This window comes from Musa acuminata, chromosome BXJ1-2 (genome assembly GCF_036884655.1).
Source record: "Musa acuminata AAA Group cultivar baxijiao chromosome BXJ1-2, Cavendish_Baxijiao_AAA, whole genome shotgun sequence".
In the NCBI taxonomy this organism is placed as follows: Eukaryota; Viridiplantae; Streptophyta; class Magnoliopsida; order Zingiberales; family Musaceae; genus Musa; species Musa acuminata.
In genome coordinates, this window is record NC_088328.1 from 18,116,551 (window position 1) to 18,177,491 (window position 60,941).

Sequence of the window (60,941 nt, forward strand, 5' to 3'; positions counted from 1 at the left end):
ATGATTTAAATGGACTCATTACCTCAACTAAGAGCCTAAAAACATAATGTTAGTCTAAGAGTAATAACAATAAAAAAATATATACTATGAACGGATAACAAATTCAAAATCTTATCCTATCAAATAAGATGGGAGAAGAACATGAATTATTCTCCCATCTTACAGATATATCCATCCAACCTTTAAAAAAAAAATAATTACAAAAAAAATAAATTTTCAATCACCAAAATTAAACAGAAAAAATAAACAAGTTTTTGAAAGCAAAATCACAATGCTGGCTATGGGGTTCGAACCCATGCGCACTTACGTGCAGAAGATCTTAAGTCTTCCCCCTTAACCACTCGGGCAAACCAGCTTTGTTGAACTTTGGTCTAGTATTTATCTAATTAAACTAGATTCTTAGAGGTTGCCATATTCCTTTTCAATGCTTCTTTGTTTCTTTTCCTTGAATTTTACTATGCAATTGGATAATCTTAATTTGTTTAGGTTTTTTTCTTTTCTTTTTTTTTTAGCTACACGATAAATGACGAGACATGTAGAAACATAAATCTAATAGAGCAACATATAGGGAAAGAGAAAGAGTTCTATTATAGGAGAATTAATCGTGGATGATTAGATAGTTGATTCGGGTATGATCCGAATGAATTCTGAATATATCAAAGTATTGATATTTGAGAAGTCTTTCCCTACTTTTTTTTTTTTTTTTCTTCTTTTGTTTTGATATCTTTATTGGTGAGATATGATCTTTGTTCTTTATTTGCTGTTGTTGAAACAAACCAACCAGTGATTATTTTTGGAAACAAAGGTTGTTTATTGATGACTATTTGTATAAATGATATTTGATACAAAGATGAAAAGAATGATAATGTGGCAGTAATAAAATTAGTAGAGTAAGCAGTTAAAGGGTTAAGAAGAATATCTTTTATGATAAATAGAACACTTGCAGTAATGTTTGTTCATCCATCAATCTTTGTTGTTTTCTTCAGCACAGGCACTATGATTGATATATGGAACTTTCTGCACAAACCATGCTTCTTGAGAGCTTCAAAAAGAAGAAAAATGTTGCATGAATCTTCAAATAGGAGTAATCTTTTATGAATAACAATACAACCTAAAACTGAATATTACTTCATGCAATTATGATTGATCTATTAATTTTATGGTGTGAACTTCCCTTTAAAAGCAAAAGGAAATGGATGTTCACAGCATCTTTTATATTCTTTCAACTATTATTAGCACCCTCCAAATGTCAATGTTATCAGCATGATCAGTAAACCTCGGTTTGTCTAATTATACACACACACACATATATATATATAATCATAATATTTTTAATATTTTTGATATCATTATTTGTCTTTAAAAAATTATATTGTTACTCTAGAAATTGGTCACCTAATCTCATTACACTTTAAGAATCAATCAATAGCATGAACTTTAAAAAAAAAATTACGATCGAAGCTTTTGGATCGGTCATGATCTTCGTGTTTCCTCTTGTAAAAAAAAAAATTGTTAATATCAATGTTGCTAGTAATATTGTGGGTTATTCATCCATATTGTGATAATTAATCCATTTATTTTTTAAGAAAAATATTATTAAAATTAATTAATTAATAATATTAAAATATTAATATTGTTAAATGTTAAATTTATTCCTCTAATGCATAGGCTAAGGGGAGTGGATGTTATGAATATTGATATTATTTTATTTGATTAACTAAATATATCATAATTGACTTCCAATCTATTGAACTGAATAATTTGTGATAATAATATAGACTCATAATCTATTGTAGAATAATAAATTTAATTTTTTAAGAAAAAAATATTATTAAAATTAATTAATAATATTAAAAATATAAAAATATTGTTAAATGTTAAATTTATTCCTCTAATGCATAGGCTAAGGGGAGTGGATGTTATCGTCGAATATTGATATTATTTTATTTTATTAACTAAATATATCATAATTGACTTCCAATCTATTGAACCAAATAATTTGTACGATAATAATATAGACTCATAATCTATCTATAGTAGAATAATAAAATTGTTTTTTTTTTTATAAAAGAATTCGCACCATAGTCATATTCTTATCTAACCATTAAAGCTTCGACATAAACAATCACTTGGAAGAAAGTAAAATAAAATACTCTTACCGTAGATTAGAAATGGATAAGATCAGGAGTGGTTGAGACAGGCACGTCGACGTATAATAGAATTGACGCGTTCTCATGCAAAACATCATCAACCACTATTCCTTTTGCTTTTAACGAAGACAACCCCACTTTTCCACTATATATATATATATATATATATATATATATAAAGAATAAACCCTCAACTTTTGCACTCTGTAGAAGACAGCCCCAGTTTTCCACAATATAAGAAGGATGGATAAGCCCTCAACTTTCTTTTGTCCTTTTTTATTTTCAAAATTAAGTACACCGTTTTATAATAGACTGTCAAAAAAATCTTTGCGAATTAAGTTAATCGATATCTTCATTTGAATTCTTATTGTCACACTACATGTGTATATCGTTTATTCTTCTTTCGTGCCTATCTATCATGCTTTAGATGGGGTTTAATGTACTAAAATATTAAAAAATATATAATTGAGTTTTTAGTGGCTCGAGGTTAAAAGTATAATAAATTTACATTTTATTATCTTTTATTTTTTTTATTTTTTATACGATGATAGAATTAGAGGTTTGAAAGTAGAATGTGTTGATATGGACAAGTATGATCCAAGTATTGTATGACTTATGCAGCATCAACTAAATATATTATTTATATTTCTTACTTGTTAATAATATTATTTTGATATTGTCATGTACTCACTCGGTTTAACTCATCATTCAAAATAAGTTATTGAGCGAGAGTGAAACAACATATATTACTATTTTTTTTAATCTAGTAATGTGTATACTAAATTACTAAAATTTAGCTTTTAACATATGTTATTTACTTATACTCAACTATTTATTATTCGATATCACATTTCATGGTGATATTTATTTGCGATTATACTTTTGCGGTTGGAAAGATACATTTAGGCATAATATAGGGAAAGAGAGAATATTTTATGAGGCATCACATTATAATAATAATTATTATTTATTTTGGATATGATGAATCGAGGTGGTCTCGTTCATGTCTCTTTCTCGCCATCGAGGATTACTACATCACTGGATCCAAAGTAGTGGATGCCACCATTAAACCTTTTTTTATGGTGACATGTGGTCTCCCTTCTCAACTCCTCCTCCCTTCCTCCCTTCTTTAATCATATATTTCCCCCACATTATTTTTAATTTATTTTGTTAGCTTTTAAGAAGTAGCGACACGCAAGATAAAATTACAATTAAATTCAATTAACTATTTAGTAGTTATTTGAAAGGTCCGATTTAAGTTAATCGAATATGTATTATTTTCTTAAAGAATACGTATTGACGATTATCAAGCTTTTGTCGTGGAATGACTTGTTATGATTTTAAATTAGACTTTTCTAAGCATACGACTTGCGCATCCAATTTATTGATTTTTAGATTGATTTTTCTAAACGTATGACTTGTTATGATTTTGTTATTATTGTCGTTGTTATGTATACGAGATTAGAGCTTAAGGCATTTTTGTCAATTTTCTTTTACTAACTAAACTTGTACTAACTTAAAATGTAATATAAAGATTCTAACGACCGAAGGCGAGTGAGTCAATCACTCTACCACGAGATTAATTGTTTGTCGGATAATATTTTAAATTTTTAATTATTTAGTAATTGAACCTTATATGTCATCATCATATTAATATTTTAGATATAAATGTATTCCGAATAAGATTTCTCATCCTTAATTTTTGATTGGTGGATTAGATATAATATACTAGGCATAAAATATTATCCTACAAAAATTGAGTTCAAAAGTATATAATTTTGGTCTTATCTCATCCTGAATTATAATTCAATTTTAACTCAAAAATAGTTGGATAAAAAATATATGAGATTAAGATCCATTTTAATTCATATGATTTTGACTATGAACCTCTTAAGTCATTATGATTTACTTATATCTAAATTAACTCTTATATTTTAAAAAATATAGTATATAAGATCCTCTTGTCAAATTACAGAAAACTTTAACCCAAATACATGTCATCTACGATGCTAAGGATCAAACTAGCACGTTTCAAACGTGGCCCTCCAATAGAGTTAACGTACGATACCGGGGGACCCACTTTGAAATAAATGATTGAAATGGAGGAGACATCATTATAAGCACAAGAAGAGGCTCAAAGCCAAATGGAAACAAACACTTAACCCTCCCTCACCTTCCTCGCTGCGTTTCCAAGTCTTCTCCGCTGTCTTCACGGGGAAGAGAGCTGCCCCTCCCACCTCCATGGCCATGGAGGAGAAGAAGGTGGCCGTCGACGGCTCCACCAACGGGTATGCCGCTGCTGCTGCTGCTGTTACAGTGTCTTCTGCAGGTGAACACAAGCAGCTCGATGCTGGAGCACTCTTTGTTCTCAAATCCAAAGGTACCTCTCTCTCTCTCTCTCTCTCTCTCTCTCTCTCTCTCTCTCTCTCTCTCTCTCTTTATATGTATATATATGTGTGTTGAGGTTGATAAATCACAAGAAATTAAATATATAAAAACCTTAGAAATTATAGGTTCTTTAAAATTTTGATGTGGAAAGATACTGAAGATACTCTCTCCAATTAGATTTGAAGTGAATGAAGAGAAAATAATGTTCTTTGGAATTTATGTAAGACAGTATATAATAGGTTTAAGTCAACTCAAGAATCTTATATTTATTATTTTCATACAATAAAAAGGTAATATTTTTAATCTTATGTTTACTATTTTAAATTTATATTTTGCTATTAATTTTCTTAGTTGGTTTCTGATCTGTCTATTTGGAGGTTCAAATAGCAAAAGTGAGAGGAAACTCATCTTTGTTCATATCTGATCTGTTTTTGCCTTTTCTTACTGCAACTCATGAATTCTCCTTAGTTCTAATATGCTTCAGTTCAATTCATGGGTTAAAACTTGGAACCGAGGCTTCAACATAGGATGGAGAGAGTTTTAGAGTGAACTCCAAGTAAGATGGCAATTGTTATTTTTCTATGTCGACAAGGAGTTCTTATCAGAAAGTGATGAGTTCATACTCTCTCTCTCTCTCTCTCTCTCTCTCTCTCATCCCTTATGGCCTCCCTCACTTGAGTGCAGTGGCGGTCAAAAGTGGATGCACATGTGAAAGAAAAGTTTATTATTTCTATTCTTATTGCTTTGACTGAAGTGTTTTTGACCAATCTTCTGTCTTTCTTCCCAGCACTTAACCTGACACCATCTTGCATCTCCATTTGCTTCTTTAGCTGTAGAGAACAAATGGAAATGGGTTTTTTTGTACTTAGCTGCAAGTAAGTGTGCATAAAATGAATGAGAATAGAGATTTTGTGGTATATGATTCACCATAGAGTTGGTGAGCTAAGGCATCTACAATTTGAAGTGCCATCTCCTTGCATAACTCACCATGTGTGAGACCCACAGAGCAGCTTCCTGAAAGATTAGGTGGTGGAAGAAAACTTGAGAAGAATTTGGGCATTTGAAACATATTATATATATATATATATATATATATATATCAGGTTTTTCATTGAAAAAAAATGTCTTAGGTCAAGTTGAAAGATGTATAATTATGGTGTGTGAGATCAAAAGAAGAAGACAAGCTATTTTTAGAGGATTGAGAAAAGTTGTCTGAGAGATCAGGTATGGAAGAAGACTTGAGAAGAATTTTAGCATTATAAACATTATTATTATTATTATTATATATATATTTCATGTTTTTCATTGAAAAAGGTTGTCTCAGATTTTTATTTGAGTAACACAAGATGGAAGATGTGTACTCATGTTGACTGAGACCAAAAGAAAAAGACAAGCTTCTTTCAAATAATTGAAAGAAGCTGTCTGAGACATCAGGCAATAAAAGAGGACTTGAAGAATATTGACATTTAAAACATTATATACATATAAGGTTTTTGACTTGTAGTAACACTTGACTGAGATCCAAAGAAAAAGACAATCTTCTTTTAAAGAATTCATTGGAAAAAAAAAGTTGCCTTAGTTTTTGATTCTTAGTAACACAAGATGAAAGAAGTGTAATAACCATTTCGAAGAAGGCTTGAGAAGAATTTTGGTGGATATTATATATATTTATTCAAAGAAAAAAAAAAAAAAAGTTGTTCTAGATTTTGATGATAGATTTGTATGCTACTGCATTAATGGAGCTCATCTACTTGGTTTCTTCTTGGTGTCTGAGACACTGCTTTGTGGGCAAACTGCTGCAGGCTCATGGCTGCACTGCGGCTACCATCTGACGACCTCCATCGTGGCGCCGGCGCTGCTCAGTCTCCCCTTCGCGTTCGCGTCGCTCGGCTGGGCTCCGGGCGTTCTGTTCCTGGTCATCGGCGCCGCCGTCACCTTCTACTCCTACAACCTCCTCTCGCTGGTGCTCGAGCACCACGCGCAGCTTGGCCGGCGCCAGCTCCGCTTCCGGGACATGGCTCACGACATCCTCGGTAATACATCTGCTCATGCTTTTCCATCAACGAATACTAATCTTCGCCATTCGTGTTATTATTATTATTATTCTAATGATTATTGGTTTGGGTTCATGTATGAGGATATCATAATATCTCGTCAGAGCTAAAATGGATCTTGCCGAACTGGACGGACCAGAGTTTGATCCTAACAGTGATCATTAGGTAAGGTTGGTCAGGAGGAGAACAAATGGCACCACAAACACATTAGATATTAGATCCAGCTTAGATCTGTGTGTGTCTATCTTCAACTTGAGGCTGTAGAGACTTTCACAATGGTTGCAAATGATACAGTTTAGGAAAAAGGTTTTAGACAAGTCAAAGATGGATACCTTAGGAAGATTGGACAAGCAATCAAAGAGTTCCCTTCAAACAAGATCACAACACTATGGCTGGTGTGGAAGAAAAAGTTGGATTCAGATATTCCACTGACATCAGAACCAGACAAATACCAAACCAGTCTGAGGGTGGTCACCGTTGTCACAATTAGAAGGTTCCAAATCTTCCTCTAGAGGGCCACAGCTCACCTATTTGCTTGCTGTCTCCTACTGGTGCAAGCTGGGTCAAAAACCTGCACCTCACACCGAGCAGGATCACATTGATAGGTGCCACAATCCCAGGACAAGTACTATGCTGTATGAAGTTTAGCCTACTGTACCCAAACTATCCCCTGATTACATCACCAAGAAAATGACTTGGACTCATGGAGGTTTACCATGAAACATCTCTACCATAGGATCACACAATCAATAAGATGAATGAGAAACAGAAAGGGTGTCAGTTGAAGTCTTTCCATGGTTCATTCATCACACCAAAAAGAAGTAGAATGTCCAAGTTGCAATTAATATCAGTCAAAGAAGGCAAAGGATAATATAAATTATTCTTCCATATCAATAATCAACATGGACTTTGTGTACACTCCAAAGCTACTAAAATTCTGATTCCAATATGCAATCAATGCATGTGTCTTCAGTTATTAGAATCTTTCAGAAGAGAGCTGTATGAATGTGACTAATGGGTGCATCAGTGACACAATAATTGATGGTGGGAATCCTGATAGATGGCCGAGTCTAACACGCCACTCTTCCAGAGGTTGCCCAAGTTCAAATGGTCAAGACATGAGGCAACATGCTGAAAGCTGGCAATATCCTGTCCACACTCTGCATCATTTGTTTAATTTTGCCATTGGTTTGATGAGTACTGTTGCTCTTTCAGGGTTTGTACCATAAGAGCCATCCAAAATTTCTGATATTTTTGTGCTTGATGCAACAGGGCCAAGATGGGGTCGTTTCTACATTGGCCCAATTCAATTCTCAGTATGCTTCGGTGCAGTCATTGGCGCCGCTCTGCTGGGTGGACAGAGCATGAAGGTTCGTCTTCTGCAGCTTATCATGCTAGCTTGTTGTTCTGTAAGGTGGAAGAAGTCAATTGAGCTTTGCTGAATTGAGGTTGTGCATTATGCTTGTAGTCCATGCATGACTGCGAGGCCATCAAATAGCTTGTTGTTCCGTAACAAGAACAATCAACTGAGCTCTACTGAATTAAGCGTTTGCGTTGTGTTTGCAATCCATATACTTGACGGCAAGGCCATGAAACTAGCTTCTTGTTCTGTGACCAGAAGAACTCGATCGAGCTATGCCGATGCCAAGCGCTTGAGTTGTGCTTGCAGTCCATATATTTGATTGAAAGCCATCGAACCAACTTGTTTTTCTGTGACTAGAAGAACTCTTTACTGATGCCAAGCACTTGCATCCTGCTTGCAGTCCATATATTTGATCAAAGGCCTTCAAACTTGATTGCTTTTTCTGTGACTACAAGAACTCAGTCAAACTTTGCTGAATCCAAGCTCTTGCATTTTGTTTGCCATCCATATGCTTGAGTGCAAAGCCATCAAACCAGCTTGTTGTTCTGTAACTAAAAGAACTCGATTAAGCTTTGCTAAATCTGAACTCCTGCATTGTTTTTGCAGTCCATATACTTGATCGCCAGGCCAGATGGCATGATGAAGCTTTATGAATTTGTTGTCATCTTTGGGGCGTTCATGCTGATCCTCGCGCAGATCCCCTCCTTCCACTCCCTCAGGCACATCAACCTCATCTCGCTCATGCTCTGCTTGTCCTACAGTGCGTGTGCCACTGCGGGCTCCATCCATGCAGGTAATCCTCGCCCCTCTCGATCCTTAGTTTGGAGTTCCAACCACACCGTAGCTTAAATGCACAGGATCGATCTTCTCCACTCAGTAAACATTTTAACGAACACGTAACATGCACCTTCGACCTGTGACAGGGCACTCGTCTACCGCACCACCGAGAGACTACTCCCTTCCGAGCGACAGCCAAGATCGCGTCTTTGGAGTGTTCAACGCCATTGCTATCGTCGCTACCACCTTCGGCAACGGAATCATTCCGGAGATACAGGTATGTAGGCGACGAGCGTGACGACGGACCGGTGACGCGCCTTCATCTGCTTCATCGTTCTCGCGTGACCTTGCAGGCAACAGCAGCTCCTCCTGTGACGGGGAAGATGTTCAAGGGCCTCTGCCTCTGCTACACGATCGTGGTGATGACGTTCTTCAGCGTGGCGATATCAGGCTACTGGGCGTTCGGCAACCGAGCTCAAGGTTCCATTACCGCCAACTTCATCCTGCAAGACGGCTCCGTTCTGGTCCCCAAGTGGTTCCTCATGATGACCAATGTGTTCGTCCTGCTCCAATTAGCAGCCGTAGGAGTGGTAAGGGCACAAATCCCCAACCTGGCAAGAAACCACCCACCACCACAGAGCATCTGAAGCGGGGATGTTGATTCACGCAGGTATACTTGCAGCCAACCAACGAGGTGCTGGAGGGGCTGTTCGCCGACCCAACGAAGGACCAATACTCCAGTCGGAACGTCGTGCCGAGGCTCATCTTCCGATCGCTATCGATCGTCATTGCGACTCTCATAGCAGCCATGCTGCCCTTTTTCGGCGACCTCAACGCGGTCATCGGCGCTTTCGGGTTCCTGCCGCTGGATTTCACGGTGCCGTCGGTGTTGTACAACATCACCTTCAAGCCGTCGAGGAGAAGCTTCATCTTTTGGCTGAACGCCGCCATTGCCGCGGTGTTCTCGTTGCTGGCCGTGCTGGGTTCCATTTCGGCGGTGCGGCAGGTGATTCTGGACGCCAAGACATACAAGCTTTTTGCGGATATATGAACCACATTTAACGTGTAACAGTAAATAATTGCCCCTCTCATTATGATTTTAATGACACGCAAATGAAATTAAATTTGATATTTAAAACAATATCTCATTTTGGGCTTTTATGGATTGAAATCCTTCGCCTTTTTTTACCTCATCAGTAGTGTCTTGTTTGTTGATTGGAGAACAAAAGTAATAATAATAATAATAATAATCGATAATAAATTATTATTTTTTATGGGATTTCAAATATATATTCTTTGTTGATTGGAGAACAAAAGTAATAAAAATAAAAATAAATAGACATTTATATTGGTTTAAAAATAAGAACATATATAGAACTTGATTTCTATATTAGTTAGTTATAATGTTTTTGAATAAGATTATAATATTTTTAGCACATCCATAAAAAAAAAATTGAAGTCTATATAAAATTTAAAATATTATAACATGACTCATTTACATTTATGGATCAATTCAGTGCGGTGAGAAACTTCTTGGGCCATCTGTCAAGGATATTTTGAGGATATAACAAAGAAAAATAAGAAGGCACATCAACAAATAGAAAATCTAAAATAAGAAGAGTCTTTTCCTAGTAACTTACCTTTGAAGCTTAACTCACATTTATATTTTGAACATATAGTCGGACTAGTACGCTCGAGACAAATGTGTTGTAACTTATTTTTAGAGAAGTTCATTTTTATTTTCGAACTCAAAAATAACTTTATCTTGATCTATATATGTTTAATGTTGGAGAAGTATAGTGTTTTTTTTATAGTAATAGAGAGAGAATCCTATTAAAACCTAATCATAAATATTCCAGAAGAATTCAAAGATTGGATTTTATTCAAAAATATTTTTATTATAATTTATTTTTTATAAAAGATAAGTGACAAATACTAGATTCGATTCTAGAGCCTCGTGATAAATAATTAAGTTGAGGTTTCAAATCCTCTAAATTTTGATAAAAGGGTTTGATATATCACTTGTAGACAAATGTTTAAGTTGTTTATAATTTAATATTGTTAGCTTATTTTGATAGGATTTGATTGACCACTACCCATATTTAAGTTATTCATTGGTAGATAATTTGTAAGATGAACATTTTGATACCATGATAACATCCATAAAATTTTAAATCAAATCAATAAAAGGCTATAATAATTTATTTTATTATGCTAATAGTTATTGATAGTAGATAAGATTTTTTCTCTTTCCTCCTAATCAAATAGGAGAGGAATGCTAATGTATTCTAGTGCTTACCTAGAGCAAGCAAGCTGTTTTCTCGCTGTCGACTCATCACTGTTGCTTCTCCACTCTACGCCAACGTTTGTTCCCTTCCGTTGTGGCTAGTGTTGTGCTCACCAGCACTGCCCCACCTTTCCTCCTCTACTGTAGCCTTCTTCTCTATTGTAGCATCGTTACAACTTCCTCCTCTACTGCACCTCTATTGCAGCTTCCTCCTTTGTTGCATCTCTGCTGTAGCTTCCTCCTCTGTTATAGCATCGCTGCAACATCGCTACAACTTTCTCCTCTGCAATAGCTTATTCTTCTGCTACAGCATTGCTATAGCTTTTTGTTGAATCTCGGATTTTGAAGATGAAGTCAATTGTCATTTGTTGTCTAATCTATGTGTTGAGATAAGTGTGCAGGATTAACTACGATGAAAGTTAGATATGCAGCAGGAGTTGCGCCGGAGTCAAGACAATGATCACGTTGGGAGTTCGAGAGTTCGACGGAAGTTCGAACTGTCGTCGGAGGTTCTGCGGGAACAAATCCGAGAAGTCCATAAGCTTGCCAAAGAAGCTCGTCGGAACTCGCCAAGTGGATCGTCGCAAGTCCAGGAGTTTGCCGGAAGTCCGCAGGAGCATCACCGAGGGTTCATCGGATGATCGACGGAAGTTCACCAGAAGTTCGCCAGAAACTCGCCGGAAGAAGCGATTGATGCACCGGAGCAAGCTGCAGAAATTATCTTAGGATTTATCGTAGTTAGCACAATGATTAAGTTGGAAATGGGAGGTGATCCCATTAGCTTAATCTTGGGGCAATTGGGCCCCTGAAAAACCCAAATTGGGCCGAATGGATCTACCCATTCGGACCCTGATTGCTGTGGGAGGTGCAACCGCCCAAGCCAGGAGGTAGCACCGCCTAGGCTAAGTCTCCCAGGGAGACTGGGCGGTGCAACTGCCCCAGCCAGGAGGTGCAACCTCCCCTGACAGAGGTGGCACCGCCCAGAGGCTCGGTCTTCGAGCTCTGGCAGGCGGTGCAACCGCCCTAGTCAGGAGATGCAACCGCCCCTGACAGAGGTGGCACCGCCCAGAGGCTCAGTCTTCGAGCTCTGCCAGGCGGTGCAACCGCCCCAGTCAGGAGGTGCAACCGCCTGATCCCGGAATTCCGGGAATTGACAGTTTTGAGCTCCAAATTTGAACTGGGTTGGGGCCTATAAATACCCCACCCATTCAGCACTGAAATAGCACAACTAACACTCGAAATCTTGATCTTTTTCTATGATTCTTAGAGCTCAAAATTGTTGTAAAGGCCAAAAGTTCTCCTCCCTCTGTTCTTCAAAGTTTTGAGTTGTAAAGAGAGGAGAGAAAATTTCTGTAAGGGTTGTCTCCTAAGCCCGTCAAAAGGAGTGAAACTGTAAAAGGGTGGTTGGCCTTTGCCTATTGAAGGAAGGCCACTAGTTGACGTCGGTGACCTCGTCGGTGGAGGAAGCCAAAAGTGGAGTAGGTCAAGATTGACCGAACCACTCTAAATCTCGGTTTGCATTTACTTTGAGCATTTTATTTTTACTGCAAACCTCCTAAATAGCTACTACCTTCTGCGCTTTTACGAACGAGTTTCTAAGTTCAGAGCTTTTCGAATCTGCGTTTAGACGTAAATCGGCTTTTTCGTACGATCATCATATTTCAGTTTACGTTAACGTTTTGATTTCAATCATAACTGCAAACTTCCTTCTGCGCATTTATAAAACGTATCTCAAAGTTCAGTATCTTTAGAATCGGCATTTAAACGTAAACCGATTTTATCGTACGAACGTCGCATTTCAGTTTGCGCTTGCATTCTGATTTCCATCATAAACTGCAAACTGCCTTCATAGATTTACTTTAACGTCATCTCGCTTAATCTTAAGTTAAAGTAATCTTAGAATCAGCTTTTACATCGAAATTATTTTTATCGAACGAACGCAGCTTTCGATTTTAATAGTTGAAAGATTTCCGCTGCACTAATTCACCCCCCCCCCCCCCCCCGCCTCTTAGTGCTCTTGATCCTAACGATTGGTATCAGAGCGGGGTTAACTCTCAAACGGATTAAAACCCAAGAGAGATGGCTTACGCCGGAAACCAAGAGGGTCATTCTATTACACGTCCACCCATGTTCAATGGGACGGACTACACCTATTGGAAGACCCGAATGAGGATCTTTCTTATTTCTATGGATTTTGAACTTTGGAATCTTGTCAAAAATGGTTTTTCGAAGTCTTCTCTTCCAATGATCGATTGGAATGATTTAGAGAAGAAGGCTTTCGCTCTTAATGCAAAGGCTATGAATGCCTTATTTTGTGCACTTGATAAAAACGAGTTTAATCGTGTTTCGATTTGTGAAACCGCATTTGATATTTGGCACACACTCGAAGTGACTCATGAAGGCACAAGTAGAGTGAAAGAGTCAAAAATCAATCTTTTGTTACACTCTTTTGAACTTTTCCGGATGAAACCGAGTGAGACTATTGGCGACATGTTTACCCGTTTCACGGATGTCGTCAACGGTCTAAAAGGACTCGAAAAAAGTTTTTCGGATTTTGAGCTCGTAAATAAGATTCTAAGATCCCTTCCTAAAAGTTGGGATCCTAAAGTCACTGCTATTCAAGAGGCAAAAGATCTAAACAACTTCCCTCTTGAAGAACTAATTGGGTCATTAATGACCTACGAGATGACTTGCAAAGCTCATGAAGAGCAAGAAGACATCCTTCCAAAGAACAGGAAGGATATGCCACTTAGAACTTCAGAAGACCACTTGAGAGAAAACTCAAGTGATGAGGACTGTGACGATGACTTAGCACTTCTAACAAGAAAATTTAAAAAATTCATTAAAAGAAACAAGTTTAAGAATGACACAAAAAACAAACTTGAACCCAAAAAGGACCAAGTCATTTGCTTTGAGTGCAAAAAGCCGGGACATTACAAGAGTGATTGTCCCCAAGTCAAAAAGAGAACATCAAAGAAGAAAGCGCTCAAAGCAACATGAGATGATTCGAGTGCAGAAGAGGAGTCCAACACCGAGCAAGTTGCTCATTACGCCCTAATGGCCATCGGAGAAGAGGTAACAGATTTAATTGATGCAGATTTACCTTATCATGAATTATTAAATGCTTTCCATGAATTATTTGATGAATGTAAGACAATTAGTAGAAAATACAAATTGCTAAAAAAGGAGCATGATAGTCTTATTTGTAATTTCGATAAGTTAAAAGCTGAATATTATGATAGTTTAGGCTCATGCATAAAATGCCATGATCTAGAAACTCTCCAAAAGGAAAACTTGCTACTTAAGGACACCTTGAAGAAATTCGAGGTTGGTAGCAAGTCATTAAACATGATCCTTGCAAACAAGGGTCACGTTCCCAAAAGAAGTGGAATTGGATTTGTGAGAAGTCCTCACCAAAATCCAACCACCTTCATAAAAGGCCCCATCTTACATGTTCGACACCAAAACAAATGCAACTTTTGTTGCAAACTTGGACACAAAACGTATTATTGTCCATTTAAGAAAATTAGTCCGAATAAATTAATTTGGGTTCCTAAAGGAACCATGATAAATTCTATGCAACATGATAAACAATGTAGATCTATTTTTTAGGCACCCAAAAGCAAATGGATACCTAAAAATCATCATTTCTTGTAGAAATCCATACCATCGCAAGCTAGGAGCAAGAGATGGTACCTTGACAGTGGATGCTCAAGGCATATGACCGGAGATCCATCTCAATTCTCTAAGCTCACTAGCATAGACGAAGGCTATGTCACCTTTGGAGACAACAACAAGGGTAAAATCATTGGCAAAGGAACCATAGGTAACAAATCCAACTTCTTTATTGAAGATGTTTTGTTAGTTGATGGTTTAAAACATAACCTCTTGAGCATTAGTCAATTATGTGATAAAGGATACATTGTCAGATTCGAATCTAATGCTTGCATAATTGAAAAACCACACAAAAACATGTCTATGATTGCATTAAAACAAAATAACATATACACTATTGACATCAATGATTTGTGTAATGAAATGTGTTTTTCGGTTTTGAATGAGGATGCTTGGCTATGACATAGAAGATTAGGTCATGCTAGCATGAAACTAATCACTCAAATATCATCTAAAGATCTTGTAAGAGGAATTCCTAAAGTTTATCAAAGATAATGTATGTGATGCTTGCCAATTAAGTAAACAAATTAAGGGTAGTTTCAAATCTAAGAATCAAATAAGCACCTCTAGGCCCTTACAATTGATCCATATGGACTTGTTCGGACCAATCTCTACATCAAGCCTAGGAGGTAGCAAATACGCCTTCGTCATTGTGGATGACTATAGCAGATACACATAGACTTACTTCTTAAAACAGAAAAATGAATGCTTTAGATCTTTTACCAAGTTTTGTAAACTTGTTCAAAACGAGAAGGGTTCTATGATTTCGTCAATTAGAAGTGATCATGGTGGAGAATTTCAAAACCATGATTTCCAAGAATTCTGTGAACTCAATGGATACAACCATAATTTCTCTACTCCAAGAAATCCTCAACAAAATGGAGTAGTGGAAAGAAAAAATCGAAATTTACAAGAAATGACAAGAACCATGTTGAATGAACATAGCCTACCCAAATATTTTTGGGCCGAAGCCGTAAACACTACATGCTATATTTTGAATAGAGTTCTAGTAAGACCTTTACTCACCAAAACTCCTTATGAGTTATGGAACAACAAAAAACCCAATGTTTCATATTTTAAAGTCTTTGGGTGTAAGTGTTTTATCTTGAATGAAAAGGATAACTTAGGAAAATTTGATGCTAAATCCGATGAAGGAATCTTTCTTGGTTATTCTTCGATATCTAAAGCCTTTCGTATCTTCAATAAAATAACTTTAATTATTGAAGAATCCATTCATGTTGTTTTCAATGAGATTTTCGAAATCAAGAAAAACGATTTTGATGATGATGTTAATTTTGATTCCTTGAACTTAAATGAAACCCCGTCTCCAACTAGCAACTTGGATGCATCCACTCCCGAAACATCCTTACCCAAGGATTGGAAGTATGTAGATGCTCATCCCAAGGAGCTAATTTTAGGAGACACATCAAAGGGGGTTCAAACACGATCTTCTCTTAAAAATTTTTGTGCCAACACCGCTTTTCTCTCCCAAATTGAACCCAAATGCGTTAATGAAGCCATGAAAGATGATTCATGGATTATCGTAATGCAAGATGAATTAAATCAATTTGAGAGAAATGAGGTGTGGAAGCTTGTTCCTAGGCCAAATGACCATTTAGTTATTGGTACTAAATGGGTCTTTAGAAACAAGCAAGATGAAAATGATATCGTGGTTAGAAACAAGGCTAGATTAGTGGCCAAAGGTTTCAACCAAGAAGAAGGTATCGATTACGAAGAAACCTTCACTCCTGTGGCTCGATTAGAAGCCATAAGGATGCTCCTTGCTTACGCTAGTAGTAATAATTTTAAGCTGTTTCAAATGGATGTTAAGAGCGCTTTTCTTAATGGTTTTATTTCTGAAGAAGTCTATGTTGAACAACCTCCTGGATTTGAAAATAATAGCCTCCCTAATCATGTGTTTAGATTAACTAAAGCTCTCTATGGTTTAAAACAAGCTCCGAGGGCTTGGTATGAGAGACTTAGTTCTTTTCTTATTGAAAATAATTTCATAAAAGGCAAGGTTGATACTACATTATTCATCAAGAATTTTGAAAATAATTTTCTCATTGTTCAGATTTATGTTGATGATATTATCTTTGGTTCTACGAATGAATCTCTTTGTGAATCTTTTGCTAAAACTATGAGTCTTGAATTTGAAATGAGTTTAGTGGGAGAGTTAACATTCTTCTTAGGTTTACAAATCAAATAACTAAGCAATGACATATTTATTAGTCAAACTAAATATGCTATGAATTTACTAAAAAAGTTTAATATGAATAACTCAAAAGCTATTAACACTCCTATGAGCACCTCCACTAAGTTAGAAATTGATGAAAGTGGAGAAAGCTTCGATCAAAAAACTTATACGGGTTTGATAGGAAGTTTACTTTACCTCACTGCAACTAGACCAGACATCATGTTCAGTGTAGGACTTTGTGCTAGATTTCAATCAAACCCTAAGATATCTCATCTGAAAGTAGTTAAAAGAATACTTAGATATCTTAATGGTACCACAAATCTAGGATTATGGTACCAAAATCAGAGAATCTTGAGTTAATTGCTTATGCTGATGCAGACTTTGCTGGCTGTAGACTAGATAGAAAAAGCACATCAGGAACATGTCAATTTTTAGGACATGCCCTTGTTTCCTGGTCATCTAAGAAACAAAACTCGGTTGCACTATCAACAACCGAAGCTGAATATATTGCAGCAAGTGCATGCTGTGCACAAGTTGTATGGATGAAAAACACCTTAGAAGATTATAAAGTTCATCTTAAAAATATTCCCATTAAATGCAATAACACAAGTGCAATATGCTTAACAAAGAATCCTATACAACACTCAAGAACAAAACATATTGATATTAGACATCACTTTATACGAGATCATGTTACTAATCATGATGTAATCATAGAGTTCATTGACACTAAACATCAACTAGCCGATATTTTTACAAAACCTCTAAGTGAAGAACAATTTGATTTCATAAGAAGAGAATTAGGAATGTTGATGTGTCCGAATACATAAACTAGTTAAAATTATTTTTCGGACTTTATTGAATGATCAAATCACTTGATTGCCATTACATGCCTAAATAACATGTTGGAAATTATACGTTGAATACAAAAATATTTTGTCTTCATTTGAAAATCTGTAGCATAGTCTTGTCCGAATGCATGAAAGAGTTCATTTCATTTTCGGATTCGCTTAACAATTGGAATGCTAAAAATCGGATTTTAACTTTTTCTGAAATAGATTTGATGAAATGATTCCTGCTTATGAATTCCATGGATGATAGTATTTTTACTTGCAAAAGCTGTTTCACACACATATCTTGACTCAAAGAAAACTCGCAAATCGCTGGTATCACAAATGACTTTCCTCCTTCATGCAAAAAGATTATAACAAAGGAAGAAGTATTCAAAGCAATCTACGAATCATGCTTTCCTTTATATGCTTAATTTCCTATCATTTACTATTGGAAATAACATGAATCAAGTAAAGGCATGAAACAATCATCGCACTTATACTCAAAATTTACTTGTATTGTTCTCCTGGTATCACAACTACCATGCTTTTTGTTGATGACAAAGGGGGAGAAATATATGAATTGATGCTATAAACACTGATGCTACAATTAGGCCATGCTTGCATCACCAAGAGATATATGAATAGATGCTATAATTATGCCATGCTTGCATCACCAAGAGATATATGAATAGATGCTATGATTTGCATTATGTCTTGTATCGTGTCAAGATATCAAACAAAAAACTTGCATCGTAATTTTACGAGTTGATATCTTACCGTATGATGAAATGCAATACTTGCTAAAATATTTGAAACGTGTACATCATCTTACTTCGCAGTTTTACATGTTGATATCTTACAATATGATGAATTGCTACTATTACCATCATTCAAACTTGTAATGTAAAATTTGAAAATGAATGTCAAGCCTTGACATCATCTTCAGAGAGATACATCATGATAGGAATCATGATGGGAATATTGATAAGTTCAAATGATTTTAACTTATCAATATGTCTCTTGAATTCTTAAGGTTTTGAATTCAAGAATGACTTATCTCAAGTATGGCATATAGACAGGGGGAGTTAAGGTTAACTCCATTATCAATTGATTGTCATCATAAAAAAGGGGGAGATTGTTGAATCTCGGATTTTGATGATGAAGTCAATTGTCATTTGTTGTCTAATCTATGTGTTGAGATAAGTGTGCAGGATTAACTACGATAAAAGTTAGACATGCAGCAGGAGTTGCGCCGGAGTCAAGACAATGATCACGTTGGGAGTTCGAGAGTTCGACGGAAGTTCGGACAGTCGTCGGAGGTTCTGCGGGAACAAATTTGAGAAGTCCATAAGCTTGCTAAAGAAGCTCGTCGGAACTCGCCAAGTGGATCGTCACAAGTCTAGGAGTTTGCCGGAAGTCCGCAGGAGCATCACCGAGGGTTCATCGGATGATCGACGGAAGTTCGCCGGAAACTCGCCGGAAGAAGCGATTGACGCACCGGAGCAAGCTACAGAAATTGTCTTAGGATTTATCGTAGTTAGCACAATGATTAAGTTGGAAATGGGAGGTGATCCCATTAGCTTAATCTTGGGGTAATTGGGCCTTTGAAAAACCCAAATTGGATCGAATGGATCTACCCATTCGGACCCTGATTGTTGTGGGAGGTGCAACCGCCCAAGCCAGGAGGTAGCACTGCCTGGGCTAAGTCTCCTAGGGAGACTGGGCGGTGCAACCGCCCCAGCCAGGAGGTGGCACCGCCTGGGCTCAATCTCCGAGCGAGACTGGGCGGTGCAACCTCCCCTGACAGGAGGTAGCACCGCCTGAGCTCGGTCTTCGAGCTCTGGCAGGCGGTGCAACAGCCCTAGTCAGGAGGTGCAACCGCCTGAGCTCGGTCTTCGAGCTCTGGCAGAGAGGTGCAACTGCCCCTGACAGAGGTGGCACCGCCCAGAGGCTCAGTCTTCGAGCTCTGCTAGGCGGTGCAACCGGCCCGGTCAGGAGGTGCAACCGCCTGATCCCGGAATTCTGGGAATTGACAGTTTTGAGCTCCAAATTTGAATTGGGTTGGGGCCTATAAATACCCCACCCATTCAGCACTGAAATAGCACAACTAACACTCGAAATCTTGATCTTTTTCTATGATTCTTAGAGCTCAAAATTGTTGTAAAGGCCAAAAGTTCTCCTCCCTCTGTTCTTCAAAGTTTTGAGTTGTAAAGAGAGGAGAGAAAATTTCTGTAAGGGTTGTCTCCTAAGCCCGTCAAAAGGAGTGAAACTGTAAAAGGGTGGTTGGCCTTCGCCTATTGAAGGAAGGCCTCTAGTTGACGTCGGTGACCTCGTCGGTGGAGGAAGCCAAAAGTGGAGTAGGTCAAGATTGACCGAACCACTCTAAATCTCGGTTTGCATTTACTTTGAGCATTTTATCTTTACTACAAACCTCCTAAATAGCTACTGCCTTCTGCGCTTTTACGAACGAGTTTTTAAGTTCAGAGCTTTCCGAATCTGCGTTTAGACGTAAATTGGCTTTTTCGTACGATCATCATATTTCAGTTTACGTTAATGTTTTGATTTCAATCATAACTGCAAACTGCCTTCTGCGCATTTATAAAATGTATCTCAAAGTTCAGTATCTTCAGAATCGGCATTTAGACGTAAACCGGTTTTATCGTACGAACGTCGTATTTCATTTTGCGCTTGTATTCTGATTTCCATCATAAACTGCAAACTGCCTTCATAGATTTACTTTAACGTCATCTCGCTTAATCTTAAGTTAAAGTAATCTTAGAATCGGCTTTTACATCGAAATTATTTTTATCGAACGAACGCAACTTTTGATTTTAATTGTTGAAAGATTTTCGCTGCACTAATTCACCCCCCCCCCCCTCTTAGTGCTCTTGATCTTAACACTTTTTCCATTGCTGCAGCTTTCTCCTCTACTACAGTCGTCGCCATCGCAATCGCAACAACAGCAACAACAACAACAACAGCAGTAGCAATCTGCTCTTGCCCTACTCATGAAGTCTTTGGCTCATAAACTATTTGTTTTGCATCAATCCAAGATTGGTATCCTTGATAGGAGCATCATCTTGCAGGGGCATAACAACATATAAGATTTTCTCAACTATATGAGGAAATCTCTCTACTCTGTAGAGGGAAATCCTCTATTCTATTGAGGAAAATCCTCCCTCCTAATCTGTATAAATAGGAAAGAGACATATTAATGTATTCAAGCTAAAGCTTCTTCAATAAATCTTCTTCAATAATTCTTCTTATCTTATATTCTTTCCAAGAATATCACTTATCTTAATTTGATGGCTCCTATTTGAAGCTCATGGTGCTCTAGCAAAAGCTCTCCCTCCCCCATCATTTCACTTCATGTTCTTCTTATAATTTCTCAATTCGATCTACTATTCTTATTAAATGCCCCTTGGCGGCTTCGATCCCTCTTTGACCCAATGACTTTTCAATGTCTCTAACTTTCATTGCTCCTCAATTGATTATTTCCATTAGAATCCATGCATCTTTGTGGCCCTTCGACCATTGTTCATACCTTGATTTAAAAATAACACATCTTACGTAAATCCCTAAGTAAATATCCAAATGTTGATAGACAAAACTAATATATCATTCTTATTCTGGTTTGAAAGCACTCTCCTTTACCTAAGGTGATCACTTGACTATATCTTGCGCAACGCTTCTTACAAGTCATGGCAATAATTCTAGATATGACTCCTTTAGTACTTCTACCTTCGACTGCATCAACCAATCATCATATGATTATGCAATATTTGACGAAGAAAAATTATATGAATGACAAAGTCAATAAATGTTCAATCTTGTATGTATGTTTTTACATCACCCTTTTACACTAGAGATATTTAGAGATAATATCTTGAAGTTATGGTCTGAATCCCAACCTCCATTTTGTCTTAGACATAGCAAATGATATTTTTCTATTTTATTTTCCTTCTAAAGATAAAAGTCTTAAAAGTCCTCAAGGTGGTCCTTACTTTATCTATGGGCAACTTCTCCACCTCTTTCTTAGATCTAATTTCAATCCTAAGTTGAAAACCCTAAAAAAAATTGGTTTGGGTTCACATTCCTAATCTATCTTTTGAAATGCCAAGTGCTTCTTCTTCATCATGTTTGTGCTTGGCTAACCCCTAAAAATTGATGAAAGATATCTACGATTTTAGAGAGGGCATTTTGTTAGAATTTATATTATATTAGATATATCTTGCTCAATTAAATAAGGAGCTTGGTTAGTGAACCATAATTAGAATTTTTTCAAGCTCATGCTTATGAGAATTTACCTTCAATATGTTTTTACTATGATTATATTGGATATGAGCTTTTTGAATGCACATGATAAACTTATTAAGGAACTTAGGTGGTCGGAATTCTAAAAGAAAATAAAACGTAGCCCACTCCTCAAAGATCATCCATTCATTTAAAAGAAGTCTTTAGACACTAATAATGCAAATGCAGAAGTAATCAAAAAGCCTCAATGACCACCATGGATGTCAAAGAAGACAATGATCAATCATGAGAAAATCATATAACTAATTAACTTTTTATGAACTAGAATGTCAATTATGATAATCGTGACAAATGAAGTGATGTCGGATATCATAGATGCAAAATCCATCATCACATATGCTAGTCATGGTAGAAGACATGAGTTGACCCCGAGACAAAGGGCATATAAAACTGTGTATTCCCATATTAATTTTTAAATTAATAGAGATGCTTTATTGGCAGATGCAAGAAGTAGAAAAAAATTTCTAAGATACATTTAAAAGATCCCTTAACACCGATATCCTCGTACTCTATCACTATTTATATGGACTAAAATAACTCCCATCAATATTACACCTCCAAAATAACATCTCAAAGGTGTAAACCTATCTTAGATTATAAATTTTTTTAACTATTGACAATTCAAACTGATGGTTCAATTCTCATTTATACACATACTATAAAACTTATAACTTATGTAGTTTATAATCATTCAATATATCACTTCATAACTCTATAAAATCTAAAGCCAGTTTAGAATTATTAATAATTATTTTTAAATTTACAAGATCAATGAAACACCATAATTATAAAGTCAACTAGTTACCATAAGTGCACATCAATATAAAAACTTCAGATTTAACATTCTAAATTTTGAAAACATAAAAGATCTTTTAACCTTTACAACACACCAATTCAGATTTTTGAACAACATTATAAGTAAAGTATTCTTTTATAATAACATCATGCTAAATCATCAAAAGCTTACCACAAACTTCTAGCATTCTACTGCCACAACTCAAACCTAATATAAATATAGGTGACAACAAGCTAACTTGAAAATTTTACGTACAAATAAAGTAAGCTACAAAGCTCAACAAGTGATTATTATATCGATGGCATAGAGTTGATAAATCATTATTAAATAAGAATCAAGATACAAAGCATAGATTCAAGAGTCATAGTTAGCATTTCATATGATTCATACTAAACAAGGAGCAAAGAGCAATATATAAAAAAATAAAAATTAAAAAGCATGAGCTCGAGAGGCATATTGGTCATTTCATTTGATTTTAATGATATCAAAAGAATATATAGCAATTTTTTATCATATTAAGGTCAACATATAAGGTATGATCTCAAAAGTCATATTTGATAATTCATTCAATTTATTGATAATAAAGGAGCAAATGATAATATATGAGTTGATCAAGGTCAAAATACAAGGCCTGATATCAAGAATAGAGTCAAAATTATTATTTCATTTGATTCCATTAACATTAAAGGAGCATGGTAAAAAATATAAGGCATGATCTCAAAAGTTTATTGGTTATTTTATTTGATTTCAGTGATATCAAAATAACATATAACAATATATAATCATATCAATGTCAAAATACAAGAAATGATCTCAAGAGTATAGTTATATTTAATAGTTCATTTAAGAGTGTAGTTATATTTGATAGTTCATATCAATGTCAAAATACAAGAAATGATCTCAAGAGTGTAGTTATATGGAAGGAGCATATAACAAAGTATATAACAACATATAAGCAAATCAAGATCCTAATGTAGAACATGAGGTCAAGAGACATATACATTCGATTCATTAATATCAAAAGAGCATATAGTAACACATAAGTATATCTTTTGAAATCATATGAAAGAATATATATAGTATAGTAGGATCATAATATAATATTATTCATTCATTTGTGGATAACCATTAATATTAGTCTCAAAGCTCCATTCACCTATATTTGGATGAAGTCATCGGACCCGATAAGAGCATCATAAGCTCTACACATAATTTTCTTTTCTATTTTTAACAATGGTTTATAGTATCTCACAAATATCAGAATATAATAAAAATATTCTAATTAAGAAAGTAAGAATGTATCAGGAGCATATGTGAGACAACAAAAATATATATGTGCATATATAAAATAATATTAAGTTAACATGAATATATCGATTATAACAATCACCAATAAATAAGAGATGAAAGAGATTTTAAAGCTGTAATATGAGACTCATTTAAGGAAAAATTTAATTGAAAATATATTTCAATCATATGGAACATAGTTAGTGTACTGGGATCATGACACAACATATGTCTAGAGCTTGGCTCCATAAGTATAACATATTCCCTTTTTATTTATTTTTTAAATCAAAGTATCACATAAACACCATAGTATAAATAAGGATGTTTTGATTAATAAAATAAAAATATATCATAAGTACATGTGAGACAATAATAAAATACATGTGTACTTATGGAGAAGTATCAAAACTAACTTAAACATATACATGGCAAGAGATAATGACTAAGAGATAAAAAAAGTTTAAATTAACAACATCAGTCTCATTTGAGGGAGGATTTTAGCTAAAATCAAGTTTTAAAAGTTAGAAATAATAATTAATAAATTTGCAAATCAATATGTTCTGATAGAATCGGTAAGGTAAGTTACACTAGATATTTGGATAGAAAATTGTGCTCCAATTTATTCAAATAAAATATTATTAAAAAATATAGGTGTTTATTTTTTTTTTAAATAAAGTTTTGTATAAATTATAGTTATCAATAGAAATTTACAAATAATTGAATATAGATAGGTTAAAATCATCTTACTTCTCTTTAGCAGAATTCAAGGGATCAATTGAAACAAATATTTAGATAAATATTTATACTTTAAATTATTTAAATAAGATACTAAAGAAAAGATATCAGAGTCTAATTTCCAACCAAAGAGATTTTGCTTAATTCAGAGTTTTATAAGAAACAACATAATTGAAATAAGATAGATAGGTTAGGTCATTCTATCTCTGTTTGATAGAATTGAAGGGATCAATTAAAATAGATGTTTAAATAAGTATTTATATTTTTAAATTATTTAAATAAGATATTAAAAGAAATATTTAAGAGTCTAGTTTCCAAAAAAATAGGTTTTGCCAAATCAAATTTTATCCAAAATATTATAGTTAAAATAAGACAGAATAAATTTATAGCTCAATCGAGTTTGATGCTATTAGAAAGGGCAAAGCTCAATAAATTATTCATAAACAAGAAGAAATCAAATATAATAATCACCGTAAGAAAGAATAGAACATTTTTCTTAAAACTTAAATTCGTAATGATGCTGAACTAGTCTGAAATCCCTAAGCAAAAGCAAAAAGACTTCACTTTTTTTTTTTTTTTCTTTTCCTTCGATTCTTCTCTTCATCAATTTATTTTCTCTTCTCTAGTCTAAAATAGATGGCAACAAGACATCATTTTGATAAGTTTTCTAACTTTTGATATCTAATTAATTTAGTTTAAATAACATAATGGTTACAATGTGACAAGCATATAACAAAAAAACATAGGTATCAACAATGTAGCAAGTATGGGTGGCACACTCACACATATCATCTTCTTTTTCTCATTCAATAAATATAAAAATTATCATAAATCACATTCAAATTCTAGGATTCACAACTAAGTCCATAGCATTAAGCTCTTAATATAAAATTATTTATTATATAATTGTTATATTAAAATAATTAAATATTATGAATATTATAAATAATAAAAATGATGTTAAAAATCAAAAGTGGGCGAAACCTTACAGAAGGAAGTTTGAGTTCTGTAACTCCATGTATAACAAGTTTTGAGCTGACCAAAACTATGGTAAGAAGACAGATGATCAAAGCTGTTTCCCTTTTCTATTTTATTTACCTTAATTGAGGTCTCAAATGAGGCTATGTAAATGAACTGTAACAAACAACTTGTTCAACTTATTATTATTATTTTTTCTATAGGACACACAATGATGAATTCCAAGTGCAGGCAATGATAAGAAGACTATGCCAAATATGAAAATACTTTGCACATTCGGTCTGGTTGGGGCTTCCAAGCTCTTGCTTTACTATGGATCTCACCTAGAAATCTTTCTAATCATTGCTAAGGTTTTCACTTTCTCTAACAAGTTGTTTAAATTTTATTATTTTTGGATTGAATGAATATACAGATGTCTATAATATTGTTTCAAGCTCATAGAACACTTTCTCTATTGTCTTCACCCTCTTCCCTTCCCAGCAATCTAGTAAACTTAAAAATCTAAATGGTTTTTTTGTTTGTTTGTTTATAACCATAATTATTTTTTAGAAAAGACATTCACTTTTCTTTTAGACAAATCAATCTTTAATGATAGTTTCAAGCTACAGCCAAATGGATCAATGAAGGTGATCTCAGTACAAATTTCTATCACTCTTTAGGTAGAACCAACATTATTCACCATATATAAAATGACTCAACTATTATCACTAATTCAAATACTATTTGTTTTGATTTTAAATGTTTTACTTCAATCTTTGGAATGATAATCTTAATACTATTTCTAACCCCCCTTTGTTGGTGTATTTTAAACCAATATAAGAAGACACAATTATCCTTCTTTTCAGTCACACAATGTATATCTTTCCTTTATGTGTCTTGCTACTCTTACTTATCACACCAAAGAAAATAACTCCCCTCAGCTCTTAACATTTTTAATCAATTTCTAACAAACTTAGAACTTGATAGAGTCCCATTTTGTCACAAGCTAGTAGGGTTGTATTTATTGATTATGTTTTTAGCTTCATTTTGATTCACTCTCTTACTGTTACTTGGATATTCAGTGATATTTTAATAATATCATTATAATTACTAAAAATTCTTTTTTTTTTTTAATAACAAACATATATATATATATATATATATATATATATATATATATATATATATATATATATAAGGATTACCATAACGACAGATCTTGATCGGATAAGAGATTGATGGAACTGACGGCTGGGATCATCTGATATTTTTAAAATAATAAACGATTAAATCCACAACACGACCCCACAAACCACGTAAACACTGAAAACCAATAGCCTGCCACGTCAGTCGCCATCACGCCATACCCACAACGGCCAAAATGAGGAGGACCCGCTCGTCTGACTTCATCGAAGCCTCGAACGGTTCTCCGACCCGTTTTGTGAGGCCGGGTATCCGCAGAAACGGCCACCACGCTCGACTTCACCGCCTCGAGCTCAACTTTGGCTGTTTGCTTCCGATGGAGCTCTCCCTCGTGGCTTCTGCCGCTTTCCTGCCGGCCCTCGTCTGTCAGGAGCATCATAGGGGCTCCAAGGTAGAGGAATCGGTCGAATGATCTTTGATTGAGTTGTAATCCCCTGCTTTCATTTGGTGTTCTGTTATGACGTTGCCAATAGCTCCGTTTGGTGTACATGTGGTTTAGGTGATTTTAGTACGAGATAATCTTAGATAGACGTGCGACATAAGCGTGCGCCCGGATCCCAATTCCGAATTGGATTTTGATGCGCTATGTCTACAGCCAATGGTGACCGATTGACAAGTGAGGTTTCTTTTGTCTCCCCTCTTCTTCTTCTCCGTGATAGGTTCGTTAGGCCTTTATGCACCACTCATTTCAGCTAGGCTTAGTGTCCGTTCCATGTTAGAACTAGCAGTAAATCTTGTTGCAGTCTGAAGTAAGAAGGATTTCGTGGTCTATTGGTCTGAGTTTAAATGTTATAGAAATATAAGGGAGATCTTATAGCTCATCCTCCCCAGACTTACACAGGAGCCTTACAAATATGCACTGGATGGTCCTTTACAAAGAAAAAGAGAATCTTGCGGGAAGCGCTTCTGCCTTTCTCTGTTTTTCACTTGCTTCAAGATTTCTTTCTCTATCATCATCTTATTAAGTTTATATGATTCATGAGGAATGGATAAGCAAAAGATCCCAAATTAAAAATTGTTTGCTTGTTTGCTCTGAAGTCTATTAAAAATTGTAGCTCATGGAAAATTTTCTTATTTTCCTTGCTTCCAGGACACAAGAACCTGGAAGAAATTTATATTTTTGTAAATTCATCGGAAGTAACTGTTGGATCATCAAATTCTGTAGTTAGTTTAGCATTTCTGTCATGTGCACTGACAAGACTTTTCAAGACACTTTAGTATATATTTTTTCCTCACCATGATTCTGCCAATTCCAAATTCAGAGTCATAGATATCTTGAAACATTTCAAACATATAGAAAATGCATATGAATATATTAGAAAGAAGCAGGTCGTCTAGAACTATTTCAAAACTCAAAAATAGACTAGGGAATAAAAATCAAGAATCCAAGTTAACATCTCTAGAGAATAACTGAAAATTATTAAACTTCATTTTCAATTTCTGGTTTAACTCAGGTCTTGGAGATAGCGCTAGACAGACAAGTAGCAAAAGAAAAAAAAGAAATGCAAACAAAGGACTATTCAAATGAGGGTGTCTTGTTGCTTCATAACTAGCTATTATTAGGGGCATTAGTTGGATTATATAACATAGTTCGTTCAGGTCCTTCCTATTCAGAAAGATCAACAACTTATCAAAATTATTGGAGAACCAGAAGAAAGATAGACAGAGTAGGCATGCAAATCTAGATATTTGAGCTCAGAGTAGTGAGATATGCGCATACCAGAGAGCTCTGGATAAGAATAAGACTTAGATAATTGTTGAGCCTTTTTTTATAGTTTGTAACTCTTGTTTCAGAGATGCACACTTCGATTGAGTAGTTGGAACCAATTTGATGATTTTAAAACTACGGTCTCTTAGTTCGGACCATGGTTATGACTGAATTAATAGAATGCTTGAGCTTATATTCTACCTTGAGTATTTTTTTCTCTGTATCAAGACACTTGCTATCACATAAGATGCCACCTTAGAATATTCGAAGCATGTAAAATAAGCATGCCACATATCTTGGTAGCAAGGTTCGCAATACCGTACCGTACCGGTATTTCGATCTGGGCTCGATACCGGTATGGTACGGTATACCGAGCGGTACACCCAGGTGTGCCGAGCACTGCAGCACTGCTACAGTGCTACAGTGCGCTCGGAACGGTAACAGACGGTCCGCGTACCGACAACCTGTCGGACCGGTACGTACCGCCCGTACCGGGCAGTACGGTTCGGTACGACAGACCCTGCTTGGTAGTACCTTTTAATCACTCATCATGCTAGTTACCCCAATGTGGCTTATATAGCAAACAATTTCAAATCTAATGTTACTTTTTTCTGCCTGTATATTCATTACCCACCTCACTTAACTGTGTGATGATTCTAGTGAGACAACATGCCACTTATAGGTAAGTGAGGCCTTTATGAGGCAAGTGAGTTCTGAAGCTCTGTTCATTTTTGCTTCTGGTTTATAGTTTTACAACTTCCTAAATTTTGTGGAAGCATGAGGAATTTGCTCTTGTCGATGTTAGCTTATGCATGAGAACATTAAATGTTCAAATTCAAGTGTTTGATTGTTGATTAATGTTGTTAATAGGGTGTGGCACACTTTTGGACATACACTTTCACAATTTTGGTCAATGATGAAGAACCTTTGTACACTTTTTCTCTTTTAATCAGTCTTATTTGTATCTATCTATTACATTAGATGGAATGATTTCTCCTGTGCGGCCAATTTTCATCTGCGTGATTGAACATTAGATCAATACTTGCAATGATGCTCGTGCAAATTGCCACTCTGGAGTTATTTATCTGTTTGTTTTAGCTGTAACTGCAATACACTGATTTACTTTCGCTAGATATCATCTCCACTACCATCATCTGACATCAATTCAATTTACAGATAGATATAGGTTTGCAATTATCTTTTTCTCTGATCTTCTGATGAAAATTAATTAAGAATGCAGTAGTTTTATTTCAAAGTTGATTTTTTTTGCATTTAATGCTTTTATATACATCTTTCTTGATCAATATTTCTATTTTCTTGATTTGATAATGTTTATATTTTATAATGCAGGAATTTCAAACTCTGCTGCCACTTCATGGTAGAAAACAAGATCCATCAAGATCTGTTTCCATTGAGTTTAATGGACAACATTTTGAGACTTTCCAGCAATCAATGCCTCTATTGTTACAGAAAACCAAATTAGCGAGACTGTCTCAAATGATTGGAAAACATGTGCTTGTTGATGTCCAAGGTTTGCAGCTTAGTAGTAGTGTATCATGAATTTATAACCACTTATTGTTGGTATATTATTTTTGAGATATAAACTTTTTCTGTTGGGATTTATACATCCAGAATGACTGTATACAGAAATATCATTTTGTAAATCATGGTTGCTTGTCTATGTGGAATCATAATTTTTCAACCATGGCAATCATTAGGAGGAAAAGAAATTTAGATAACCAATAGTACACACAGAAATCATAATTTTGCTGACATTTAGCACCACCTAGTCTGCTGACAATGCAGCAGTGCTGATTCAGCTAGGTTGTATCCCTCTCCAGCTGTGCTTGTTAAGTTGGAAGAAATGCCATGATAAAGTCACAGCCACTTTTCATTCTTGTATTTGTATATATGCATAGACACATACATGCTTTAATAAATATATATACACGTATATAATAGCTGTAAGAAAAGGATTATTACCAACAAAATGAAGGCCGTATACTGATGCATGAACAACCCCTATTATTGTGTGATAAACTATGTCGTTACAACTAGAAGATACTAGGACTATCTTTATTAAGAACTTGGTTTTAGTGCACCTAGACTGATAAACTATGTCGTTACAACTAGAAGATACTAGGACTATCTTTATTAAGAACTTGGCTTTAGTGCACCTAGACTGACAGAATATTAGTGTCTTAATTCCTAAACCTTCACAGAATGTGCAATTCTCAACTGAACGCATTAAAAGATGCTGTAAAGAAGTTCAATTTTCATTTTTTTAGTTTTCTGTAGCTCTTTCTAGTATTTTTTCTGAAAGAAAAATTTAGGTAATTCAATGCATCAAACCCAAAATCATAATGAAATGAAACATAACTCTGCAATACTTTCAGCATGACATGTATTCTGTAGCATGTTTGAGTCTATGAACTGGAAGTAATTCTTATAGAAAATGAAATGAAGATAACACAATACTTAAAAGAATATCTATAACTTATTATTTTGTTACTAGATTCAACTAAGCACATCTGTAAGCAAGATCAATGGTAGAGCGAAGGGTGTTTTAATATGCTTTATTGATAAAGTAGCACATTTATGAAACAAAATTTTCTTTGTCACAAAAAGCATGGATGCAACTTTAGGCTACTCTGATCTAATAATTCTATGTGGATTTGTGCATCTTTTCAAATTGACTTGCATCTGTATATGTGTATGGTCAACCCCAAACAATTGGGACTTTTCACCTTTGTTGTTGTCACACATGCACATACACACACCACACACACACACACACACACACACATATATAATTCATATATATATATATTTATGTATGTGTGTGTGTGTGTGTGTTTCATGAAAAGCCTTTTCTTCCTCATCCCCAATCCTATTATTTCAACCGAATGCATTTCTCTTTTTGAAACAGGTTCACACCTTGACTCGGAGCTTTTGAGTTTTGGAATTGTGGAGAAGTGTATGAAAAATGAGAAGATACTAAAGTTACTTGCAGACCTTGCTGCTTCTTTACTTTCAGAAGTTATGACGCTCGATGTGTTGCCTTCCCCACATTTGGATGACAAACTCTCTCTCCATGAGGCTGAGATGGATGATTCTTGGGATCCTCTACATATACAAAAGCAGATCTATACCCCAAAGCCTCTGTTATATTTTGTTGGGAATTCATCTGATACTAAATACTACATGGTACATCCAGATGGAAGGCTCTTGTTTGCAGACAGTGCAGCTCAAATGGAAGATCTGCTGTCAATTGTTACAGAGTTTAATCTACCAAAACGAACAATAGTTGGCAGTAAGCAATTGTTGCTAGTCCCTTACTTCACAAGGTAAATCATTACCTCCTTTTGCTGATTCCCAAACTACTTATCAGAATCACTTATGATTTTTCTGGGACATGGTTTACTTGCATATTGGCATAATTTTATTTTTGATTCATTAGACATGCTAAGATATAGATATCTTTTATACTCGAGTCTGATGGGGTTTACTTAAAGTTTGGACATTACTTTTAGTTTGGAACTACATATTTCCTTAGAGAGGCCTTTTGTTTCATTTTTCAATTGTTAAAGATCATATTGGTTATAGTCCATTTTGGTTTTCCTCTTGAATGATCAATACTCTGACGGATGCAATCAAATATTTTTGTTCTCTACAAAATAGTAAACGTTTCTAAAAGATCTCACTATGAGACAGACTAACATATAAATAATCCCAAGCTGGATCATCACATTTTTTTTGACTGCCTTGTTTTGTTAGATGAGTAAAAGGTAGACTATGTTACTGACAGTATTGATTGGACTATGATGAATTTAGGCACTAGAACTTGAGATTGGAGCTGGACTTTATTTGGATTGTCAGATTGGATTGATGAGAATTAATAGTTGGCAAAGTTAAATTGCATGAACAACAAAATGAAAAGAAATCAGAAATATAAAAGATGGAATAGAAAGATTGCAGAGTAAATTACCAAACATGAAAAGCTTTAGAAAACAAAAGGTAACTAACTGAAAAAGAAGAGAGTATGCCACAACGAAGGAGACACACAAAGGGAGCCTAAAACATTGATGTAACATTAAAGGTCTTTCTCTTTTAACAGTTTACATATTGGATGTAGCGTTCAATAGATTCCTACTTATACACATACAAGTCCACAAGATCACTAGAGTTCCATCAGTTACAAGTGGAAATGTTGTTGTCGGAACATAAGGCCTTTATATGCACCATTATCTTAGTTGTCTTAGTTGCCAAGTCTTACAGTTGTGATAATGCATTTGCCTTTCTAAATAACTACTGATCATGTCTATGTATGTCTGCTTTAGTAGCAGGAGAAGCCATGGACGTTCACAAGCTCACAAACTGGTGTCTTCTTCGATAGGCTTTCCTCCGAAGAGGTATAGCCTATTAAATTGATCCAAAATTATGTTAATATACAGTTTTTATTGCACTTCTTAATCCCTTTTTTCATCTATCCTTCTTTTAATGAGCAGCCCAGATAATACTAAGCTGAAAATGCTGCCTAAGAAGAAAAAGAACCAAAAAGTTGGAAGAGACCTTTACAAGAGGAACTATTTTCATGCATGTGAAAGCCTTCTTTCTGTTATTCTAGACAAGGGAAGCAGCAAATCCGTCCTCTCTCTAAAAAAATCAGCCTCTGCCATTAGCCACCTACTTACACAAATCTCTGCAGGAATTGCTGGTACTGGCCTTGCTGTCATTCTCTCTGTTTTGTGCAAACTGGCTTGGGGAAGGTCACCTTTCTGCTTCTCCAGGCTATTTCATACTGCATTTGGGTTTGGGCTTTTCTGGCTTTCATGCGCCATTAATGGCCTGAGAGACACCATCATTTACATTAGCAGAAACTCAATCAGGCTGAATCTTGAGGAGGAAGAGACAACAAGCATGGTGAAGAGAAGCATGAATAAGATTCTCTTTAGAGCTGCAATTTTGGTAGCTGTGGCATTGTTTAGATTCGCGTAAAGATTCTTGACATGTCCTTATTGCGTAAAGAATCTAAATTTTGCAGTTATTAGGAATATTATCGTGTTAGGTTGTGTCAAACAAAAAGTAATTAGTGGTCTAAAACCATGTAAAAAAATTGAGTTTCTTACATGTCTCGATAACTTGTGTTTGTATTCTCTGTAAGGGTGCGATAGCGCACGTGCGTAACACGTGATCATTCAATGACAGCGTTGCGACGTCTGTGATGCTGACTTGTCGCTACGAGTGCCGTGCGTCGCTTTCCCATTGGACGGCCAACGTATATAATTATGGTTGCCCCTGTTTTCTACGTTATGCCATGCGACGGTTACAAGGTCGGCGGCGTGGTGTTTTAGCGCGCACATATTTATTATATGCGACCGTTGTTCCGTAGCGATAACTTGATTCGGATTGTTGTTCTTAACGCACGCATACTTATACCGTGCGTTACTCTTGTCTTGTCATTGAGTACGCATAGTAGTTCCATGCGAGCAATAAGAAGGGCCCGGCCCAATAGGTTGGTTGGACCACCAAAAAACCCTAGAATAAAACCCCCCATTCCTCCTCCCAAAAAAGGCAATCGCTCCTGCGTAGCGTTCTCCTTGGCCGCCTCTCACATCGGCTGGTGATCCAGCAGCGCCACCGACGCCGCCGATGGAGGACGTGTGCGAGGGCAAGGAATTCTCCTTCCCCCAGCAGGAGGAGTCCATCCTCCGCTTCTGGTCCTCCATCCGCGCCTTCGAGACCCAGCTCAAGCGCACCGAATTGATGCCGGAGTACATATTCTACGATGGCCCGCCTTTCGCCACCGGCCTTCCCCACTACGGCCACATCCTCGCCGGCACCATCAAGGACGTCGTCACCCGCTACCAGTCCATGAACGGGCACCACGTCACCCGCCGCTTCGGCTGGGACTGCCACGGCCTTCCCGTCGAGTTCGAGATCGACACCAAGCTTGGAATCCGCACCCGCGACGACGTCCTCGCCATGGGTATCGCCAACTACAATGAGGAGTGCCGCGCCATCGTCACCCGGTACGTGAACGAGTGGGAAGAGGTGATCACACGCACGGGCAGGTGGATCGACTTCAAGAACGACTACAAGACGATGGACCTCAAGTTCATGGAGTCGGTGTGGTGGGTGTTCGCGCAGCTGTGGAAGAAGGAGCTGGTGTACCGTGGGTTTAAGGTCATGCCTTACAGCACTGGGTGCAAGACTCCGCTCTCAAACTTCGAAGCTGGGCTAAATTACAAGGTACTTACTTATCCGTCATTTCTTGTTTTGGAGCAGTACTGCTCAAACTTTGTTTGAACTACTTATCTTTGTTTTCATTTTTGGGGTTATTTAGGATGTCTCGGACCCTGCAATCATGGTGTCATTTCCGATAGTCGGTGATCCTCATAATGCAGCTCTTGTGGCTTGGACGACAACTCCATGGACACTTCCAAGTAATCTCGCTCTCTGCGTCAATGCTGATTTCGTCTACGTGAAGGTCAGTTTTGCCTGATTGATATTACAAGTTATATCAACTTTGTAGATGTTCGTTGATCCATATAAGAAAATCATGATTAAAAGATATGATATTTGTTTCCCCAATATAGGCTTGGGGAGATGCATATAGTTTGGTATTTTAGGATTTTTTTTATAGTTTGTCTGTTGGACTTCATTCTTCTCATTCTCCAATGGTCCAATTTTCAGCTTAACTCATATTCCATATTTTGTTTTATAGAAAGAGAATGAGATGTTAAATTCATGATTAAATTCACAATGTAAACCAACTCGTGGCCTTGTATGATGTACAATTCAATCTTGATCTTGAGAATGAGATGTTAAATTCATGATTAAATTCACAATGTAAACCAACTCGTGGCCTTGTATGATGTACAATTCAATCTTGATCTTGACAATGCTGTTTATAACCAAGTTTTACTTACATGTATATGTTGGCATGTTAGGACCAGTTTGATAGGAGATTGATATACAAACCACCTTGTACTGGGTGGTATATATTAAAAGGCTTTGTATTGCTCAGTAATGGTCGAAATTCAACTGTTACCAACTTGTGTCGGTCGGTAACGGTTGGATTTCAACCGTTATCGACGGCTTAGATCTGACCCTTACTAATGGTCAGATCCATTTGAAAGGGTTTTTAAACCCTTTCTTCCTCTTTCACTCTCTCAATCTCTTTCTCACTCACTTCTTTCTCATTCTCACATTTTACTCTCAAAACTTAACAAAGTTACGATTTGTGGATATCAAACTTGGTAGGCTGATTAGGAAGGATTAACACCTAAGTTATTGGAAGAATTTTCTAATCAAAGGTAGGTAGACAACTTCACAATCGCATTAAGCAACCCACTAGGTTTGGAGATATGACAGTGACATGGACAACAATGCTTCAATCGACAATGGCGACGACATTAGGGAGTTGATGGTCTTGTCTACACAGTTTGAGGGTGATGCATAGATCAAGGAGCAGTATTTTATGCATGTCATCAAAGGTTTAAATCATGGAACTCGACATGATAGTTGGTCATTCTTCTCTTAGCAGTAGTACGGTGATCGATCTTATGATACAAAGTAGCAGATCAATCGTGAAGTTAGAAGTTCCGACATTCTCTATGTGTTTCAAATAATATATGCCACAATTGTACTTGCCTCAATTGTCGTCTCGAACACATGTGGTTTACGACGATTAAACTACGACAATCACCACATTGATGCACTAATGATGTCCAGTGTATCGGTATACTATATCGTGGGATCAATTTCAGGATTGAGTTCGACAAACATATCAAATTGATATATAGATACATAGGATCGAGGACCCCGATTCATCACCCGTGGAGTCCTATCATTTTTTTTTTGTGGTAGAACCAAGTATATTTATCGATTGATTACTTGATTTATATGAATCTTAAAGTTTAAGTTGTTTAACAAATAATACAACAATTCAAATTATTTCTTTATAGATAATTCAATGTCAATGGAAGGACAGCTTAGAATGTAACACAGAGCTACTACTTGAAGCTCGAAAATGATATGTACCACTATTCTTTCCTAATTTAGATTATTTTTACTAAAATTATATTAAATTTATATTTATTTTCAATTTAAAAACTATAATCTAACTTTTTTTTAGGAACTGTTGGAGCTATTTTCAATCATTTCTGTGTCGTCAGTATGCCTCATTGTACTGACACATGGAATGTCGGTTCGGAGCGATATGTACCATATTTTCGGCCGGTCGGTACATCGGTTCGGACCGTTAAGGTGAACCTGGGGTTAATGTAAACTTAAGTTCTATATGTTGATAAAGTTTCTCACCAATTTATGTTATATTCGTGCACTATTTTTTTTGTCATGGGTGAACCTGCTAGCATTAGAACTTCTTAAGAGTATACAAACAGATATGAGATAAACACTGGTTGACTATTTTAGATGAATTATGAATCCTTGCTTTCTGAATGTTCTCTTTAGGTTTTTGTAATCTACCTCGCTCGGGCTTGCTATATGTGTCTCTGTTTGAGAACAGCATATTTGTTTCTATAAGTTGTTTCATAACCTTTTCCTTCCACCTCCCTTTTTTATCTCAAAGTTTTTAAAAATATTGATAGGTCAGAGAGAAGTCTTCAGGAGCAACTTATGTTGTTGCAGAATCCCGGTTGTCCCAGTTACCTAGCAAAAAATCTAAGTCAGAATCAGGTGGAGCAGTTGTGCCTGCACAGGACGCATCACTGCCCAGCTCCAAGAGTAAGGGAACCACAAACAGCAAAGCTAAGAGTGGAGTTGATGCTGGATCCTATCAGTTGATGGAGAAAATAACTGGCGCTTCATTGGTTGGATTAAGGTGAGCAAACAATATTCTTTAGCCAAAGATTCCATGTGAATAATTCATAAATATACAACAATCATAATCACATACATAATGCTTTTAAATATGCTACGCAAGTGTGATTCTCTTCCATTTGGCCTTGTACATTCATGATATTTTTGTGGTGAACTTTGTTACGTTGTGCTATTTATTATTATTAATGTTTGGTTGATATCTCTCGTGATGACAATTTGCTGCAATTTTTTGGTATTTGCTATATGATTGTATAATGACATTGAGTAACTTGGTGATGCAGATATGTTCCTCTGTTTGATTACTTCATGAATTGTTCGGAGACAGCATTTAGGGTAGTATCAGACAATTATGTTACTGATGACAGTGGAACTGGGGTTGTTCACTGTGCACCTGCCTTCGGTGAAGATGATTACCGTGTTTGTGTTGCTTCTGGTATAATGAAGGTTAGGATGCTTGAAGGCTTTTCTGGTTGTTCTATGCTTTTTCCATTTTAGATCATATCATGATGATGGTATCAAGTATTTTCTTCTAATATGCTGATATAAAGAAAACATCAAAATTTTCTTTAGTATTGTGGTAAAATTATAAACATTTTGACCTCTCTTTTATCTTGTCAAATAATTATGTGAATGTTTTTGCAAGATTTTGTACATAGTTGGATGTCCATGTATTTGTAGTGTGTATATTGTGGGGCTTACAACATACGTATGGTATGTTCAGCTCTTATTATTTAAAATTTATCAGCTAAAATTTCTGTTAGAAGATCAAAATATTCTTCAGATTTCATCTACAATTAAACAATCCATGTGTCTCTTCATCGCAATAACCATTCATATTTTGACTGCTTGACACATGGTTAAGGGACTTGTAGAAACACCTTATTCTGAAGAATGATTTTCTTGTGATCTGGGCATTGTAAATTCATGGCTTTGACGTGGCATCTTAATCTGCTTTACATTGTATGGGATCCTGGCTTCTATTGGGATACTTCATTTGTGACCATACAGAAACAGTCTTTTGGTGTTCAAATGACCATCTTTGTAATGCTTCTGGTAGCTTATCAGATATTAACTTATTTTTCATTTTCAGAACCAAGAAGCAATGTTCCAAAGAACAGAGCTGACCAGATACTTGATTATCTTCCTTTGTCAACTAACTTCAACTTGAGATCAAGATCAGCAAATGTTGGATAATTTCTGTGATTGTTGTTTGATGATCTTGGAATATCTTTATATTGCCTTCTTAAGTTCCAAATGGTATAAGTTGTAGCGTATTCTTTCATTGACATATCCAAATAGTATAAGATATTGATTCTCTAGCTCGTTAGGTGCTTCCTTTAGATTATCAGCACTTCATTGCTGTAGTAACATAAGTTTGTAGAATCAAAATACATGAAATTGATGTCATGGAATGGTACTTTTGCTTGACTACTGCACTTTGAAAGCCATACGGAGCTGGACCCTGGTTTCTGTTCCATATAAACCTCTATTTCACATAATGATTAAAAGGGTGGTTAAAGTCACCATCTAAAACCTGAACTTTCTTTGCAGTAGCAGTAGACTCTCCAATTATGCCATGTTATGGACTTTGTCTGTTTCATGAGGTCACCTTATGACATGTGTCTTACAAATAGTCTATTAAGAATTTGATAGAAAATAGATATCATCATAAGCTTTTTGTTGCTGTTATTGTTGTTTACATCTTATAAGCAGCACTCAAATTTATCTCACTATTTTCACTCATATCATTGATGTGTTAATTTTTACTGCATATTGTGTCTAATATTCAGTCTGCATATAGAACTTTCTGCAGTGACAAAGTTGATGTATGATGTTGGAACTAAGTAGACTGAATTTGAAAGATCATTGTTGTGTTCTTTTTTGATGATTTTTGTGTGGTGGTGACTGATGATTCATCTCTTGTAACTTTCCTGTATGAAGATGCTTATCACTGTATATGTTTTATGGGTTGTTTCCTTGTATTCCTCCCATCACGACAATGACCTCCTACATAGGAGATACATGCTGATTATTCTCATTCATCTATGTCGAGCAGTATGAACAAGTTGATACAGCCTACAAGACTAAAGACTTGGTGTAACCTTGCATGTTCTAGGTTTTTTATATTATTTTTTCATGGATGAACAGGATGTGGATCTGTTTGTGCCAGTTGATGCTGATGGCTGCTTTACTAAGGAGATAACTGACTTCTGTGGCCGCTATGTTAAGGATGCTGATAAGGATATTATAAATGCTGTTAAGGCAAGGCTTACTAGTGGCAGTTTTGTATTTTTTCTGTCTTGATTATTGAATTTATAATATTGTCTCCTTTATTTAATTTCATTATGATATCTGTGCTCTAAGAATGCAAATATGCTTTAAGTTGTCTCACATTTAAATCTAACTGGAGTTGGATTTTTTTTGAGTAAATTTTCCAAGCTGACTTTTCAGTGAATGATTTGTCAGAAAATGTTTTTTGAACTGCAAAAAAAACCTCAAACCTTGTTAGTATGACTAGGATGTGTGATTCATGCAGGTCCTGAATTTGGCATTAGATGCTTGGAAAAACGGAGGCATAATGTGAGCACTTTAAGGGTTCATCACATGTTTCATGCTCAAACTTTTAATTATACATCTTTTGTTAATTCTAATGGAAATATAAGACTTGATTAGTGTTTAGATAGACATTGCATTTGTAGATTGTCTTGAGCTCTTTGATGAAGTCAAAGAAACAAAAATGCAATGTGTAAATTTGTTGTGCAACCTCAAATTAAATATGAATTTATCTTTAGATGAACACTTTGAGATATATACATTGCATGGGTTAACACAATTTATACATTGCATATGTGTAATTGGCTATTGTCTTCGATACACATGTTGTACAATGTCAAAAGTTAGTTTCCTAGTCCTTAATTAAAGATAAACACTGATATTTAGATTAGCATATATTGCATTTGTTAAGATATGTATTCAAGTTTAATTTTGCTTTGGCATCTTTTTTCATTGGAGTTTAACAAATTTCAAACTAATAAATAATTGGAATGTTGGCTTCTTGGACAATGTTTGTGTTCCCATTGCCTATAGCATGTTTGGTATGACTATTGTGTTTCTATACTTGCTTTAGCCTGTATGATTGACATGTGGTCATATACGAAACCATGTTTGGGAGACAATTCAAGTGTTTCATAGAGATACCACAGTATGTTGATGATTTAAAATGCTTCTGGTGTCTGCATTAGACATCGGTAATCATCAGATGCTTCTTACATATTTCAAATGTTTTAGAACTTGTTAAGAAACATGTCACCTATGCTTATGATGTAAATATAGTTTTTTCTACATAAAAGGAAATATAATATATATATGTACTTTGGATTTTGACCCATTATAGTTGTGACCTAGCATTGCCCACATGGGCAGGAGCATTTTGCATGGGTTTTTCCTATAGTTGTGACCTAACATTGTGGCTTTTTATTGATTTGTTGTTTTTTGTTGGAGTTTTGGTCTATGATGATGAAAAGAAATTTTAAATGTGATATTGTGGAAAAGTTCATCTATTTTGTTTTGGTATACATTTTTACATTTTGGAATAATACCTTGGACTTCTGGGCAGGTGAAAGGCAGACTTGTAAGTAATGGAAGTATCATGCATTCTTACCCTTTTTGTTGGAGATCAGAAACCCCTCTTTTATATAGGGCTGTTCCTAGTTGGTAAGTAATGTTTCATCATATAAATCTTGCTGGCTGAAATTCTCATATATTAAGCATTTGTTTCCTTGTATTTTTCTGAACTTTGGCAATGATATCATATACTAAATCAGGTTTCCAGTTTCTTCATAGATAATTTAATTGGTAAGATGAATGTTACCTTTGTGCCACCTTATGACATTAAATTCTGTCTATATCTTAGCAGTTGTTGAGCATCTTCACCTTTTATTGCTCATACTTTTGAACAAATTGTTTAGTACTGTTGGATTAGGTTTGTTTGTTGTTGTTTTTTTTTTTTTTTTATGTCAAAGCATATCTTGCTATAATGAATTTAATTTTACTGATTTAGGCCAGAAGGACATGCGGTGAATAATATTGAAATCGATTAACAGTTGGCCAACTGTTCATCAATTAAAAAAAATCAGTATTGTTTTTTAAATTAATGACCTGCTTTTAGTTACTTGAAGTTCTTACATCAAAGATACTTTTCAATTTGAATTCTTCATTCTACGAAATTGTTTTGTTATGTTGTCATGTTTATGTTGTCTAATATTTTGTGGGTCAAGTAAATTTCAATTTTTTTACTTTCTGAATGATTAACTTTCTGCTTCAGGGACCTTTTTCTTATTTCTTATTTTGGATCTCTAGAACATAGTACTTACTGTGGTTGTACATTCAGGTTTGTTGCTGTCGAAAAAATTAAATCGCAGCTGCTCGAAAGTAACAAACAAACATATTGGGTTCCAGAATATGTCAAGGTTTGGATAATTTTCTTTGCCTTGTTGTATCTAGAGTGGCTCTTCTCAATGTATGATCAGAACAGATTTTTTTCTCTACTACATCGCCAATCATATTCTGATGTTCTTACACAATGCATATAGTTGAAGACATAGGAGTGCCAACCTAGGTTGATTGATTGGTTTTATTAGGATCGTAACTGGACTGGACCAGTGAGACCAATTGGAACACTGGGTAAACTTTTGGGTTGCTTGAGTTAATAATATCAATTAGAGTTCCTGTATAATCTACTAGCTTAGGCCATTGGCAGTATGTAGCATGGCATCATAATTCTTTGAATCTTGGTTTTAACTTGTCTCTTGCACAACATGCTTTGTTAGACTTTAACATTGTTTGTTCAGTATCTCTATTGTTTTATTTTGTCATGAAGTGGATTTTCATCTAGTGGCATGTGTTACTTCTTTGAATCTTGGTTATAACTTGTCTCTTGCACAACATGCTTCGTTAGACTTTAACATTGTTTGTTCAGTGTCTCTATTTTGTTTTTTGTTGTCATGAAGTGGATTTTCATCTGGTGGAATATTTTAATCTTTGATTACCAACAATGATACTACTGTTTTCATAATTTGTACCCCTGTTTATCCTCTTTAATGATATGACATGGTAGAATTTCGTTTTAATGGAGAAAAAGCTAGAGGAAGAAACTTCCCTAAAGCTCCACAAAAAAATTGATGACAATTAGTTCTTGAATGGTATAAGTTGCTTATTTAGTTTGGAGAGAGATGTTAGGTCCATTTACTAAGAAATATTTATAATTAGTTGGTTCTTTTGTGAATTTTGCATCTTCTTTTAGTTTGTAAATTGATGAATGGTGTTTCTTTTGATGCTCCTTGTCATTGTTGCAGGAAAGTAGTGACAATAATTTATTGTTCAGAAATTTTAAGAATTAGTACAAAAATCTCCAAAATGCTAGGAGTTATTATATATATATATATATATATATATATATATATATATATGTATTTAGTTGTTAGTTAATGTATTTTTGAAGTAAATTTAGACTTGTAATAATTTGTTAAGTTTTATAGTGTGATCAAATTACATAATCTGTAATTTTAATTTCAAAGTTCAGACTTTCAGTTTATATTTCTTCAGGTTTCCTGATAATGGCAGATTAATCACAGGAAAAAAGATTTCATAATTGGCTCGAAAATGCTAGAGATTGGGCTGTTAGTCGAAGCAGATTCTGGGGTACTCCTCTTCCTGTTTGGACTAGTGAGGATGGCAAAGAGAAGAGAGTTATTGGTTCCATTGAAGAACTTGAGACGCTATCTGGTGCTAAGGTTTGTTCCTGCAGTTGCTCAACTTCTAGTTTGGATTATTTTTTATGTTAGTTAATTAATTTATCTGACAAACAACATGACGTAATCTATTGGATTTAAATTCAGGTCACTGATCTACATCGACACAATATTGATCATATAACCATTCCTTCTGAACATGGATCCGAGTTTGGTGTTCTTCGCCGTGTTGATGATGTTAGTTATCTGGGCCTCAATATGGAATTTTCTCATCTTGGAATTTACAAATTTACTGTGGTTTTTTTATGCACCATATCCAATTTCTTAAAATAGCAATAAGTAGGTCTGAAATCATTATATACTATATTCATTGATAAGTTCTATCATTTTATTGCTCACAAGTGTAATAAAGTCTGCTTCGGTCATCAACTCTTTATTTTAACATCTCATTTCTCTTGTTAGAAAATGAACATGGGGATGAGAGAGGTATAATGAACAATTAAACTTTCTCTTATGTTAGTGGATAAATTTAGATATTCCAACCATGCTAATTATTCGGTAGATCATTTTGCACATGTTAAGTTCAAAGGGTGTCAGCTAGAAGCACCACTTATATAAAACAGAGAATATTTTATCAAATAATTAAGGTAACGCTGTGGACAATTTAGTTAACCTATGTACTTTAATATTACTGCACATTACATTGATCAGCATCTAGTTGTAATATTCCTAGGCTAAACTGACATTCACCTAGGGTTGCTAGTCTATTTAGGACTATCTCTGGTCAAGCATAGGTTCTCTTAATATTTAGGATTAACCTTACTGGACTCAAATGTATCGGTTTATTCAGTTGGGTAGGGATAGGGGCCATCTCAAGATTAAGATTTTCAGTATTAGACAATGTTCCTTCCAAATTAACCCAATGCAAATTACTGGGAATAGAACTTTCACTGTTTCACCATTGTTGGAGCTTACTCAGTGATGGAGAAGGCAACCCAACATACACAATCCACCATACACCCTTTTTAATGGTTGCTTGACCCTTGTTTCATTTGTTGATCTTGCTAACTTTTGTCATATATTTGAATATTTTGGTGGACATGAACATTTGTATCTTTTTTATTGCTTGATTACTCAAGTCAATATTGAATTGCAGTGACCAGTTGTAGATCAAGTGAATACCATCAGGAGTCTAGATTTGATGTGTATACCAATGGTCAATTGTCAATGTTAGCAGTTAAGTACCTTAGAAGGATTAAAAGCTTACAGTGGAAGTGTGAAAAGGCTCTTATGCAATTAATTAGTTAATAAATATTTATTCTGCCAATTGAGAATCGTTCAGGCATAGATTGCATGTTAGTGTTGTGACTGCCTGTTTATATTGAAGCAGATGGCTCTCGTATCTGTCACACTCATTTTCTGCTGGTGATGAATATATGATTCTTTGCATCTTTCAGGTATTTGACTGCTGGTTTGAGAGTGGGTCAATGCCATATGCATATATTCATTATCCTTTTGAGAATGTTGAAGTCTTTGAAAAGAACTTTCCTGGACACTTCGTGGCTGAGGGCCTTGACCAGACCCGAGGATGGTTGTTTTTTCCTTTGAACTTTTTCTAGAACCATGTTAGTTGCAAGTTTATTGTGTGATCAATTTGTTTATTTTTGATGAGCGATATTGCAAGTCTTTATCTCTTAAGTTCATCATATAGATCTTTGCAGCATTTTTTACTGATTTGTACTAGCCTATCTGGTAATACTTCCTTTTTTTTTGTAAAAGAATAACTTGAGTAGCGATGTGGATAACAAGGATCTAAATCTCAGGTTACTGTGGGCGTTCTTGAAATGGCTGGTCTCTTAGGTTCTATGGTTGACGATTTGACATGGGTCAAGATCTGTCAGGAACACCTGATGGAATTGACCTAGATGGTAGATTCCATGATCCTGACAGGTTGCCTCTTTTGTTCCTGATGGATTCATTGTCAATGCTGGTTGGTCTAGCTTGAAGGTCATGCTTTGGAGGTCAGGCATGAATCTAGCATGAATACTGATTCAGGCCATTCTATACTTATTATACTTTTAGTGATGTGCATCCATTTGCAACAATTATAATACTTGGTCTTTTGGCTGAGCATGCAAACTTCTTCGATGAGGCAGGAATTTTGGGCTTCCCCTATAATAGCTGGTCTAGGGTGTAAAATTTCTTGCTGTCCATTGTCAGTCTGCAAATTAGGTCTTTTGATCAGCCAATTTTACTCTGAATTATTTTGTTTCGATGTAATTTTTGGATTATCTTATTTAGAAATTTGTTTTAACTATTTGGGCATACATTTTAGCAATCTTACAGACCATTGGATGTAACAGTTTTCATGTGATACTGAACAAATGTAGGTGAATTGCCATGATTTCTTTGAGACTCATCTTGAACTTTGTAGGAGTTCCAGTGCATAATGTGTTCATTTTTTTTTCTGTTTATGTAATTAGTTTCAAAAATACATGATTCCTGGCTGTTGTTTTCACAGATACATCCAATGATTTGCACCAGTATTGACTAGTTGTATCTTTCGGAATATCAGGGGTTCCATTTTAATGTTTTCTAATGAAGAGTTTTGGCCTTTTGGTATTATGAAATTTCAGGTTCTATACACTCATGGTTTTGTCTACTGCACTGTTTGAGAAACCAGCATTTAGGAATCTCATTTGCAATGGTCTTGTGTTGGCTGAGGATGGGAAGAAAATGAGTAAACGGTTGAAGAATTATCCCTCACCAACTGAAGTGATAAATGATTATGGAGCGGTAAGCAAGTGGTTTATGCTAACAAGAGATCTGCTATTCAACATTGAGTTGTAATTACAGTTGTTTGTCCATGCCTTATGTTGCAAAGTTTTGTTGCTTATTGAATTTAAACTGGTATTAATTACACAATACATCTTTGTCTTGCAGGATGCATTGCGATTATACCTCATTAATTCTCCTGTTGTTCGTGCTGAGCCTTTGCGGTTCAAAAAGGATGGTGTATATGGTGTGGTGAGTGGCTCATTTTTTTCAAACACAACTCTTGACATGCGAAACTAGATACATGTTTCATAACTATTGTTCTGCTACTGTTTGTGATATTTCCATTCTGGTTTTCTTTTGTTTAAGCAGGTCAAGGATGTCTTCCTTCCCTGGTATAATGCATATAGGTTCCTTGTTCAAAATGCAAAAAGGCTTGAGGTTGAGGGTTTTGCACCGTTTGTTCCTATTGATTGTGAAACTCTTCAGAACTCTTCAAATGTGCTTGACCAGTGGATCAACTCTGCTACAGAAAGTTTAGTCCACTTTGTTCGTCAAGAGATGGATTCATATCGCTTGTATACGGTTGTCTGCTTAATGAATACAATCATCCAGCTGTGGATTTTTATTATAAATTTATCTTCTGTTTTCTGCTACTAATTCTGTCCTTGCTTTAGGTTGTACCATATCTTCTAAAATTCATTGACAACCTTACCAACATATATGTGCGTTTTAATCGGAAGAGATTAAAGGGGCGAACCGGAGAAGAAGACTGCAGGACTTCTCTTTCTACTCTGTACAATGTACATTGTTTCCTGAGTAGTGGCCTGCTTTACATTCCTGGATTGCTTTAGCTTTTGTTTGTAGCACAGAAATATTGCATCTTATACTTGTGTCATTAGCATGTGTTGGTTTGTTCTATATTTTAATTGAGGCTTGTGTCTAGGTTCCAAATTCGGTGGCCTATTTTCCAGTTCTTTGCCACCTTTGCTTGGAAGCAGTCATGCTAAATGGCCTTCATCTGGAAAATGCCATCTGTAAAATATCACGTCACCTATCGAGAGGCATTACTTTGCCATTTTCATTCTTATGGAATGTTTTTTATTGATTTCATCTAATACGTTCTCTGAGTTCCATGATCTTCCCTGAATATTTAAATCCAATGACACAAATATTCTAATTTTTGGATCTATTTTTGTCCCATGTTTAATTGAAAGATCAATAGTTTACCTTCATTTTGGATGAAATAGGATCTTTTGATGTCACTATACAATGAGTCTTTTTTTGTTCGATCTTTGCTGTGAACATAATTTGAAAGACAACATATCTAGTTTGTGGCATTGATATCATTTTAAATTTCAAATGTACTGTTAGAAACTGCAGTGGAGAAGATATGTACATTTTATTAATTGTACACAATCTGATATTGTTCAGGTGCTTTTAACTACTTGTAAAGTGATGTCTCCATTCACACCCTTCTTCACAGAGGTTCTTTATCAAAACCTGCGAAAAGTCTCTGTTGGATCTGAGGAAAGCATTCATTATTGTAGCTTTCCTTCAGCAACAGGAAAGGTGATAGTTTTCTTTATCGACTATGTGGCTACCTTTGTTTCATTTCTTATTTGTGCCATCTTAGCATGCTTTACATTATTATAATGATGATATGGTCAGAGAGAAGAGCGCATTGAACGAAGCGTCATGAGGATGATGACTGTCATTGACCTCGCCCGCAACATTAGAGAGCGTCATAGTAAACCTCTCAAGACACCACTAAAGTATGCAAAGTTGTTTGCATATGGAAAGTTCTGTTCCATATTTATTAGATAATTTATTTTTGCTGTTAACTATTTCAGGGAGATGATAGTTGTTCATCCTGATTCAGACTTTCTGGAAGACATTACTGGAAAACTGAGAGAGGTCTGATTATGGCTTAGTTTTCTTTATTTCTCCTTCAGACAACTTTTTTTAATTTTCAACCGTCTTGCATTACATTCTGATGGTATGAACACTCAATCTATTTTATTTGGAGATCTAAATTTGATTTTCTTAGCATATTAACCTTTGTTCAGGCTGGTTCTCATATTACATCTCTATTATCAGCTGATAAATAATATCACCAAGAAAATTTAAGTACAATGATCATCGTGATGCTACCAAAGTTTGTCTATATTCTATTTGGGAGTCTGAATTTGATTTAGTCAATGTATTAGCATTCGTTCAGGCATCTTCATATCTACAAAGCTCAGTGGCTGTCATCTCATTTGCTACAACTCCTTGATCAAACAAAAACAATTATCACGAAGAAAATTACTGTAGGAGTGTTATCAGATACAATAACAATAAAGATAGTTTTTTATAGGTTGTAACTTCTTAGTTGATTGACTAACCAACTTGTATTGCCTTGCTGATGATTAAGCAGTTGGCATGCAAAGCAGCCCTATGTAAAGGGGATAACAAGATTCTAGAGACATCTACAAATGCCTTGCGCAGGATGTTGGTTATTATTTCTAAATTGGAAATAATCCATGAAAAAGAATCTTGCAGATAACATTCACAGAATTATGCTAAGAACTGCCTGAATGAATCCAAAGATGTGTCAGAAAGAGGCTCAACCAAGATGATAGTGTATTTTTGCCATAGGTTGGCCAATGAGCAATGGTTGGATGAGAGCACCGGTTTTCTACCAGTTACTCATGTTACATAAAATCTTTCTTTGTCTTGTTGGAGAGATGTAGTGTGGCAAAATTCTGGAAGAAGCACACGAAACACCAACAGCTTACATCACTGAATGTGAGATGTGATGATCATTCTGATGATTAACTCTTAGTCCTTGTTAGGGATCGGCCAAAAGTAAAGGGACTGTGAATTCCTAGTTGAATTTGTTGATCCAACCAAAATGGGTTACCATGGCCAATTTTATTTGATCCAGAGATTGATCTGCCTGGACAAATAAAATCCATTCAAGTTAAAACCATTCCAGATAGGTCAATTAAAAAAATTAAACCTTCTTAATAGAAAATAAGAACAACAAATAACAAGTTGATATTCCTTGAGTTTATAGTTAAAGATAATCATGCGGTTCATCGAGTTATAACCAGTGCCCAGAAGTCTCATGTTGATATTCCTTGAGTTTACACAGCTCTTTTAGCAAAATGACCAGCCTTGACATTTGATTGTCATGCTTTAGGGACATAGAAAGGGCATATATTAACAGTTTCACCCAACCAGGATAGTGTTGATAAACCCCATAATCAGTGGGTCTACTGTCGTACTTATATTCAGAAGCAAACTGATCACCAAAGGTGGTTGTAGTTTAATTAGTCTTCTTTTCGTTTCAGAAATGTTCTCAAGTTGAGCTTGCATTTTATATACTCTATTCTGTAAATACATTGTTACTTGTTACTAGAAATCCAAGTATCGTGTAGTCGCCTCATGTTTCATTAAGCTGTATATCTTTTTTCCAATATGCAATTAACTTATTTACTTCAATTGCAAACTTATTTGCACTTTGTAGTATGTGTTGGAGGAGCTCAATATTAAATCAGTGGTTCCTTGCAATGATCCTTTGAGATATGCTTCTCTAAGGGCTGAGCCTGATTTTAGGTATGCCTTGGACTGGTTACCAAATTCCTTAGCATGTTCAATTATGTTTTCTTATTTCTTGTATTCTTTTTTAGTATATTAGGTAAAAGACTCGGGAAAGCAATGGGTGCTGTTGCTAAGGAGGTTAAGTCAATGTCGCAGGCTGATATATTATTATTTGAACAAACTGGGGAGGCTACATTCTCTGGGCATTGCTTGAAGCAAAATGATATAAAGGTTCAAAATTTTGGTCTTGAAGCACATCTTTTAGAATTATCTTCCATTTAAAATTTGTTAATTATATTGCTAACCTTGTTTTAGGGAGTATTTCAATTACCATATGGTTTTTTGTATTGTGAGGCAATGGCTTTTTGTTTCTATGGATCGAGGACTAGCGGTAACACTATTTAGTGCTATGATTTTAAAGGTTCACTTTTTTGCATGTTTTTTCATATGCAACCATTTATCATATTACAATCACTCTGCACTTTCCCTACAATTTGAATTTTGCATATCTAATCACGAAAACGCCCTTTAACCTTGGGAATCCTATTATGAATTTTTATTATTCAGAATTTCAGATAATAGTTACATAATTTTCTCTTACGTTACCTGTTTTTTGCTTTTCAAGTCGGTGGTTTTTCGCCTACTTATTGGGGTTTATTAGTTATTATTTCACCATTATTAGAAGCAGTGTCTGCCATACCGAATCGTACCGCCCGGTATGGGTGGTATGTACCGGTCCGACAGGTCAGCGGTATGCGGATCGCCCGGTACCGGTCCGCACTGTAGCAGCACACTGTAGTATTGCACTGTAGTAGTGCTACAGTGCTCGGTACACCGTACCGTACCAGTACCGAGCCCAGATCGAAATATCAGTACGGTACGGTATTACGAACCTTGATTAGAAGAATAAAAGAAATTGTGAAGAAAGTCAAGTCTGCATCTTAAACTTCTTTTCCTAAATTTTCATTTTGGATCTGTTTTCAAAATGGATATTTGATGAATGCTTAATAGCACTGATATCTTGAGATTAGATTTTATGCAGGAGTATCAAGGACTTGTTCACTCAAAAGAATTTAGGAATTTTTCAGCATCTTAAATATAGTATCACGAGTTCTATTAGTTTGTAATGGATGACAGCAACTGATAATTTTGGCCCATGCTTTCAGGTATTGCGGGAGTTTAAACGACCTGCTGATGTGACAGAAAAAGAAATAGATGCTGCTGGAGATGGTACCGATCAGATTTTTTTTTTTGTAAAAATACATTGTAGAAAAAACTTCTCCCTTGTGCTTATGGTCATATTGCTTTTGTTAGGTGATGTTTTGGTGATATTGGATTTGCGAGCTGATGAATCATTGTTTGATGCGGGAGTTGCTCGCGAGGTAAATTATGGAAATCTTTGTTTTTTTTTTTTTGTAGATCATATGGTTGCTAGTTCCATGATTAATTTGTTCAGGGGCTTCTTTGTTCTTACGCTGAATAAATAAAAAGAAATGCAACTTTTTTATGAGCTTGAGTTATACATGGATACTCCAAACTTATGCAACTCATTTTACTATATAATCATAAATAATACATTTAATACAGCCAAATAACTTTTCTAATAGCTATTGATCATAAAGCATACTTAGTGCTTACATCCGAGTAACAGATGTGTTACATTCTTGTGTGATCTATACATGGATAACGATTCTTGTATGTACTTGTGTATCCAATATATGTTTTGTACTATGTGTTGAATCATCACATGCATGTGTTGAATGTAACACAAGATGTGTTACATTCTTGTGTGATCTATACATGGATAACGATTCTTGTATGTACTTGTGTATCCAATATATGTTTTGTACTATGTGTTGAATCATCACATGCATAGCTATTTAGATCCGTCATTCTTTGGACATCGGCAAATCATTCTTATTGTTTCTCCCAAATTTTTAGTTCTCTAGTACTAACAGTGCTTAGCTCTTTTGGCACATCTAGTATCTGTGCATCTGTGGTATATAATAGCTCATAATTAACATCCGTTCATAATGGTTTGCAATATAAAATGGCCAGTGTTTCCATCAAATATTCTGCTGCCTCGTTTCCCTTGATAAAAGAGCTCCTGGAGTAGTTAGTCATAGGAAATGTCATGATTGTGCATTGCATAATGTCATGCTAACAATTTCACTCTTACGACCCTGATGTTGCTTTACATGAGGATGGAGTAGATGTATGAGCCTTGAGTCTGTATTACTTCTCTATCTCAGGTTGTGAACAGAATTCAGAAATTGCGGAAGAAAGCTGGATTAGAACCCACTGATATTGTGGAATTATACTATGAATCTCTTGAGAAAGATGAAAAGATCTTGGAAAAGATTGTGAATTCCCAGGTATGATCTTCATGTTCAGTAATGTACTTTGAATTCTCTGGTTTGACTTTTATGGATGTTAACGTTGGTGGCTTTTGCTTTGTCCTTTCATGCAGGGTGAGTATATCAAAGATGCTCTTGGTTCTCCTTTACTTCATAAAAGTTGGGCTCCATCAGAAGCTGTAAGTATTTAATAGTAGAAAGGCATTGCTTTAGATGAGTTGTCATTTGTTATCATTATTTCCTATCCATTCTTGGTTGAGCATTTAGAGACTTTTGCTGTTGCATCTTAATACATTATTGTTATTATTTCCAAGGCCATGATGGATAATCCATTGAATTGACATTTGACTGTCATTAGTAAAAATCCATTCTTACTGTTTTTCTAATGGTTTCAGGGGCATATTATCATATATATTTTTCTTTTTACACATCTAGTATGTTCTATTCAGGCTAATTCTGTTATAATTGGCTTGAAATCACACTCACCGCTTGCAGTACCGTTACTTGCAGGTTATTTTCTGTCAAGAGGAGTTTCAGGTACGCTGAGCTATGAAATTCCCTGACCATCATAAAAGGATTCCTAATTTTGATGTCAATGGCATTGCTGTTCACCTCAGTTCCACTTATAACACTGGTTCTAGACACATTATATCTAAATTAAATTAACGATTTTTGTCCCATCACTTTTTGTAGGTCCAATTTTCTCATGAGGAAATAACCAGTTTGTCCTTTATCATCATCATAGCAAAGCCCGCCCTTGTTTTTAATGCTGAAGCCATTGTTGCACTATATTCAGGTTGGCTATTTAGAATTTACCCCCCTTCTTGTATATTACTCCAAAACTCAACATTTTAACACTGCACTCCCGAATCTGCAGGAAATAACAAATATGCTGAAAATTTACAAACATATTTGTCATCGAGAGACCTTTACAATTTGAAGTCAGAGTTCCAAGCTGGAAACGGAAAGGTTAGGCTTTTGACTCAACAATACTTTTAAGTGATTGGGTCTCTTTATCTAAATTTGTTTGGAACAAACTACAAGTTTTTGAATCTTTCGACAATCCTGCAGATCAAGGTAGATTGCATTGAGAACCAGCCATCCGTTGATTTGGAGCAGGGGAAACATCTCTTCCTTAGTGTAGCAGATTTCTACTTGAGCAGGAAGACGGGTTGAGAGGTGATTTTGTATAACATTTTGCTCATCTTCACTCAAAACACGCATTTATTGCCTCAGCATTTATCGGCGGCTAAGTGGTATACGAAGATTACAGGATATCTCAATCCTCTCTTGAGCTTGGCATTCAAGAAACTTTTACAAAAAAATTCTATTTTAAAAAAATGCTAATCTGTAGCTCATTTATTTTTATTTGTGTAATAATTCTATCATTCTTAGTGAGTTTTTGTTTTTGTTGGCATGACAATTTAGCTTGGCCTTATAGCTTCATGCTTAGTGAGTTTTGAAGTAGCCTGATGTTTGGTTACTACTTGTAATGTAATATTGTTGGGTTGCAAGTATCATAGACATTAGAATTGAGGATGAATCTGTGTCATTATATTTCGAGCTTACAATCAGAACTGCTATCATGTCAAATGATAAAGATTTTGATTGGATGATCATTTAAGAAATGATTCGATATGTTCATGAACACTGCTCTCATGTGCAAGGTGAGAGGTGAAACTAAATTCAAGGGCATGGTGCAAATTAAATCGAGAGACATTGATACAACTGAACTTACAATTTAATATCAGCATCGATGTCTCTCGATTTAATTTGACAATGTAAACTAAATTTAGTTTACAATTTAATATTAGCATCAATCTCTCTTCTCTCAATTTAATAGTAGCATTAAACATTGGACAATGTGAAAAAAGGCTTTTGGTGCAAGCTAGGTTGCGAGAAAGACATTGATGCTAATATTAAATAAACAATGAGAAAAGAACACAACTCTAAATCATTCAAAGACTTGTAGTAGGGAAGGAATGAGGTTTAGATGGGGCGAAGAAGTCTTAACCCGCACAACAACTTTTACAAGTGGCATGTAAGACTTGTAGTAGGGATGGAAAGAGGTTGAGAAGGGGCGAAGTCTAAAGTAGCACAACTACTACTGTACGACTAGCACACTTAACAACGACTATCTTAATGGAGTGAGGAGACTGAGACTCTTTCTCTTTTTGTTATCGATCACTATAGCATTAAGAATAGGAGAAGAAAGGTCCACAAAGAGGGGAGCCGATGAAGTCGGTTGTAGGAGCAGCAGAGCCATCTTTAGAAAAGACATTGTTTACTGTCGACCAACAAAAACCATCAAATTAAGGAGCAGTAGAGCCATCTTTCTTATATGACAAAAGAAGCCTACACCCGACTCTCGCTTTTGTGTTGCTGAGCCGCGCCAAGAGAAACTCTGAGAAAGTCGGAACGAAAGCATTTCTTTCTGCAAGTCGTCATCCCTACCGACCTATTGATTGAATACAGAGTGTTACTGTTTTGTATTTGATTATTCGTCATATTATATGATACCTTACAAAAATAAGTTGGTCATGTAATATATAACTCACTTAACTGAGGGGGAAAAAACATATTAGAACATTGTCTGAGCCCGGGTTCGAACCGGGGACCTCTAGTGTGTGAGACTAGCGTGATAACCAACTACACCACCCAGACGACGGTTCTAACCATAGGGGATCTGTTATATGTATGTGGTTTCGTAGGACATCTTGTGACAATTTCGTTTAAATTATCCTAAGATAAAAAGAAATAGAATAATAATTGATAAGATATAACTGTCTGAGCCCGGTTTCGAACCGGGGACCTCTAGTGTGTGAGACTAGCGTGATAACCAACTACACCACCCAGACCGTGTGATTGTAAGCCCCAAAATAATATTTCTTCTAGAATAAACGAATAACCCTTTTTTTAATTTATTTTTTAATTTCGATTTGGATCCATTGCGACTGTAAGATATGGTGACTAATAACAAACTTGAGATTGGGATGAAATGAAATTGTTTCGGAGTGAATAGTGGATGTTAAAATCATGTATATATATCTATCTATCTATCATCTCTGAGTCAGCCATCTAAAGACGACGGACGACGAGGGAGACCAAGGCGGCGAAAGCGTGGGCAAAGGCAGCGGCGATTGAGGCCTTGATCCGCCCACGCTTGGGGATCAGGCGACGGCAGCTGCTGTATATCCTCCCTCCACTTAGCCTTCTTCCTTTCATTCTTCGTCTTCTTCCCTTTCCTCCCCTTGTGTTTCTCCTCTCTCTTCTTGGACTGGGATCAAGCTACTACTGTCCTCCCCTCTCTCTCTCTCTCTCTGGTACCGAGCTACAGCTTGCAGTGGAGTGGCAATATACGCATAGAGGAGGAGGCCGCTGCCTAATTTGCTTTAGATTTGCACTCGTTTGCACTCCCATCACATGGCACATGGATCGCATCTTGTATTCTCTCGCTTCTCTCTTTCTTGTATTCTTTCTCCTTAATGCATCTTGTTAGTGGATGGTGGCAGCCTCTCCTACTGTCATTTATCACTTATATTCCTTAACATGATTTCCTGTCGCAAATAAGAAAAGAAGTATGGCTCATAAAAAAGGTTGATTTCGATGTACCGACACAAGGAATGGGGATAATGATTTCCCATGCAGATGATGCGAAGACTATTGACCAGCTAACCATTCTTCGACACATGCAAAGCAGATCATAACAAATCTTTATAAAGCAGATTTTATTTCAACTTTGCATGAAGTGAATTCTTCCCTAGCCCCAAGAACAAAAAAAGAAGGGAAATTCTTCCCTAATGATTTAAATTTCTACTTTGTGTGTGTGTGTGTGTGTGTGTGAGAGAGAGAGAGAGAGAGAGAGAGAGAGAGAGAGAGAGAGAGAGAGAGAGAGACAATAAGTTCTAGAGAAAAAAAATATAAAAACAAGGACAATCAAATGAGGGTTTTGATAATATGTAAGTTAAGAACATGCCAACTATTGAACTCAAGCTAACAGTATAAACCTATCTATTTTATGTCATGCATTGAATTACCTGAAGAAGTGAGCTGATGAAGGTAGAAGTTGGAATGAGGATCCTCAGGAAATGGCAATTCTAGCTTCTACAAATAGATGAAGGTAACTTGTAATTTAGTGTGAGAAGCTGATCAAACCATTCATCAATAACATCAGTGAGTTGCATGTAAACAAAGGAGATGTCACAGTCACAAAGTAGAGTGGGGACTCTCAGCAGAAATCACCTGTTTGATACAATCATATTAGCTTAAAATTATTGGTGACAAAAGGGTTGAGCACATAGGCATTGTATTTTGACTCGACAAAGGCCCCTTAGTTTCGAGTCAAGTAGAAAACATCAGCTATAAAGAAAGAACAGTTTGACTGGCAATCATAGTGAGCCAGCATTGACTTGCCATGAGAAAATAATATCACAATACCAAGGAGTTGTTGTCTCATCATATTGTGGTTTATTGGAGAAATATAGAATGTGTTGTGCAAGATTACAAGACAAAAACCCACAGTACATAGTCTATCATGCTATGAAAACTTTGAAGAGCATAACAAAGAGAGGACCTCTCTAAAGAAGGCAATGTTACTCGAATGCTTTATTGCCATGCAATTGTCGAGGAATGAGAAGGTAGGTTATCCCAGCAAATCTAGTGCACCAACTTTTCGCCCACCTGCCACATAAATATGATCAGTCACAAGAAGCCAAACGTTTCATGTATAATATCCTTGTTATAAACAAAGATTTCATATGCCAGCCACCGTTAATCATGCCATTTGATTTGATACGTATTATATACCACAGCTTCTTAAGAATACAACATTAAACACACTGTTACAGAAATTTGGTAGACAAACTATCAATTGTCACGGTAGTCCAGATGTATGCTCTACCTGATTTATAGCATTTAGGACAGCAATTTGATGCAACATTGTAACTAAAACTAATAGAAGATAACTACAATTACAAGATTAAACGAAACGACATTTTGGTGGAAGCTGTAGAATGGAAGAAGCAGAGTGGAAGCTAGAAGAAAATTTCAATAAAAAGAAAAAACAGAGATCAGAAGACCATCCATCAAAAATCAATATTGTTTTCATTCATTATAAATCTGCCTATTATCTCACTCGAGGCATGAGCGTTCACACAAACACCTAGTTTCTTTTTCTAAAGTTTCTTTCCTTCACCCTGAAGTTATTGGATTCATTAAATAAGTCACATTTCAAGACTCCAAATCTCTAGCAATAATATCCCAAAGACTTGTTAAGTTGGCAACTTTTTCCTAATTAAAACACATCAAAGTACTGTCTCCAACATAAAAAATCAAATCTAGAAAAAATATCCACAAAAATAGAAGAAATAGAAATGTGCTGTCCCAACTAGTTTGACCCATGGCAAATACAAACACATTATGGATTTGGCTCCAACCCAAACTAGAATCAATCAACAAATTATTTACCCATAAACATTAAACATCAAAAATTGATCTGCAGTTTAGATTCATTAGGGATTCACTGATCATTCCATCATCTCCTTTACCCAACTACATGGTCCTGGCTAGTTATTTGCTATTATCAGAAACTTCGGAAGCTGTAATTATCCTCATACAGCATGCTACAGCATCCGCACCCTAAATAAAAATATAGGCTTAGTTCATCCACAATAGAGTACGAAATCCATATCACATTAAAATGGCCATGCTCCTTTCTCGGCATCAGTTCATCCAATTTCTCAAGATGCTATTTAACCTATTGGTGAAGAAACCCTGTCCAACTAGAATAATAACAATCTTAAAAAAGCACAACATTTTCCATAAAAGCAAGCTCGTTCAAAAATGTTTAAATAAAGTTGCAGCTAATAATTTTGAGTTTCAACTACTATCACTAGATTCAATACCACTTCCTTTGTGTCCTTCTTTCCACCAAACAGCTTGTATCCACCATAAAATAGAAGGGCCCAGCCAGTCAAACTAGTAAGTACAAACTGTAGAAGACAAAGCTCTTGTTAGCTTCATTTCACAACATCTTGCAGAAACCTTCAACAGAAAACTACAATAAACTAAATGTTGAACCAAGGGTTCGTGATTCACCTTGGTCTAGACCCAGGAGACAAATTTCAATCACTATTTTAAAAAAAAATCACTATTGATGTGTCTAAATGTTGAACCAAAAACAAAAGAAGATCTTCTAAAGGAAGTTGCACAAAAATATATAGCTCTTCCTATAACCAGAACACTCGAACATTAGAAAATATATAAACCATGCAAATAGAACTCACATGTTCTTCCTTCCATTTAGAAGGACTAAGCGGGTCTTCCCACATATTAATCTTTGGTGGGCCATGATGATCTGCAAAAAATAGTGAGGAACAAAATTGAAATCAAATAGCAAAACAAGAAGTAAAGGGGATGTATTCAGAATATTATCTTACAAGTTAAACTAGTGTCAGAGTCAGATATATTTCATATGAACTATTAAAGTTGCATAATTGCAATATCCAGATATATTACCAGTTGTCAATACAAAACCGATTATTTGCACTATCTTCTTATGCTATATCATGACTCATTAACATTAAGCAGCACAAGAACCAGCTTGACGTATCCATCATGATAAGCGCACCATTCCCTCCCCTTTCTTTTCCTCTCCCCAACATGGAATAACAAGAAGTAATAAAGTCCCAAGTATTCAGGGTTAGCTACATAATTGTAACATCTCTTATTAGGTTTTCCTACCTCCTCTCACACCACAATAGGGAGTTGGGATCCCAAGAATACATAAGATGAAAAGTCTAATACTCTAGCAATAATAAGTCCCAGAGGTGTTGCTTAACAATCTTTGCATCAAGAACTTTGCTACAAGCTACTTCCTAGGCTTTCCTCTACCTCTCCTCCAACCACAGCATGGAGTTGAGACCCATAGAATGCATAAACAAATAAGATCAGAGAAGCTTAAATCTTTGGGTGCAAATATAGTACAACATCAACAAGCTGTATGCCTTAAATCCATTTTGCTATAATTAGCATTGATATTTTTAGCAATAGTAATTTATAGGGGTACTGCTTTACAATATTTTTTTTTGAGAACTTGGCTACCAGTTGGTTATAAATAACAATGTTTTTCACCAGAAAAGAAATCATATTTGTCAGATTTCACTGGAAACTGTTGAGAGCTCAGACTAAACTATGTTGCATTGCCCATATGCACTGGGACTCAAATTTCAAAATCGCTACTGGAATTAGGAACTAATTTGTCTTTCAAGTCATCCCAGCTCCATCATCCATTATATACTCTTCTGCACAGAATCTAATCCATAATCCCACCAATTAAATCGTTGTTCCGTTTATGTCCTCTGAAAAACGTATTGGATATAACTTTGATCCCCAAATTTTCTAAGGAAATTGTTCGTCGACCATTTGAATTAGACCAATAAAATAGTTCAAAATTCAATTACACCATATTTTCTCCAGAACAAGAAAAACTAGGGTGTACAATAAAATGAAATGGAAGACGTCCGTAGCACGACTCGCAGAAACCCAATGTATTAATCAGATCTAATACGCTGTCACCGCACATCCTAACGATCGGAAGCTGAAGAAGCGCGATCAAAGCAGTGAATCAGAACAATCAAGAAGGGAAGGCCGATGAGAGCCCGACAGGTCAAAAGATGCGATGAGAGACGGACCTCCGTCACCGGCGAGTCCCCGTCGAGGCACGAGCTTCGCCGCAGCGGCAGAGGGGCGAGAGAAGGAGGAAGCAACCGCCAGCGCCACCCGAGCCGCCATGCTTCGCTGCAAGAGAGGGAGAGGGGCGATGGGAAGAGTGCACGTCGCTTCCTCGGGAATGATGGGCTCGAAGCCCGACCTAACAAAACAGTACATAAATGCTTGTGTAGGCCCAAATGTTTACTTAATGGGCTTCGAGCGAGCCCATATTAAGCTGAACATTGAGAGGGCTCTTTGGGTAACCCAATTATTATTTCATTTTTCATCTATTATAATTTTCAATAAATAAACATAAGAAGAGCTTTTTGATAATATTCATAATAATGAAACATTGCATGAATATATGTAAACATATACACCTCCCAACTCAGTGACCTTATGTTAATCCCTCTATATATTTGAGCATTTTTTATAGTTAATCTTCATTGGCTACTATAAATTAGTTATTAATTGAGATGTTATTGACCTCTAGGAGTTTATTATGATGCTAAAAGTGTCGAGAGTATTTTAGATATTTTATATCATTATATGCTTCTTTAACTCAAATATAATAATGCTAATTGAATTGTCTAGAGTTGCTGTTAACAACCCTAATATACATATGTTATATATATATATATATAACATATGTATATTAGGGTTGTTAACAGCAACTCTAGACAATTCAATTAGCATTATTATATTTGAGTTAAAGAAGCATATAATGATATAAAATATCTAAAATACTCTCGACACTTTTAGCATCATAATATATATATATATATATATATATATATATATATATATATATATATATATATATATATATATATATATATGGATTTGAAAAAGCTAAATGGGTTATGGGAATAAGAAATATTCTTAAAATAATATGTTATTAATAGATTAGTATATTCATGGAAAATATTAAACTGTCCAAGCCTCCACATATTAAACTACAACTAGCATGTTAATGGAAGTATAAATAATATGTATATATATATTTGATATAATTTATGACATCTATATTTCATAAATATAATAAATGATATTATCATATTTTTAGTTTTGAAGATTGAGGTACATGTTTTTAAAAAATATTATTCTCAATATTCTATAAAATACTGATTAAGCATGGATAAATATTAATGCTTATGTTAAGCATAACGTAATAAGTTAAAGCATATTAG

General features: G+C 35.5%; 4 protein-coding genes and 3 non-coding genes across 9 annotated transcripts; 3 read left to right on the forward strand and 4 right to left on the reverse strand.

The window, feature by feature from the left end:
• Positions 1 to 272: 272 nt before the first annotated feature.
• On the reverse strand, positions 273 to 355 carry TRNAL-UAA (transfer RNA leucine (anticodon UAA)). The gene has a single exon. It is a non-coding gene; the product is annotated as a tRNA-Leu (tRNA).
• Positions 356 to 4,307: 3,952 nt separating this feature from the next.
• On the forward strand, positions 4,308 to 9,873 carry LOC135582693 (GABA transporter 1-like). Its single transcript, XM_065088416.1, has 7 exons — positions 4,308 to 4,530; positions 6,341 to 6,571; positions 7,865 to 7,962; positions 8,562 to 8,748; positions 8,879 to 9,009; positions 9,086 to 9,322; positions 9,403 to 9,873. The coding sequence occupies exons 1-7, from the start codon at positions 4,392 to 4,394 to the stop codon at positions 9,781 to 9,783; spliced, it is 1,404 nt and encodes a 467-aa protein (XP_064944488.1). The 5' UTR covers positions 4,308 to 4,391; the 3' UTR covers positions 9,784 to 9,873.
• Positions 9,874 to 27,249: 17,376 nt separating this feature from the next.
• Positions 27,250 to 33,873, forward strand: LOC135596342 (uncharacterized). 3 transcript variants are annotated; one of them, XM_065088417.1, is made up of 5 exons: positions 27,250 to 27,407; positions 30,075 to 30,255; positions 31,654 to 32,071; positions 33,065 to 33,136; positions 33,233 to 33,873. In XM_065088417.1, the coding sequence occupies exons 1-5, from the start codon at positions 27,333 to 27,335 to the stop codon at positions 33,720 to 33,722; spliced, it is 1,236 nt and encodes a 411-aa protein (XP_064944489.1). In that variant the 5' UTR covers positions 27,250 to 27,332; the 3' UTR covers positions 33,723 to 33,873. The 3 variants fall into 3 exon arrangements, with proteins under 3 accessions (XP_064944489.1, XP_064944490.1, XP_064944491.1); XM_065088418.1 differs by having other exon boundaries at positions 33,068 to 33,136; XM_065088419.1 differs by lacking the exon at positions 27,250 to 27,407 and adding an exon at positions 27,421 to 27,632.
• A 404-nt stretch (positions 33,874 to 34,277) lies between these two features.
• LOC135596363 (isoleucine--tRNA ligase, cytoplasmic-like) lies at positions 34,278 to 53,439 on the forward strand. The gene is made up of 27 exons (XM_065088421.1): positions 34,278 to 34,976; positions 35,071 to 35,214; positions 37,340 to 37,572; positions 37,853 to 38,015; positions 39,720 to 39,833; positions 41,188 to 41,285; positions 41,962 to 42,040; positions 43,205 to 43,363; positions 43,469 to 43,558; positions 44,779 to 44,912; positions 45,958 to 46,117; positions 46,265 to 46,348; positions 46,469 to 46,681; positions 46,774 to 46,899; positions 47,531 to 47,668; positions 47,768 to 47,871; positions 47,950 to 48,013; positions 49,611 to 49,699; positions 49,774 to 49,915; positions 50,851 to 50,914; positions 50,999 to 51,066; positions 51,937 to 52,059; positions 52,155 to 52,220; positions 52,552 to 52,578; positions 52,735 to 52,837; positions 52,919 to 53,010; positions 53,113 to 53,439. Exons 1-27 carry the CDS (start codon positions 34,377 to 34,379, stop codon positions 53,215 to 53,217), a joined length of 3,582 nt encoding a protein of 1,193 aa, XP_064944493.1. The 5' UTR covers positions 34,278 to 34,376; the 3' UTR covers positions 53,218 to 53,439.
• A 1,192-nt stretch (positions 53,440 to 54,631) lies between these two features.
• Positions 54,632 to 54,705, reverse strand: TRNAV-CAC (transfer RNA valine (anticodon CAC)). Its single transcript has one exon. It is a non-coding gene; the product is annotated as a tRNA-Val (tRNA).
• Positions 54,706 to 54,825: 120 nt separating this feature from the next.
• TRNAV-CAC (transfer RNA valine (anticodon CAC)) lies at positions 54,826 to 54,899 on the reverse strand. Its single transcript has one exon. It is a non-coding gene; the product is annotated as a tRNA-Val (tRNA).
• A 1,504-nt stretch (positions 54,900 to 56,403) lies between these two features.
• On the reverse strand, positions 56,404 to 59,905 carry LOC135596369 (uncharacterized). Its single transcript, XM_065088429.1, has 4 exons — positions 59,733 to 59,905; positions 58,326 to 58,396; positions 57,945 to 58,031; positions 56,404 to 56,721 (listed from the first exon to the last, which is right to left on the reverse strand). The coding sequence occupies exons 1-4, from the start codon at positions 59,830 to 59,832 to the stop codon at positions 56,698 to 56,700; spliced, it is 282 nt and encodes a 93-aa protein (XP_064944501.1). The 5' UTR covers positions 59,833 to 59,905; the 3' UTR covers positions 56,404 to 56,697.
• Positions 59,906 to 60,941: the final 1,036 nt, after the last annotated feature.

Coding starts and splice junctions, on each gene's coding strand:
- LOC135582693 (XM_065088416.1), top strand. CDS start 4,392: ATGGCCATGGAGGAGAAGAAGGTGGCCGTCGACGGCTCCACCAACGGG. Junction 4,531..6,340: donor CTTTGTTCTCAAATCCAAAG/GTACCTCTCTCT, acceptor AAACTGCTGCAG/GCTCATGGCTGCACTGCGGC. Junction 8,749..8,878: donor TGCGGGCTCCATCCATGCAG/GTAATCCTCGCC, acceptor GACCTGTGACAG/GGCACTCGTCTACCGCACCA.
- LOC135596342 (XM_065088417.1), top strand. CDS start 27,333: ATGGAGCTCTCCCTCGTGGCTTCTGCCGCTTTCCTGCCGGCCCTCGTC. Junction 30,256..31,653: donor TGTGCTTGTTGATGTCCAAG/GTTTGCAGCTTA, acceptor TTTTTGAAACAG/GTTCACACCTTGACTCGGAG. Junction 33,137..33,232: donor ATAGGCTTTCCTCCGAAGAG/GTATAGCCTATT, acceptor TTTAATGAGCAG/CCCAGATAATACTAAGCTGA.
- LOC135596363 (XM_065088421.1), top strand. CDS start 34,377: ATGGAGGACGTGTGCGAGGGCAAGGAATTCTCCTTCCCCCAGCAGGAG. Junction 43,559..44,778: donor TTCTTCGCCGTGTTGATGAT/GTTAGTTATCTG, acceptor TGCATCTTTCAG/GTATTTGACTGCTGGTTTGA. Junction 47,872..47,949: donor CCTCTCAAGACACCACTAAA/GTATGCAAAGTT, acceptor TAACTATTTCAG/GGAGATGATAGTTGTTCATC.
- LOC135596369 (XM_065088429.1), bottom strand. CDS start 59,832: ATGGCGGCTCGGGTGGCGCTGGCGGTTGCTTCCTCCTTCTCTCGCCCC. Junction 58,032..58,325: donor CTAAATGGAAGGAAGAACAT/GTGAGTTCTATT, acceptor TGTCTTCTACAG/TTTGTACTTACTAGTTTGAC. Junction 56,722..57,944: donor AGAAGGACACAAAGGAAGTG/GTATTGAATCTA, acceptor TTTATGTGGCAG/GTGGGCGAAAAGTTGGTGCA.